At 39.3% G+C, this 72,089-nt stretch overlaps 3 protein-coding genes and 1 long non-coding RNA gene across 4 annotated transcripts; all 4 read right to left on the minus strand.

Moving 5' to 3' along the window:
* Nucleotides 1-40,017: 40,017 nt before the first annotated feature.
* On the minus strand, nucleotides 40,018-47,947 carry LOC107765498 (uncharacterized). The gene is made up of 2 exons (XM_075255448.1): nucleotides 47,347-47,947; nucleotides 40,018-40,109 (listed from the first exon to the last, which is right to left on the minus strand). Exons 1-2 carry the CDS (start codon nucleotides 47,945-47,947, stop codon nucleotides 40,018-40,020), a joined length of 693 nt encoding a protein of 230 aa, XP_075111549.1.
* Nucleotides 47,948-49,122: 1,175 nt separating this feature from the next.
* On the minus strand, nucleotides 49,123-49,716 carry LOC142181848 (uncharacterized). Its single transcript, XM_075255450.1, has one exon. It carries the CDS (start codon nucleotides 49,714-49,716, stop codon nucleotides 49,123-49,125), a length of 594 nt encoding a protein of 197 aa, XP_075111551.1.
* Nucleotides 49,717-50,956: 1,240 nt separating this feature from the next.
* Nucleotides 50,957-52,905, minus strand: LOC107765497 (protein FAR1-RELATED SEQUENCE 4-like). Its single transcript, XM_075255451.1, has 3 exons — nucleotides 52,765-52,905; nucleotides 52,142-52,563; nucleotides 50,957-51,608 (listed from the first exon to the last, which is right to left on the minus strand). The coding sequence occupies exons 1-3, from the start codon at nucleotides 52,903-52,905 to the stop codon at nucleotides 50,957-50,959; spliced, it is 1,215 nt and encodes a 404-aa protein (XP_075111552.1).
* A 98-nt stretch (nucleotides 52,906-53,003) lies between these two features.
* Nucleotides 53,004-56,592, minus strand: LOC142181622 (uncharacterized). Its single transcript, XR_012710381.1, has 2 exons — nucleotides 55,963-56,592; nucleotides 53,004-53,294 (listed from the first exon to the last, which is right to left on the minus strand). It is a non-coding gene; the product is annotated as an uncharacterized LOC142181622 (long non-coding RNA).
* Nucleotides 56,593-72,089: the final 15,497 nt, after the last annotated feature.

Raw genomic sequence — 72,089 nt, forward strand, 5'->3', positions numbered from 1 at the left:
TAAAAAATTAATAAATCATTGTAAAATTAAGATAATATTCCTGGAACTATTTTTTTGTATTTTTGAAATTTTATGTAAGGTAGACAAATTAAAAGTAATTAGATAAATATATTAATTAGCTAAATAAGAGAAAAATATTTTTGTAATTTTTATTTTTGTGATAAAATAAAGTAAAGAGAGTGATACTAAATATTTACGCTAAAATGGGTAAAATCTTGGGGAGGGTCAAAAATTACATGTCTACAGCTGCCCCTCTTTGACTGAAAACGCGAAAGAGTTTTCAGACAAAGAATGATAAGACAGGTTTTTTGACCTGACCCTTATTTAGAAAGACCAAAAACTAAGAGAAAGGAGAATGTGACCGAGCCCTGGTATCTTAGCTTCCTACATATTCTTGGCTATAAAGGAATCATGCCACGTGTAGTTCAGAAGTGAATGAGGTGATGGAGTGTACCGAGGTGGAGAGCCGAGTGAGGTTCCGATCCGTCGAGGTTCCGGTCCGCGGTCCTATTATTACGTCAAAAATCAAAATTGAAAAGACTAACTAAGCCTATTAGCTATGAGTTACAAGATTCCTATCTATGAGTCTTCTAAAGCTTGATCTTGAGTCTTGAATGGTTCTTCATGCGAACTCTAATATGAATCTTGATGCTTGTTAGCTGCAGGTGCTTGTTCTTTCCTTTTTCAACTTCTTCGGATCAAGACCGGACATGTAGCGCTCGTGACCTCAACCACATCTTGAGCAGTTCACATATTTTTTCTGCTTCTGCATTTTGGATTCACTTTTTTCCTTGATTAAGACTTCTTTTTGGTTATCTTGGACCCATGTCGACCCACATTCTTGAGGCGAACTTCTACTACTTCTTACTTGAACAGGACTGGAGGTTGCCCTTATTATTCAGGAGGGATCCTGCTGTCTCTGACTGCAACTTGAAATTAATTCCCTTATTCTCCAGGTGGGCGCCTGCTACTACAACAAAACAGACAAAACAAAAGAAACTTTTTACCCCAGTTTGCACTAGGAAGATTTGTGAGTTGTTAGCAGAACTATAAATCACTAATACTATTGACGAGAGTAAAATTGAAAGCTCGACTAGGATGTGCGTCTCCTTTGAGTAAAACCAAGAAAATTTTGATTAACAAATGCGTCTACTAAAAAAACCTAAATGCCCCAAACTAGGAAGTGCGTCTCCTAGATTTAAGATTGAACTTGCGGTAAACTATAAACTACACTTGATTAAAGTAAAAAGTGACCCTATTCTCTAGGCGGGACCCCTGATTTCGAGAAAACTTAAAGATTGATAACTAAAAATTGAACCCCCCCCCCTTCCCCAACGCCTCTTTTTTTTTAAATCGAGACATCCTTTTTTTTTTCAAATTATCCTAGGAGAAAATTCGTCAGACTAGGTTTTCTATCTTAGGAGAAAGATTCATCAGACTAAGACATTTATCCTAGGAGAAAATTCATCAAACTAGGTCCTTTTTTTTTTGGTATCTTAGAAGAATGATTCATCCGACTAAGATTCCTTCCTAGTGAGGAGAGAATGACTTTTCAAATGCTAAGCTTGAGATTTAGCCACAAATTTGCTCATCAGAATCACCATGGCCTTCGCCTATTTCAGTCGGCAAGTTCCTGAGAGGATTCTCATACTCCATGTCACCAGGCATCATCCCCATAAAGTGTGCATCATCATGTGCAGGTAAAGGAGTTTGCGTGATATTCTGGGTGTCACTGTCTTGGATCACAATCAATTTTTCCTGGATCATCCTTTCTATTTCTCTTTTCAAATCCCGACAACTTTCAATATTGTGCCCCTAGGCATTGGAATGGTATTCTCACCTTTTAGAAGGGTCAAAGCTTCTTGCACGTGGGTCCACATGATTTGGAGGATTGGGTGCAATCATGTCATAATGCTTTAACTTCTCAAATAAGCTTGCACAGGACTCTCCTATTGGTGTAAAATTATCTTTCAACCTTTGTTCCCCTTTATACCTCTGGCTTGGATGTGGGTTATAGGACACCTGAAAATTTTGTGGAGGCTGGTGGAGATTTTGCGGTGCTGGTGCTCGCCTTCTAAGGTGTCTTGGTGGACTGGCAACATATTGAGGCGCAACAACAGAGTATTGAGGATTCTGAGGTGGATAATAGTGCTCAGAAGAGTCATGGAAAACTTGAAGAGGCTATTCATACCTTTGAGATGTTCTCCTGGGACCTGTTCTCGACCTTAATGCCATCATTATTTCTTCAACCTTCTCATTCGTGTCACCAGATTCAATTTGGACAGCCTGAGTTGCAGCTTTGAGAGCTGCTTGACTTATAATTCTGCATGTCTTAAGGTCATTCTCTACCATTTCTCCCATTTTGATTGCTTCCTTGAAGGATTTGCCAACTGCGGACATCATGTTTTGAAAGTAATCTGGCTCTTGTGCCTGAAGGAAGACAATGATTAGCTCGTGGTCATTCATGGGTGGCTTAACTCTAGCTGCTTGCTCTCTCCATTTAATGGCATATTCCATGAAACTTTCAGTTGGTTTCTTCTTCAAGTTTGAAAGGTAATTGCGGTTTGGGGCGATGTCGATGTTATATTGGAACTGTTTAACAAAGGCCTGGGCCATGTTATCCCAGACATACCAGCAAGATGTGTCTTGATCCATAAACCATTCGGAGGCTACACCCGTAAGGCTTTCCCCAAAATAAGCTATTAGCAATTCTTCATTTTTTCCCGCACCTCTTAATTGATTGCAATACCTTTTCAGGTGGGCTATGGGATCACCATGTCCATCATACTTCTCAAATTTGGGGATCTTAAAACCAGGTGGAAAGTGGACATCGAGGAACATACATAAATCCTTGAAGGCAATACTCTTCTGACTTGCCAACCCTTGCATGTTGTTCAACTGTTGTTCTAAGCTTTTCAGTCTTTGGGTCATTTCTCCCTGTGCCATCTTTTGGGCAGGCTTCTCAATGTTTGCAGGAAGATCAAACAAGTATGAGTGGTACTCAGGAGAGTGGTGCTGCTCTTGCTGGGTAGCAAATTGTGACTCATGAGTTTTCTTCTGCACCACCGTCGGTTGTGGGATGGTGAAGACGGGCATAATAGTAGAGGTTGTCTGATTGGTTGTCAATAGCAAACTTTGGGAGCGCACAACAGAAGTTCCAGCTGGTCGTACAGTTGGGATAATGACTGAACGCAGGTGGATAGGATTGATCAGACATTGAGACCAGTATGGCAGTAGTCGAGATGGGTGTGAACTCTGGAAAACCATAAGATGAAAAGGGCGGTCTTTGGCCATTGGCCCATGCTTGACACATTTCAGTCATTTTCTGTTTCAGTATTCTCTTTTCCTCAACCACGGTAGGCTCTTGTTGAACCCTCTGACCCTGAGTCTCTTGAGCATTTGTAATAGCTTCGATGTCAGTTGTCAACGACATTTTTCCCTTGGATCTTGTGTTGCCAGCTTACCACAAACCAACCACCTTAAATTTTCTTCACAATTCAAAACAAGAGACACGTTAGAATGGACTCAGACAGTCTTTATTATTATTATCATCATTTTTTTGATTTTTGATTTTTTCATTTATTCATTTTTTTGGTTGATCGAACCTGATGTGGGTTGCCTACGTATCATGTGGGAACATGAATCAGATCTTGCGTAGTTCGGGAAGATTAGGAATAAAGTAAATAAACTAACTTTTTTTTTTGGATTTTGAATTTTTCATTTTATTTTTTCGAAAGAAAGACTTAAAAAGAAGAAAGAAAATATTTTTGAATTTCGACCTTTTTTTTCTTTTTTTTTGGAATTTCGAAAGAAAAACTTCTAAAGAAGAAAGAAAATATTTTTGGAATTTTAATTTAAATTTATGAAAGAAATGCTTCTAAAGAAAAAGGAAATATTTTTGAATCTTGAATTTTCTTTTCGATTTTTTGAAAGAAGAATGAAAATATTTTTGGATTTTGAGAGAGATTAAAAGAAAATATTTTTTTATTTTTATTTAAAATTGGGGTCTAAAAAAAGACTTTCTAAAGAATGAACTAAAGGAAAATGTTTTTGGATTTTTTGAAAATTGTGGTCTTAAAGAAAGACTTTTCTAAAGAAGGAAGAAATGAAAATATTTTTGACTTTTCTAAAGAAGGAAGTAATGAAAATATTTTTGGATTTTTGAAAATTGGGGTCTTAAAGAAAGACTTTTGTAAAGAAGGAAGTAATACAAATATTTTTGGATTTTTGAAAATTGGGGTTTCAAAGAAAGAATTTTCTAAAAAAAAGGAAGTGAAGGAAAATATTTTTGGATTTTTAAAAATTGGGGCCGGAATCGATGAGGTTTGCCTACGTATCTCGTGTAGTTCTGTCAGTTTTGTCGAAACAGAAATTGACTTATTTTGAAATGCCTTTTCCTTTTTTTTTTCAAAATTTCGGCAGAGTTTCAGGATATTTCAAATACCTACCTCTCACTCTCTTTTCTTTTTTCTTCTTTCTATTTTTTTCTCTTTTTTTCATTTTCTTTCCCTATTCTAGAAGCCGGTCTACATGCAAGCCAAAACAGACAGATACGCAAGTAGTACGTAAGATGCATCAGGATGATCTTTTAATTTGGGTACACCTATCCTACACGGACCCAACCCCTGTGTTGAGTCCCCAAAGTCAAATGCACATGATGCAAACAAGCGTTCCTACTAGGGATCCGTCTTGAGGCTATGTTATTCTAGGTTTAAAGCCTGGGTGTATTGTTCTAGATCTAGCTTACCCTAGCGGACAACTCGAGCCGAGGGAGGGCAACGTACCGGTAACCAAAAGGACATCCGGCCTTGTAACTGATCTGATCCTCGTTCTAAATTAGGGTATGACATTAACAAAAAAGAAGTCACGCTAGTGTACACTTCCCAGGAGATTAGAAGAGAGGGGTTTCACAATAATTTATATATAGTTTAATTAATATCAAAGCGGTAAAAAGCGTCATTTAGCACATTAGGCCCAAACAAGTAAAAATCTGGACAATCAACAAAAGCCAAGTATAACATTTATCTAAGCTCGAATTTTGAACCCTGAACCAGAGATTCTGGGTTCTTGTCCCCAGCAGAGTCGCCAGAGCTGTCACACCTCCTTTTTCTCCTGAAAGGGGTATAGGGGAGTTTTTCCAATTAAAGTGACAATAATCGAAACATGATTATTTATTTAAATTCAGAGTCGCCACTTGGGATAATTTATGGTGTCGCAAGTCACCGGTTTAAAATACCAATCGAGGAAGTTGACTCTATTTATGGTCTGTGAACACAGAAATTCGGGTAAGAAATTCTATTAACCCGGAAGAAGGTGTTAGGGATTCCCGGGTTCCGTGGTTTTTGCACGGTCGCTCAACTATTATTATTGGCCTAATTATCTGATTAATTACATATTTTAAAACCTATTATGCATTTTTAGCTTTTGACCGCTTTTAGTTATTTATGGAATTATTCTGGAACAAGTTACGATTGTCGTACACTTGTTTGTTTGGTACATATTGTGAAACGTGTCACGAGAACCGTACCCACGATTTATAGCATGTTTAAATTATTAACATTATTAGAAGTTGTGGCCGGGTCACATAAATGTACCCCCGAATTTGAAAATTATGTATCACAACTACGTCACGGGAACCGTACCCGTAGTCATGATAATTTATTTAATTAACGCGCCTAAAGAAAACTACGAAAATTCAAGGCATTTTCTACACTAGTTAAGATATCAATGTGACGATCATAAACTAGGTGATTGGATGACACACCTCAATTTTATTAAAGGAAAAATATTTAATTATGGATGTTCATATTTAAAATTAATTTGAAATTAAGTGTCACAACCACACCATGGGAACCATACCAGCAGTTGTGATGATTATTCTTATCGCGCCTAAAGCAACTAGCACAGTTGAATTATTTTTCTAATCTCTAAGATTGTTGTGATGCCAAATTTATGAACAAGATATTATTGGGGTGGGGGGGTATTATTGGGGCAAATAGGCTAGCTAACATGATCTATTACTTGGCCAGATTCTTTATGGTCCAAAACCCGTCTTATGGCCCATTCTTATTCTTTGCCAAGAAAGAAACAACTCCCGAAGGGGAAGAGGAAAACGGCTGAAGCTAGGGGCATTGGTATAGGATTTAGGTATTATTTTACAAGGGTAGGAATTAAGTTAGGTCAAATAGGGAGTGGGTATGGACTCAATGTTTTGGGCTATCCCAAATTGGGCCTTTTCAATTAAGACCAAACAAAATTAGCCCCAAATTTCATACTCTTTCTTTTAAAACAAGACCAAAAATACTAGACCATTTATTAATTAATCCTACTTAAGTAAAATAACTATTAAAATAAAACTATCCGTGAAAACAAACCTATTTTTGGTATTTTTTCTAAAATATCATACTAAAAGATAAAAAATGGAAAAATCATTGTAAAATTAAGATAATATTCCTGAAACTATTTTTTTGTATTTTTGAAATTTTATGTAAGGTAGACAAACTAAAAGTAATTAGATAAACATATTAATTAGCTAAATAAGAGAAAAATATTTTTGTAATTTTCATTTTTGTGATAAAATAAAGATACTAAACCTAAACTAAATATTTACGCTAAAATGTGTAAAATCTTGGGGAGGGTCAAAAATTACATGTCTACAATGATAATAGAAGCTGCTACCTTATTTTGGGATTGTGAAAAGTGTCGTGTTCCTTTTTGGGGACATCGAAATGATACCTTTGCTAGAGGAGATAGGAGGACTGGCTGGTCTAGCGTGAGAAACTCCGAGTTTGCTAATGCCTGAGAACCGCACAGTCAAGGGTTTCCTTAAAATGATGGGTCTGAAGAAGAACGCAGAATTAGTATGCCTGAAGGAATCGTACATCCCTTTTGACTACCTGTATGAAAGGTATGGTCACAACAAATCCTACTGTACCTACCCTGACGAGTTTGCCATCACGTCATTGGGACACATCCATCGTAGGGTTTTCGTCTTCATGTTTTGCTTCCTGGGTCTGATCGTGTTTCCAATGAAGAAAAGGAGAATCCATACTAGGCTGGCTTTGGTAACCAAGACCCTAATGGCAGGGATTAGTGGACAGACATTCAACATTGTACCCATGATCATCGCAGACATCTACCGAGCCTTACAGAAGTGTCAACGAGGAGCGAGACACTTCGAAGGCTGCAATCTACTACTTCAACTTTGGCTCATGGAACATCTCCAAATGGGCGAATACCGACAAGAAATTCAGCGAAGGGTCTGGGATGACCACATCGCTTTCCACCATCCAAAGTGAATGAATTACATCCCCGACATGTTCTCTCAGCCTGAGAATGCCAAAGGATGGGTTGAGCTCTTTGATAATTTGACTGAAGAACAAGTTCAATGGATGTTCGAGTGGTTTCCGACAGAGGAGTTCATCACACGATCCAGAGATGCACCTTTCCTGATACTGATTGGTCTAAGAGGAACATACCCTTATGTCCCTCTTCAAGTTATGAGGCAAGCATGTAGGAAGCAAGTCATACCCAGGGTCGACAACATGAGCTATTTCCGAGCCGACTTCTAAAATGATGATAGTCCCTGTGAGCACGTGATTTTTGCCCTATATGAATTACTCCCATAAATTCAAAACAAAATAACTTCTTTTCATTATTTGTAATTTTGTGGATTTTGTGGATTTTTTTGATAATTGTTTGCATATGTCTGTGCATGCTTATTTTATTTAATACACGAAAATTCAAAAAAACACATTGCTTTTGCATTAGAACTTATTTTCACATTTTTAGGATTAATTAATAAATTAGTTGTTTTATAAAAATGGAAAATCACAAAAAAGTAGTTTATTTTGCACTTTTTAATTTTAATTTCGAACTTTGGTAGTTTTTCTTGAATTTGGTTTTTAATTAGTTATGGTAATTATTATTTAGAGTTAGTTAATTTAGTTTTATAGGGTAATTAGGTTTTAGGGTTTAATTTAGATTTTAATTTAATTTTGAAAAAAAAGAAGAAGAAGAAAAGAATTGTTGGAAAAATTGATTTGAAATTAGAAAAGAATGAAAGGCAAAGAATAAGAGGTCAGTTGGGCCATGTTTAATTAAAATTCTCAAGCCCAATTTCCTCACACCCGTTCAAATCCGCCCAAAACCCGAGTGCAACCCAGTTAACCCATTTTGATACCCAAACGGCGTCGTTTAGAGCTCGTGGGTGTCGAGCCGATCCTGGCCCTCTATTTCATTCCATCTGATGGCTGATAACAACACAATTACTTCAAATAAAGCTGTCCAAACGACCAAACATAACCTAAGATCCTTGGTTGTACCGTCTCCATCTCTCATCTCACTCATACAACCCTAACGCTGCCTTTGAGCGAATCCGCCATTATCACCGGCGAGACAGCTCCAAACCGTCACCAAGTCTCGACCACATAATCCCCATAGCCCCTTAAACACTAAACCACAACCATTTTCCCTTGACTCTTCTCCCCTTCTCCTTAATTTCTTATCTTAAAACCGGAACCCTAGATTTGTATCCCCCTTCGATCCTTTATTTAAAGGTCTGACCCCGCCACTCTCTGAGCTTTCGAGTTTGATTTAGGGCCAAAATAAGTGTTATACATTTGTTCTTGCAAGAACAAATCGAGTAACACTCCTCTTCGCCCCAAATTGGAGAACGCTGAAGTCATTCAAGCCTTTCTCCTGTTTGGTTATTTTAGGTATTTCTTCGCCTTTCTTCATTTTTCTGTTATGTTTTTCTCATGTTCCTCTACCTCTATCTCTTCCCCCTTTCTATCACCTATTTTCTTTCTGTCCGCCCTTGTATGCATTTCAATTTGCATATGGTGTGTTTCTTCTTAGTTCTTTTGTTTTTCTGAATAAATGTATTGCATGTTTAAGATTCAAGTCACATTGGTTAATTATCCGCATTTTAGTTAGTACTTGTCTTCTTCAGTATCTTGATTTCATTTTGTTATTTTTATCTATTTCATTAATTTTTTCTCTTTTGATGCCAAAATGGCAGAATGGTTTGGGCTTATTTGTTTTGCAGCCTGTGATTTTCTTATCACAATATGGGCCTCAAAGGTTCAGGAGCCCGAATGGCTATAGAATTTTCCAGCCCGTTTAGCCCAAGGCCTTTGGGTCATTTGTCTGCTGATGTTTGGAAGTAAAAACAGGGGAATTAAGGGGTAAATTAGGAAATCTAGGGTAAGGGAATCTCAGTAACAGACTAGGGAAGCTTCTTGGAAGCTGGGGTGGGGACTTATGTGAAATTTTGAGTTTTAAGCTAAGGGTACCTAAGCTGAAACAAAAATTCCAAAGGGTGTAAAATGAAAAAACTGTTTTTAGCATTGTTGCCCTAATAGCTTGCCTACAAAGGCATCATGACTTGATATTCAAGTCAAGGTTGAGGACACTGAAATTCTGAAAAAACTGAAACGGCTGGGAAATCTTGAAATATCTTTGAATCCCTGTATTTTATTGCTGAGAACTGCTAAAATTTTGCTTTGGTGTTGATTTCTGATCTTCAGTGTTTAGTTAAAACCGCTGAAAAATGATAAATTCTTGCATCTGGGTTGAAAGGGGTTAAGTTTGAATCTTTAGAGTCTGGTTTGGAGTGTTACTGTGGTTTCTACTATTCCATTGCTGGGTGTTAAAGCTGGTTTCTACTACTTTGCTTCTGCTGAGCCCTTGCTCCTTTGTTTCCCATTATTTCCAGGTATATCATCTCTGAATTCTACTCCATATGAGACTTGACTTGAAGAATGAAATGGAAAGTGGAAGCTTGAAGCTTAGCATTAATTAGTTTGTTCATAGTTTAGCTCATTTCTTTTTCTTTCTCTCTGAATCTCTTAGTTCTGAAAATCATTTCTTCTGTTTCTGCTACCCTTCCGATATTTAGTGGTGAAGCTTGTATTACATTTGCTACTTAAGCTTCTTCTTTTAATAATCATGCATTGTGAAGGTTGAAGCTAGATCTCTGAAAGTTTTAATATCATGCTGGCTTTAGGTGGTAAAGAAATCCATGCAGAAGTTACATGTTTACTTTTAGTTTTCTATTTCTGTCTTCGTGTGTTAAAGGAACAAATCCATGTGGTTGAGAATCTGGATGTGGTTTTGAGGTCCATGTAATTTGTATGTTGTTTATTGGGGATTCTGATAGTATTGAGAAGAGCTTGTTTGAGTTTTAATTTTGTTAAGTAGTAGTTAGTGTAGAATTCATGTGAAGAGAAAAGAAAGGTAAAGTGGTCAAGATTGCTTTCAAGAGTAAAGGCATGTTACTGCTTTAGTATTGGTTGTGCATGAGCATGTTAAGTTAGAATTGGTGTTTAAATTTCAGGTTGATTATCTAGTTAATTTGTGCTTGAATGTTTCAAAATTTAGAAGTAATTTGTTAATTCAATGGCATGTTTCTTCAGTCTTGATTGGGTTTGCATTTTACTGATTTTATACCAATGTTTGGATTCTGAAAGTTGGGCTTAAGTTGGCCCAGCAAAGGAATGTTTCCCCCTCAGACTCGTTCTATATATCTTGTGTCCTTAACGTCCGTTCTTTTAAGAATTGGGCTCATCTTGGGCCAAGTCGGAAAACATTGGCAAATGGATTGGTACACTCTTGTATTTTGGACTTGCCCCTTCTATTTTCCCTTCTGAATGGTGTTGATAGCCTAAAGTGTTTCTCTTCTGTCAAACAATCGGCCTTATTTTTTTTTTAAAAGAAAAAAAAATATTTTTCCTCTTAATTAGTTTGGACATTAGTATAAAAGTAGGATTCAATTCCTTTTCATGTTTAGGTAACTAGATCCCTTCAATTAGTTGGGGCGTGCCATATTAAATAATACAACCAGCTATAGCCATCGAAACTAAATTTAGTAACTTTTAATAGATTAGTCGAGGTGTGCCATGCCAAACAAAACCTCAAATGCGTGGCCCTCGCTTAGTTAACTAAATCCTTAGAAATTGAGGCATGCCATTTAGTCGAATTTTTATGGCCCTGCAAAGTTGCAAACGCATAGTTGCTTTAGGCACGTATATCTTAATAATTTACTTTCCTAAACTCGGGTGCGTATTTATGTGACCCAAATCCAAATCTCAATGTTAGATAAAATGTGTTGCGGAATGCAGGTGCATTTGTGTGACATGGTTTGAAACATATTTTAAATAACGTTACAATCTTCCTTTAATTAATTAAATAAAAGCGGTTAAAAAGTTAAAATGCACATAGGTTTAAAATTGTTTTAAAATCATATAATTAAGCCGAATGTAACAGTTGAGCGACTGTGCTAGAACCACGGAACTCGGGAATGCCTAACACCTTCTCCCGGGTTAACAGAATTCCTTACTCAGATTTCTGGTTCGCGGACTATTAAATAGATTCAATCTTTTCCTCGATTCGGGATTTGAACAGGTGACTCTGAATTTTAATAAAATAATCCCGTTTCGATTGTCCTTTAATTAGAAAAACTCCTTTATGCATCCTTCTTCCGGGGATCGAACCCAGAATCTCTAGTTTCGCAGGGTTTAGAATTCGAGCTTAGAATAATTGTTATTATTTGGCTTTATTTATTATCTGATTTTATTATATGTTTGGGCCTAATGTGCTAATTGTTGCTTTTTACCGCTTTGATATTATCTGGACTGTATATATAAACTGTTACGAAACCCCTCTCTTCTCCTTCCTGAGGAGTGCACGCTGGTCGTGACTTCTTTTTGTTAGTATCATATCCCAAATAGAATGAGGTTCAGACAAGTTGCAAATCCGAATGATCTTTTGGTTACCGGTATGTAGCCCCCCCTCAGCTCGAGTTGTCCGCTCGGGTAAGCTAGGTTTAGAACAATAAACCCAGGTTTTAAACCTAGTATAACAATACCTCATGCCGGATCCCTAGTAGGAACGTTTGTTTGCATCATGTGCATTTTGACTTTGGAGACTCAACACAGGGGTTGAGTCTGTCTAGGACAGGTGCACCCGAAATAAAAAAACCATCCTGATGCATCTTACTTGCTACTTGCGCATTTATTTGCTTTGGATTTGCATGCTGACCGACTTTGGAATAAAAGGAGAGAATTTGGAAAAGAAATAGCAGTGTAGAGGATTAAGGGAGTGAATCACCTGTTTAAAGAAAAACTAGTGTCCAAATAGCGCTGAAACTCTGCCGAATTTTTGAAAAAAAAGAAAACGAATTGAAAAATGAGAAAGGAGTTTTTGTTTTTAAAAATAGTTCGTTCTATTTGCCCGAACTACGCCAGTTTGATTCCCACCGGATGTGGGATACGTAAGCAACCCCCATCGGGTCTAACTTCCTTTTTGCAAAAATAGCCCAAAAGAACAAAAATTTTACTTTTATTTGAAAATAATTAGGTTGGTGCCATTCTTGTCAGAAATAGCCGAATGTCCCTAAAAGGGCGCCGGAAGGCTGCTTTTGCAAGAACAACCGCCTATGGTTATTTTTTCAAGGTTTTCACCGGTTAGCCAACACAGCCTTAAAATCTTCATCTCCGAGGTGCTGAAAGGTTGTACTTGAAAAATCGGATTTTATTTTTAAATGAAGAAAAAAGAGAAAAAAAAGAGTGTCAATTTTGTCTTTGAGTCAAATGAGTCTTGATTTTTGCTTAATCACCCTAATAAATGTGCAGAATGAGCACGAGTCCAAGTTTGCCGATAATAGTCATGAACAAGATCCCTTTGGAGTTACATATGTGGTGGGAGGATTTGGGAAAATCGGAGCAAGATAAAGTCAATCTACATTTTGGAGGTCTCACCGAGTTATTGAAAATCAGACCTAGAGGAGATATCATAAAGGCTTTGGTTACATTTTGGGATCCGGCCCATAACATATTTCACTTCTCGGATTTTGAACTCACTCCAACTTTGGAAGAGATACCAGGTTATATGGGAAGTACTGAAGGGCTGAGACATAAGTATCTGATCGCTCCAAGAGCTGTTAACTCTCACAAATTCATGGATTTGTTAAAGATAAGCAAGGGAGTCCCGTACGCCGAGTTGGAGGGTGGTTTTTCCACTCTACGCTTTATATATTAGAGGTACGAGCATGTAGGAGGGTTCAAAGATCCGAAAAGCAGGGTTTGTAGCAAAGGAAACCGAACAGAATGGGATGAGCATAGGCATTTCGCATTCATGGTAGCTTTCCTAGGCCTTGTGGTGTTTCCCCGAAAAGATGGGAATATCGATTTACGGGTGGCTGGAGTCGTCAAGGTCCTAATTACCAATGCCAAGAGCATTCTTGCCCCTATGATAGTGTCTGAGATATACCGGGCTCTCACAGCATGTAAAGCTGGGGCAGATTTCTTCGAGGGATGCAATTTGCTATTACAGATGTGGATGATTGAGCACTTGTGTCATCGCCCTCAGTATATGAGTTATGAAGAGTTTGACACAAGAAAAGTTGCATTGAAGAGTTTGACATAAGGATTTTAGGGTTCAAGCTGCCAGAGGGGTTTGGAGATTGGGTATCCCGCCTTCGTTCCATTACTGCGGGACAAATAGAATGGACATTGGGTTGGCTTCCTGTTGAAGAAATTGTGTATATGTCCGCCACTGGTCCTTACTTCCTCCTGATAGGTCTGCGAGGTATTCAACCTTACGCTCCTTACCGGGCAATGAGACAGTTGGGAAGGTGTTAGGTGATGCACCCAGATGAAGATCTTAGTGTTTATACGGTCGAGGCTAGTTCTGACGGTCAATTTCATGAAGAAACAGTTCATTCTACTTGGAACGAATGCCAGTATTTGACGGTGAACACTCGAGTGCGTAACATATCAAGAGGCAAAGTCTCACCCGCCTACCTTGCCCGGTATAGAAAGAAGAACACTGCAAGGGCTGAACCAGAAAAACCAGCCAAAAAGCGTCACATTCAGGACTTCATTGAGGCGTCGCAAGGACAATGGGCTTGGTTGGCTAAGGAGAATAAGTACAGGGACACAATAGGAAAATTGGAAAAGCAAGTTAGAGAACTTCAATTCGAGAATAGCTTGCAAGTCGCAGTGGATGAAGGAGAAAAGAAAAAGATAGCCAAAGAAAACGAGGTCCTTCGAGCCCAAATTCAGAAAATGAAAATAGCGGCAGAAAACCCCGCCCGAAGTGCCAAAGATGAAAAACTCATAGATAACCTGAGGCAGAAAGTGAATGATTATAGTTTTGATTTGAACAAAGCAGAAAGTGAACTAGCCAAGGCTCTAAAGCAATTGGCTAAAAATGCAGATGAACGAGCACGCCTGATTAAGCAGTTGAAAGAAAAGTACGACAATGAGGTCGCGTGATTAAAGAAAAGGTTTATCGCCATGGAAAACAAAATGATCAAACAGGCGAAAGACTTCAAGGTTTAAAGGGAGCATTGTTATACAGCATTGGCACAATTAGAAATAGATTTGCGACGACTTCAGGAGCAGAATCATATGGCTGAGCAAACTTTGGAAGCCAGGGCCCAACAGATCGGGCATTTATTACAAGAAAAAGGTGTCATAAGAGAGAGAATTAGAAACATCGCCGATTACATTGTTATGAAGTGCCAAGTCTGTGAGGATATGACTCGCACCACCTTCTTCGCGGTAGTGATGACATTTGTTAAGCAGATAATGAGTAACTTGGACCGACTTCAAAGGGATCTTGCATATAGGCCCGTGGCGAGACCGAATAATGTTCCGCGGGCACCAGGAGCATTAATGTATTCATGATTTCTCATTTGAGTCTGTATTTCCTTTTCCGTTAGAGTCTGTCAGTTGTGTTGAGTTTATATTTTCTTTCTGCTGGAGTCTTTCAATTGTGTTCGAGTCTGTATTTTCTTTTGTTGGAGTATGATAGTTTATTTTTGGAGTTTGTATTTCGTTTCTTCATCAGCATCTGTTAGTTTCTCTTGGAGTCTTTTAGTTTTGAGTCTTTGTAATCGAAGCATTTGATTTTAGGAAAACTGAAAATCCCAAAATATTTTTATTATTTACTTTCACACTTATCTCCCAGAACTACGCTCAGTCTGATTCATGTGGGGTCATGATACGTAGGCAATATTCATAGGATTCGACCATAAACAAAAGGAAAAAAGAAAGGAAAAACAAGAGATAAAAATAAAAGAAAAGAGAGAAAAAATAGGAAAACTAAGAGAAAGAAGCAATGACAAAACCAGAGGGAAATGAGAGGATTAAAACAAAGAAAAGCAAAGGCCAGAATGAAAAAGAGAAAAAAGGGAGGAAGTTGCAAATGAAAAGCCGGTATGACGCAAGCAGCCTATCAAATGCATAATAGAAACGGTTAACTACTTAGGTGCATTCATTCCCCAAATGTGTGGTTACCAATTTGTTAAAGCCCTAATCACTAACAAGGTTGGTGTTGATGTATTGAGTTCAGGCAGGTGGTCAGTTGATTGGCATTCTGGCAACTCACTCATACAACACCCGATCAAAAGACAGGCTAAATATGGCCAACCAAGAAATGGAAGCAAGTATTGTTGACCCGTCAAAAGAGGTGGAAGAATTGGATGTTAATGCGATGAAGGAAGAGATGTATAAGTTAAAGAAGCAAATGGCTGAAATGTACCAGGCCTGGGCAAAGGGTCATCCACCATCGGTTTATCCCTCCAACCCTGCTTATATCCCACCATTGGCCCAACCTCAGGAACCTCCCACTGTGAACTCATCTCAAGCATTTCCCCTCTACCAACAATGCCACGACACCACTTCCCATACATCACAAGCTCCACCACCCAAACAAGTCTCATACCCTCCTCCACCAATCACTCCTGTTTTTGTGGCACCTCCACCCGCTGCATTACACCGATCTTCTAGTGAACCTCTATTCCAGACTCACGACAACCAGTATTATCCCCCTGAACTCACCTTCAAAGTCCCGGAACCATATTATTACACCTCTCATCTTGATCTACCGAGAGAGACCGAAAAGCCACCCAAAAATCCCGAACACGAGGAGATGATCAGAAAGGTCAAAAGCTTACAACAATCATTCAGAGATATGAGGGGGTTGGGGGGTCAAGTAAGTGTGGCCTATAAAGATTTATGTTTGTTCCCAGATTTTCAGTTACCAGCAGGGTTCAAAATGCCCAAGTTTGTTCTATATGACGGGCATGGTGACCCAGCAGCACACCTAAGAGGATTTTGTAGCAAGATGAGAGGAGCAGGCGGAAGAGATGAATTACTGATGGCATATTTCAGCCAAAGTTTGAGTGGATCGGCATTGGAATGGTACACCAGACAAGATCACAGCAGGTGGTACACATGGGACGATTTAGCCCATGCCTTCGCCTGCCATTTTCAGTACAATCTTGAAATTATTCCAGACCGTCTATCATTGACGAAGATCGAGAAGAAGCCCAGGGAGAGTTTCAGAGAGTATGGATTCCGTTGGAGGGAACAAGCCGCGAGGGTTGACCTTCCGATGAAAGAAAGTGAGATGGTTGATTATTTCTTGCAGGCTTTGGAACTCACTTATTTTAGTTATTTGGTGTCAGCAGTGGGTAAGTCCTTTAATGAGGTTGTAAAAATGGGAGACATGGTTGAGGAGGGACTCAGGTCTAACAAGATCATGAGTTATTCAGCAATCAACGCGACCACACAGGCTATTCAATACAGTACTGGGGTGTACTCGGGAAAAAGAAGAAGGAGGATGTTGCAGCAATTGAGTCAGGAGCTTGGGTCGGGTCCAGGGCCCGCCCACATTACTACAACCAGCCTCGACCTTATCCCCAAATGTACCCCCACATTCCATATAGCCCACCACAATACTACTACCCACCGCCCGATCCTCATTTTTCTGTCCATCACGTACAAACCTATACCCAACCCCCTACTCACGCACAATGGCGTGCACCAGCTCCACAAAATCCATACCCAGCTCCCCAAAATACCTATCCACCCCCAAGAGCCTATAGAAATCCCTCTGGAACAGGTTTTCGGCCCAATCAAGCCTTTAAGAATGAGAGGTTGCAGAAACAGAAGACTTTAACTCCATTGGGAGAATCATATACTAGTTTATTCCACAGATTGAGATAGTTGGGTATGTTGAATCCGATCGAGGCTAAACTGCCAAATCCCCCTCCCAGAAAGCTTGACCGCTCGGTGAGTTGTGAGTATTGTTTAAGGACCTCGGGTCATGACACAGAGAAATGCTAGAAATTGAAAACAACTATTCAAGAGCTCATTGATACTAATCAGATTGAGGTCCAAGCCCCGGAGGCACCCAATATCAACCAGAACCCGTTACCGACCCATCATGAGACAAATATGATTGAGATTGTGCATAAGGGATGGGAGCCTAAGAAGCCTTCGCAAACCGTCATGATGATTCGGGCTAGTGAAGCCAAGCCATTTGAAAAGTCAACAAGTGAGAAGTCTATGATCAAGTTGAATGGGGAAAATTAATGAACCATCTGTGGAGGTCAAGAAGGGGTCCTCAAGTGACGTTGCAGGAAAACTTGAAAGAGTAAAAGTGGTTGTGCCAGGAGTGACGAATAAGCCTGTGGTAATTTTGAAGGGCGCCCGCACAGATCCTGTCATTATCAAACTGGTAACTCAATTACCGTTAGTCAATAGCAAGGCAGTGCCATGGAATTATGAACGAGTGAAAGTGACTTACAAGGGGAAAGAGGTTAAAGAAGAAGTGTGTGAGACCAATGGTTTGACTCGATCAGGGAGATGCTTTGCCCCTGAAGAGTTGAGAAAAGCTAAGACCTCCAAAGATAACCCAGTGTTGGTGAAGAAAGCTGTGACCGAGGAAGAAGCAGAGGAATTTCTGAGAAAGATGAAAGTGCAAGACTATTCCATTGTGGAGGAGTTAAGGAAGACACCGGCTCAAATCTCTCTATTGTCATTATTGATCCATTCAGACGAGCACCGTCAGGCTTTGATAAAGATCTTGAACGAAGCCCACGTTCCTGACAAAATCTCAGTAAACCACTTGGAAAAGATAGCTAACAAGATATTTGAGGTAAACATAGTCACTTTTTATGATGATGAGTTGCCCGTGGAGGGTACTGAGTATAATAGAGCCCTCTATCTGACGGTGAAATTTGAAGATTCTGTGGTTACTCGGGTATTTGACAATGGTTCCAATGCAAATATTTTCCCTCTTTCCAATCTAAACAAGTTGAAGGTAGATGATGAAAGAATTCACAAGAACAATATCTGCGTTCGGGGATTCGACGGTGGAGGGAAAGATTCAGTGGGCTACATAGTGCTCGAGCTTATAATAGGGCCAGTTGAATTTACTATGGATTTCCAGGTGCTCGATGTGGCTGTTTCTTACAATTTGTTGTTAGGTCCACCCAGGATTTATGCTGCCAAAGCGGTCCCGTCCACTCTGCATCAAATGGTTAAGTTTGAATAGGATAGACAGGAAATTGTTGTGCATGGCGAAGATAATTTGTGTGTTCCCAGTGATGCCATTATTTCGTTCATAGAGTTTGAAGACGATAAGGGGCCATGGGTTTATCAGGTTTTTGAAACGGTATCGGTAGAGAAAATTCCTGAGGGGAAGTGCGTGCCGACTCCATGGGTAGCTGCTGCATCAGTCATGGTAGCTGTTGAAATGTTGAAAAATTATTTTGTACCGGGCAAGGGTTTGGGTGCATCTCTGCAAGGTATCATACAACCGGTTTCTCTTCCTAAAAACTTGGATACATTTGGTCTGGGGTTCAAGCCCATAGTCGTAGACGTGAGAAGAGCCAGAAAAATGAAACAGAGAACATGGGCCCTTCCAAAGCCAGTCCCGCGTCTTTCCAGATCATTTGTCAGGCCTGGTACCAGAAAGCGCCCAGTGATGACGGTTCCTAGTTCGGTGGTTGATATGGATGGAGATTTGATGGAAAAGTTCGAGAGAATATTCGACAAAGTGAACACGGTGGAAGCTGGAGAGGGTTCTAGCAAGGTGGATGTGAAATTTGTTGGGCCCAATGCAAAGAATAACAATTGGGAAGCTACTCCTCTCCCCACCAGGAAGGAATTTTGGTAGTTTGCTTTGATTTTCTTTCAGTTTATCTGGATTATCTCAGGGTTCTAGTTCAGATTCTATGTTCTGTCCGTTTGGATGTATAAGCCCTGTTATCTCTAATTTCAATGAAATGCAATTTCCCTTTTTCTCCCTTCCTAATACTTTTATTTTTGTTTTTCTTTTCTTCCTTGTACAGTTCTTTTTATGCTGGCTTTAATGATATGACATGTATGCAGAATCTCCGGCCCAGTCTTAAAAGCCAATCTAATTCTGAAATAGTAATTCAAGAAATAGAGTGTAATGTTGAATCGGAATATGGCGAGGATGAAGCCTTTGAAGAGATTAGTAAAGAATTAAGCCATTTCGAAGAAAAACCCAAGCCTAACCTGAGTGATACAGAAGCAATCAATTTAGGGGACCAAGATAATGTCCGGAAAACTAAAATAAGTGTCCATCTTGAACCACAACTCAGAGAGGAGATAATTAAAATACTGTTCGAGTATAAAGATATTTTTGCATGGTCCTATGACGACATGCCAAGTCTAAGCACTGGCTTGGTGGTTCACAAATTGTCCACTGATCCAGCATTCCCTCCTGTCAAGTAGAAGCTGAGGAAATTTAAAACTGATATGAGTGTGAAAATTAAGGAAGAGGTCACCAAACAGTTTGAGGCCAAAGTCATGCGGGTCACCCGGTATCCCACCTGGTTAGCCAATGTTGTGCCTGCACCGAAGAAGGATGGTAAGACCACGGTGTGTGTTGATTATCGAGATCTCAACAAGGCATCCCAAGGATAACTTCCGATTGTCGAACATTCATATATTGATCGATAATTTTGCCAAAGATGAAATTAGTTCTTTTGTGGATTGTTATGCAGGTTTCCACCAGATCTTAATGGATGAGGAGGACGTAGAAAAGACAACATTCATCACGCCATGGGGAACGTACTGCTATCGGGTCATGCCATTTGGTTTGAAAAATGCTGAGGCAACCTATATGAGGGCAATGACGACTATATTTCACGATATGATACACAAGGAGATCGAGGTTTATGTGGATGATGTTATTGTAAAGTCTAGAAAGCAGTATGATCATGTCAAAGATCTGAAAAAGTTCTTCTAAAGGCTTCGCAGGTACAATCTCAAGCTCAACCCTACAAAACGCGCATTCGGTGTCCCGTCTGGAAAGTTGTTGGGATTCATAGTCAGCTGCCGAGGTATTGAATTAGATCCATCAAAGATCAAATCTATCCAGGAGTTGCCACCCCCAAAGAACAAGACTGAGGTGATGAGTCTATTGGGGAGATTGAATTACATCAGCAGTTTTATTGCTCAGCTCACGACAACTTGTGATCCCATCTTCAAACTGTTAAAGAAAGATGATGCGGTTAAGTGGACAGATGAATGTTAGGAAGCATTTGATAGGATAAAGGGGTACTTGTCAAACCCACCTGTGTTGGTCCCGCCAGAACCAGGGAGACCTTTGATTCTATATTTGACGGTCTTGGGCAATTTATTTGGATGTGTGTTGGGACAATATGACATCACTGGCAGGAAAGAGCAGGCCATCTATTATCTCAGCAAGAAGTTCACAACTTACGAGGTTAAGTACACTCATCTTGAGAGGACATGTTGCGCCCTAACTTGGGTAGCCCAGAAGCTGAAACATTATTTGTCATCTTATACTACTTACCTCATCTCTCGCTTGAATCCGTTGAAGTATATCTTCCAGAAGCCTATGCCCACGGGAAGACTCGCAAAGTGGCAAATTTTGCTCACAAAATTTGACATTGTCTACGTGACTCGGACTGCGATGAAAGCACAAGCATTGACCGGCCATTTGGCTGAGAATCCTGTGGATGTAGAATACAAACTTTTGAAGACTTATTTCCCTGATGAAGAGGTAATGCACATTGATGAGTTGGAACAGGTTGAAAGACCAGGATGGAAGCTTTTCTTTGATGGGGCTGCTAACATGAAAGGTGTTGGGATAGGAGCGGTACTCGTTTCTGAAACAGGGCATTATTACCCTGTTACGGCTCAGCTTCGGTTCTACTGTACTAACAACATGGCTTAGTACGAGGCATGCATTTTGGGTTTGAGGATGGTTGTGGATATGGGTGTCCAGGAAGTCTTGGTCTTGGGTGACTCGGACCTTCTGGTGCACCAGATTTAGGGAAAATGGGAAACACGGGATTTAAACCTCATACTGTACCGGCAATGTTTGCATGATCTTTGTTAACGGTTTCAATCAATAGAGTTCAAGCATATTCCGAGGATCCACAATAAGGTCGCCGATGCTTTGGCTACTCTGGCGTCGATGTTACATCATCCGGATAAGGCTTATGTTGACCCGTTGCATATTCAGGTCCGTGATCAACATGCTTATTGTAACGTGGTGGAGGAAGAACTCGATGGAGAACTGTGGTTCCACGATATCAAGGAATACATCAGAACAGGAGTGTATCCGGTACATGCCACAGGTGATCAAAAGAGAACAATTAGGCGATTGGCAAGCGGTTTTTTCTTCAACGGAGGGGTTCTATACAAAAGGACTCCAGGCCTTGGGATGCTGAGATGCATAGATACTAGGCATGCCACAACTATTATGACCAAAGTACATTCTGGAGTCTGTGGACCGCACATGAATGGGTACGTGCTGGCAAAGAAGATTCTCCGAGCAGGTTATTATTGGCTCACTATGGAGCGAGATTGTACCAGTTTCGTGCGTAAATGTCATCAGTGCCAAGTGCATGGAGATTTGATTCATTCTCCACCATCTGAATTACACACGATGTCTACCCCGTGGCCCTTTGTTGCTTGGGGAATGGATATCATTGGACCAATTGAGCCAGCAACATCCAATGGGCACAGGTTCATTCTGGTGGCCATTGATTATTTCACCAAGTGGGTTGAGGCTAAAACATTCAAGTCTGTAACCAAGAAGGCGGTGGTTGATTTTGTGCACTCAAATATCATTTGCCGGTTTGGGATACCGAAGGTAATCATCATAGATAACGGTGCTAATCTCAATAGTCATCTGATGAAAGAGGCGTGTCAACAGTTTAAGATTACACATCGCAATTCCACCCCATATCGCCCCAAGGCAAATGGAGCAGTCGAGGCAGCCAACAAGAACATAAAGAAGATACTTTGAAAAATGGTGGAGGGTTCTAGGCGGTGGCATGAAAAGCTGTCATTTGCATTGCTGGGTTATCGCACTACTATCCGTACTTCAGTAGGGGCGACTCTTTATTTGTTGGTGTATGGCACCGAAGCAGTGATACCCGCAGAAGTGGAAATACCATCCCTTCGAATTGTCACGGAGGTTGAGATCGGTGATGATGAGTGGGTCAAAACCCACTTAGAACAATTGAGTTTGATCGACGAGAAACGATTGGCAGCAGTGTGTCATGGCCAGTTGTATCAACAGAGAATGGCAAGAGCATACAATAAGAAGGTGCGTACACGGAAGTTTGAAGTGGGTCAGTTAGTATTGAAACGTGTTCTTCCACATCAGGTTGAAGCAAAAGGCAAGTTCGCCCCAAATTGGCAGGGGCCGTTCGTTATGACTAGAGTGTTGTCCAATGGTGCTTTGTATTTAACAGATATAGAAGGCAAGTGTGTAGAAATGGCCATCAATTCCGATGCAATCAAGAGATACTATGTATGATTTTCTTTGGTTAATTTATATTTGTTTGTACTTGGCATATTTCCGAAGATTTGGAATGACGAAAGAATTTTGTTCTGTTATCTAAAACACTTTATCCTTTGTTACCCTCTTTTGAGCCTATTTATTTTCTTTCATACCCCTCTTTCGGAATCAGTAGCGAATATCGAAAACCCAAGCGTAAAATATAAGTAAAGGAAGAAGAGAAAAAGAGAAAAGAAAAAGAAAAGAGAAAGAAAAGAATGAAAAGAGAAAGAAAAGAATGAAAAAAAGAGAGAAGAAGAAAAAGAGAAGAAGAAAAACAACAAAAAGAGAAAAGAAAGCAAAAGAGAAAGAAAAGAAAGAGAAAAGGAGAAAATCACAACATCAAAGCAATTCCTATGTCATGAACTACGTTCGACCTGATTCCTTTTAAGGATACGTAGGCAGCCTCACGGTTCGGTCCCATCAAATAAAAATCCAAAAATCCCCAAGCAAAAAAACTGGGGCAGAAGTTGTGGTTGTTGTAGGAAATCTGATTCCGAAAGTTGTAATTTTGAACCCATTTGAATTGTTTCGAGCCTTCTATACCCTTTCTTTCTAACCCCATCCAAAAGCCCACATTACGGTCCAAAGGAAGACCTTCCGATCAGTCTTCGAGAAATGCCAAGTCGAGCAGGTAGAGGTGATTCATATCAGGGGAAACACTCTGGTTCAAACGGGAAAAAGAAATAAAAAATGAGAGAGTCTTATTGGTGAAAACCCTCACGGGCACCGTAAGACGACGGTAAGTTGAGAGAAAGAATAAAATTGAGAGAGTCTTATTGGTGAAAAACCTCGGGGGAACCTTAAGGAGAAAGTGAGTTGACGGGTGAACAAGTGAGAGAGGTCTGCTGGTGAAAACCTTTCAAGGCACCACAGGATGAACAAGGTCAGGATTTGGGTGAAGAAATCAGGTTATGGAAATTCGGGGGCAACAATGTATGGTAACTGAAAGTTGATTGATTGGACAGATTGGGCCGATTAATACGAAGTGCATGTCATGATCTTTGGTGCCAGCTGCTCCACTCAGATAAGTCTCTTTTTCTTTTTCCCCTTCAGATAGTCTTCCATTTTTGGATTTTCTTATCCTTAACTCTCTAAGTCATTGCATTTCATTTCTTTTGGGTTTATTCCTCTAAGATGTTCCCAATGTCAGTTTAAGTAAATAAGAAGGAATTTCAAAGCTCACTACCAGCTTCAAAAGTGCAAAGCACAGTACGGCCAGGGCATACCACATATATCAGGATGTAAAGTGGGATAGAGTGCCAGCAAGAGTTCCATCGGAAAAATGATTTGGCAATTTCATGGGAGATGCAGAGGTTCAGTTAAAAGGGTCAGAGATGTGAAACAACGGTCCGGGTATAGAACACACGGGTCATCCAAAGTCATGGGGTTTTGAAAGTCAGTCAGAAAGTCAAGCGGTTCAGGGCAAGTTCGGGGAAGCCAGTCAAAACAAAACAATGCAGCAGAGAGACCTTCAACAAGAATGCCATCAACTAACCACCACATTTTAAACTGACAGGATTTTTCTTTGATTAAAACAGGGGCAGGAAATTTCGATTGTTTCGGAGAACCCTCCGTGGAGAAAGGCAGTCACCAAACAGGTTTGTTTTTTGATTTTCAGGACCCTCCTGGAAAATGGGACCTAGTTTAAAGTTCAGAAATAGCATAATCTAGCATAAATGTATCCCAAAAGAATATAAGTTATCTTAGAAGTTTGCATGTTTGAGATAGGATTCAATTAGGGGTTTTTTTCAGGACCCTCCTGAATAATGGGACTTAGCTTTAAGATTTCGATTAGATAACAACATTTAGCGTAAACTCTGCTGTAGGGTAGTATAATTCAGCCATGAAAGTTGTCACCCTTAAGATAAAATTTGACCTTTGATTTTTAGGACCCTCCTGGATAATGGGGAGTAGTTTGAAGATCCTCTTAGATAGCAAGATTTAGCAGAAGTCACACCTGTAGAAGATATAACTTAGATTTTAAATTGTCATTTAACTAGGAGTTTTCAGGACCCTCCTGGATAATGGGACCCAAATTCCAAATTCCTAGTAATATTTGATAACATGATGTAGTTTTACACTTACATGTGTGCCTAGATACCAAAACTAGGGAAGAAAAATTTCTTTATTTTGTCTATTTTTGTTGAAATCAGGTACCCACTTGAAGAATAGGGAGAAACAGTTCAAGTCTAGCAGTCAGGAGCCCGCCTGGAGAGCAGAGAATACTTTTCAAGTTCAGCAGTCAGGAGCGCTCCTGGAGAGCAGGGAATACATTCAAGTTAGCAGTCAGTAGCCCGCCTGAAGAGCAGGGAATACATTCAAGCAGTCAGGAGCCCGCCTGGAGAGCAGGGAATACATTTCAAGTCAGCAGTCAGGAGCCCGCCTGGAGAACAAGGGAGTACAATTCAAGTTTTAGCTTTCAAGTTCTTATTGATATTTGGTAACATAATTTAGTTTTGCAGTCACATCTGTGCCCAGCCACCAAACTGGGGCAAAGAATTTACTTTGTTTTGTCTATTTTGTTGAAGTTAGGAGCCTGCCTGGAGAGCAGGAAATACTTTCAAGTTCAGCAATCAGGAGCCCGCCTGGAGAGTAGGGAGTACATTTCAAGTTTAGCAGTCAGGCGTCCACCTGGAGAAAGGGGAAGCATCTCAGGTTACAATTCGAGTTCAGCAATCAGGCGTCCACCTGTAGAAAAGGAAGACATCTCAGATTACAAATCAAGGCGGCAACAAAGGAATTTCATCGGGAGAATACAAGTCAACAAATCAACAAGAACCACAAGAGCAAGTTTGAAGATGTAGATAGGATTTTGTAATGCATAGATTATAGTCTAGTCTAGCTTCTTTTTATTTTATCACGGTGTAATAAGGGGTTCAGTAAGTAGTAGCAGCAACAACAATAGTGAAATCACAGCTTCATGGTAGTCCCAGCTACCAAAACTTCCCGAACTACACTAACCTGATTCCTTTATAGCCAAGGATATGTAGGCAACCTCGGAAGTAGGGTGCAGTCAAATCTTTCAAAAAGGCTTCCCACGGAGTATTCAAACGGGCAAAAATCGCTCATATCCGCTCACTTTATCTTTGCACAAAAACTCTTCGTGTTTCCGGGAAAAGAGGGGAAGCTGTGAGCACGTGATTTTTGCCCTATATGAATTACTCCCATAAATTCAAAACAAAATAACTTCTTTTCATTATTTAAAATTTTGTGGATTTTGTGGCATTTTTTTATAATTGTTTGCATTTGTTTGTGCATGCTTATTTTATTTAATACACAAAAATTCAAGTAAACATACTGCATTTGCGTTAAAACTTATTTTCACATTTTTAGGATTAATTAATAAATTAGTTGTTTTATAAAAATGGAAAATCACAAAAAATAGTTTATTTTGCACTTTTTAATTTTAATTTTGAACTTTGGTAGTTTTCCTTGAATTTGGTTTTTAATTAGTCGTGGTAATTATTATTTAGAGTTAATTAATTTAGTTTGATAGGGTAATTAGGTTTTAAGGTTTAATTTAGATTTTAATTTAATTTTGAAAAAAAGAAGAAGAAAAGAATTGTTGGAAAAATTGATTTGAAACTAGAAAAGAATGAAAGACAAAGAATAAGAGGTCAGTTGGGCCATGTTTAATTAAAATTCTCAGGACCAATTTCCTCACACCCATTCAAATCCGCCCAAAACCTGAGTCCAACCCAGTTAACCCATTTTGATACCCAAACGGCATCGTTTAGAGCTCGCGGGTGTCGAGCCGATCCTGGACCTCTGTTTTATTCCATCTGACGGTTGTAAACAACACCCCTACTTTACATAAAGCTGTCCAAATGACCAAACATAACCTAAGATCCTTGGTTGTACCATCTCCGTCTCTCATCTCTCTCATACAACCCTAACGCTGCCTTTGAGCGAATCTGCCATTATCACCGGCGAGACAGCTCCAAACCGTCACCAAGTCTCGACCACATAATCCTCATAGCCCTTTAAACACTAAACCACAACCATTTTCCCCTGAATCTTCTCCCCTTCTCCTTAATTTCGGATCTTAAAATCGGAACCCTAGATTCGTATCCCCCTTCGATCCTTCATTTAAAGGTCTGATCTCGCTACTTTCTGAGCTTTCGTGTTAGACATTTGTTCTTGCAAGAACAAATCGAGTAACACTCCTCTTCGCCCCAAATCGGAGAACGCTGAAGTCATTCAAGCCTTTCTCCTGTTTGGTTATTTTAGGTATTTCTTCGCCTTTCTTCATTTTTCTGTTCTGCTTTTCTAATGTTCCTCTACCTCTATCTCTTCCCCCTTTCTATCACCTATTTTCCTTCTGTCCGCCCTTGTATGCATTTCAATTTGCATATGGTGTGTTTCTTCTTAGTTCTTTTGTTTTTCTGAATAAATGTATTGCATGTTTAAGATTTAAGTCACATTAGTTAATTATCAGTAGTTTAGTTAGTACTTGTCTTCTTCAGTAGCTTGATTTCATTTTGTTGTTTTTATCTGTTCCATTAATTTTTTCTCTTTTGATGCCAAAATGGCAGAATGGTTTGGGCTCATTTGTTTTGCGGCCTGTGATTTTCTTATCACAATATAGGCCTCAAAGGTTCAGGAGCCCGAATGGCTATAGAATTTGCCAGCTCGTTTAGCCCAAGGCCTTTGGGTCATTTGTTTGCTGATGTTTGGAAGTAAAAACAGGGGTATTAAGGGGTAAATTAGGAAATCTAGGGTAAGGGAATCTCAGTAACAGACTAGGGAAGCTTCTTGGAAGCTGGGGTGGGGACTTATGTGAAATTCCGAGTTTTAAGCTAAGGGTACCTAAGCTGAAACAAAAATTCCAAAGGGTGTAAAATGAAAAAACTGTTTTCAACATTGTTGCCCTAATAGCTTGCCTATAAAGGCATCATGACTTGATATTCAAGTCAAGGTTGAGGAGACTGAAATTCTGAAAAAACTGAAACGGCTGGGAAATCTTGAAATATCTTTGAATCCATGTATTTCCTTGCTGAGAACTGCTAAAATTTTGCTTTGGTGTTGATTTCTAATCATCAGTGTTTAGTTAAAACCGCTGAAAAATGATAAATTCTTGCATCTGGGTTGAAAGGGGTTAAATTTGAATCTTTAGAGTCTGGTTTGGAGTGTTGTTGTGGTTTCTACTGTTCCATTGCTGGGTGTTAAAGCTGGTTTCTGCTGAACCCTTGCTCCTTTGTTTCCCATTATTTTCAGTTATATCATCTCAGAATTCTACTCCATATGAGACTTGACTTGAAGAGTGAAATGGAAAGTGGAAGATTGAATCTTAGCATTAATTAGTTTGTTCAGAGTTTAGCTCATTTCTTTTTCTTTCTCTCTGAATCTCTTAGGTCTGAAAATCATTTCTTCTGTTTCTGCTACCCTTCCGATATTTAGTGGTGAAGCTTGTATTACATTTGCTACTTAAGCTTCTTCTTTTAATAATCATGCATTGTGAAGGTTGAAGCTAGATCTCTGAAAGTTTTAATATCATGCTGGCTTTAGGTGGTAGAGAAATCCGTGCAGAAGTTACATGTTTACTTTTAGTTTTCTTTTTCTGTCTTCATGTGTTAAAGGAACAAATGCATGTGGTTGAGAATCTGGATGTTGTTTTAAGGTCCATGTAATTTGTATGCTGGCTTTTGGGGATTCTGATAGTATTGAGAAGAGCTTGTTTGAGTTTTAATTTTATTAAGTAGTAGTTAGTGTAGAATTCATGTGAAGAGAAAAGAAAGGCAAAGTGGTCAAGATTACTTTCAAGAGTAAAGGCATGTTACTGCTTTAATATTGGTTGTGCACGAGCATGTTAAGTTAGAATTGGTGTTTCAATTTCAGATTGATTATCTAGTTAATTTGTGCTTGAATGTTTCAAAATTTAGAAGTAATTTGTTAATTCAATGGCATGTTTCGTCAGTCTTGATTGGGTTTGCATTTTACTGATTTTATACCAACGTTTGGATTCTGAAAGTTGGGCTTAATTTGGCCCAGCAAAGGGGTGTTTCCCCCTCAGACTTGTTCTGTATATCTTGTGTCCTTAATGTCCGTTCTTTTAAGAATTGGGCTCATCTTGGGCCAAGTCGGAAAACATTGGCAAATGGATTGGTACACTCTTGTATTTTGGGCTTGCCCCTTCTATTTTCCCTTCTAAATGGTGTTGATAGCCTAAAGCGTTTCTCTTCTGTCAAACAATCGGCCTTATTTTTTTTTTAAAAGAAAGAAAAATATTTTTCCCCTTAATTAGTTTGGACATTAGTATAAAAGTAGGATTCAATTCCTTTTCATGTTTAGGTAACTAGATCCCTTCAATTAGTTGGGGCGGGCCATATTAAATAATACAACCATCTATGGCCCTCGAAACTAAATTTTGCAATGTTTTAATAGATTAGTCGAGGTGTGTCATGCCAAACAAAACCTCAAATGCGTGCCCCTCGCTTAATTAACTAAATCCTTAGAAATTGAGGCATGCCATTTAGTCGAATTTTATGGCCCTCGCAAAGTTGCAAATGCGTAGTTGCTTTAGGCGCGTTATCTTAATAATTTACTTTCCTAAACTCGGGTGCGCATTTATGTGACTCAAATCCAAATCTCAACATTAGATAAAATATGTTGCGGACTGCGGGTGCATTTGTGTGACGTGGTTTGAAACATATTTTAAATGACATTACAATCTTCCTTTAATTAATTAAATAAAAGCGGTTAAAAAGTTAAAATGCACATAGGTTTAAAAGTGTTTTAAAATCAGATGATTAAGCCGAATGTAACGGTTGAGCGACTGTGCTAGAACCACGGAACTCGGGAATGCCTAACACCTTCTCCCGGGTTAACAAAATTCCTTACTCGGATTTTTGGTTCGCAGACTGTTAAACAGAGTCAATCTTTTCCTCGATTCGGGATTTGAACCGGTGACTTGGGACACCATAAATTATTCCAAGTGGCGACTCTGAATTTTAATAAAATAATCCCGTTTCGATTGTCCTTTAATTGGAAAAACTCCTTTATACATCCTTCTTCCCGTGGTATAGGTAAAAAGGGAGGTGTGATAGTACCTACAAGTGCCAAGCCCAACACATGTGGCACTGCAAGATCGTAATAGGGAAATACACCATCCAGCCAAACAGATATCATGTCGGTTGTACTCGTTTCTATTCAGGTTGGTTGGAAGACAATTGGGATGGCATAGGCCAATCAGGGTTCGTTCGAGGTCACAAAATTATAGATGAAAAGGCTGAGGCGCAACTCAAGTACAACCAGCTGCGCAAAAGGATCCATGAATGCGAGAACGAACACCGCAAGATACAAGAATCCAACCAAAAGCTGATTGAGAAATGGAAAGACATGGCTATCGGTTCCAATAAAAAGCTAGGGTACTTGGAGCGAGGCATAATAAAACTAGAGGGGAAATTTCTCAAAAGGGTCGAAGACTGTCAAAAGGCTAAAGGGACCGAAGGAGGACATCTAGCCAGAGCATACCTATTGCTGGGACTTCGTGAATTAGGGAAGCTGTTCAAAAGAGCCAGCGATGCCGAGTCTGGGGAAGGTCCTTCTAGGACCAAGTAGATAGGAGTTTACCTTTATCGCTTTATGGATGTAATAAGTCCAATGGCCATTAGTGACTTTTATTTATTGCTTATTTAGTGTCGTTTTAGGATTCGTCCATTTTTTGTCAACAAAGTGAGGCATTTAGCATTCTAAGTTCTCCGAATCAATTTGTTGCTAGGCCTACCTTGGGCACAGAGGTCCCCAAATTAGGACACGCTTTACATTCCCGCACTTTGTGTTTAAATATTGCAATACTTTTTATAATCCTCACTAACTTGGTTACCTTTTGTTTTATTTTTATTTTTATTTTTTTATTATTCCCCTCCCCAAAGGTTAGTTCGTGCACTCTGGCATCATCATCTTATTTCACAAGATCTAGGGGCCCTCCACCCACTCCTCCTCTTAGTCCCATTAAAGGTAAGAACAAAGGCAAGATGGAAGATTTAAACAACATCAGGAAGGAGAACACCGTTGAATGGGTAGAGGCCACTGATAGCTAGGGTATTCAGGTTCCTAACGAGAATGTGTCACAACTTGAACAAAAACTGTTGAAATTCCAAGAAGAGCTCGATCAGGTTCAGAATCTGGCAAGCCTGTCATTTTCCTTTAGCACCCTAAATATCAACTTCCCCAACACTCAAAACCCTATACCTCCTCAAAATATCCTGAAACAACATAATCATCCCACCTCTCACCATCATGCTACTCTACCAAAGAACCAATGTAACACCTGCCATACCCCAAAAAAAACTCCACTACTCATCCCAAAACCTCATAACTCCACAAATGACCATTTCCACACCCATACACTAGGCCACCATAACACTCCTATCTACGTGGAGACCATGCCACACTCCACCCAACCTATCTCATGCACACATGAGTCTGATGGAAAGGATCTTCTTATTAGGAACTTGGCCGAGGAGCTTAAGAAATTGACCAGCCGGATTCAGGGCGTTAAGGGAAGCAAAGGAATCGAGGGACTAAACTATGAGGACCTTTGCATACAGCCTGATGTCAAACTGCCTGAGGGGTACAAACCTCCTAAGTTCAAAATGTTTGATGGTACGGGTGATCCAAGGGTCCATCTAAGGACATATTGCGACAAGCTGGTTGGTGTAGGGAAGGATGAAAGGATCAGCATGAAGCTATTCATAAAGAGTTTGAAAGGAGATGCATTATCCTTGTACATCAGCCAAGAACCCAAAAAGTGGTCAAGTTGGGTAGGCATGGCATCTGACTTTATGGATAGATTCAGGTTTAATACAGAGAACACACCAGATGTGTTCTATATACAAAATTTGAAGAAGAAGCCCACTGAGACATTTCGTGAGTATACTACTCGCCGGAGGTCCGAAGCTGCTAAGGTCAGACCTGCCTTAGAAGAGGAGCAAATGAACAAGTTCTTTGTCCGAGCTCAGGACCCGTAGTACTATGAAGGGCTGATGATGATTGAGAACCGCAAGTTCTCCGACATCATCAAACTAGGTGAAAGAATCGAAGAAGGTATTAAAAGTGGTATGGTTACAAACTTCGAAGCCTTGCAAGCTACAAATAAGATTTTATAGTCCGGTGGTGTGTCCAATAAAAGGGACGTAGGGGCCGTGATGGTTGCACAGAGGACCAAATCTTCCCTCAAATACCAAACTTACCCAACACCTCCACTCGCATACCAGCCAACCCCAAATTACCAAGCACCCTCACCCTCATACCAAGCTCCGCCACCAACTTATCAATCATCTCCACCTCCTACATACCAACCTACTTTGCCCAGATACTCCCAACACGCTCATGTCTACCAAACTTAATGCTCAACCCTCCCATTATCAATCACCCCCTACACGCCAAAACTTCCTTAGACTTCAACCTAAATTTGATCCCAGACCTCCAAAACAATATACCTCCATCGCTGAACCCATCGGCCATCTATATGAGAGGCTCAAAGCTACTGGTTATGTCACCCCCATCCCTTATGAAACCCCCGATAATCCTTCTCAGTGGGTTAACCCAAACAAGTCCTATGCATACCACTCCGGCATGAAAGGGCACACCATCGATGAATGCCACTCCTTGAAAGACAAGATACAGTCTTTGATTGATAATAAGATCATTGTGGCAAAGGAACGTGCTCCAAACGCCCGCAACAACCCTCTGCCAAACCATAAGGGTGGAGGTATCCACATGATTGAAGTAGAAGATGACTGGGATCCCGATGGGTCAATTGGTTTGATCGCAAAAGGTGATGACCCAAAGAAACCAACAATTACTCTCAATCCAATCATTGTCTAGATCCAACCGTCTGAGGACATTAAGGTGAATATGTCTGTACCTCTTGAGTTTGAAGCAGCACCAAAGACACCGATACCAATTGAGGTTGAATCCATGTCTCTGGCAAATGCACCCGCACCATTTGAGGTTGCAGTCTTGCCACCCAAGGAACATGTTCCATTCGAAGTTAGCATAGCTGCGTCGATCCCAATGGTGATGTGTACCATACCATCATTCTATACAAATGTTGTACCGTGGGACTATACAACCGAGGCGAGAAGGAAGGGCAAGGTCAGGATTGAAGAAACTATCGTAGCATAGGGTATGACAAGAACTGGTAGAGTCTATACCCCTGAACATCTGCTGAATCAAGCAAGTAGGACTCCAATCGGCCGCCCCTCATTGAGACATGTCCGGACGACCTTTGGAGGAAAATACAGGCCAAGGAATATTCGGTCATCGGCCAGTTAAACAAGACGCCAGCACAAAATCCATTCTCTCTTTGCTGTAAAATTCTGAGACGCACAAGAATGCTTTGTTAAAGGTGCTAAATAAAGCGGACGTACCAAGTAACATTACTAGCGGGGAAGTGGCTAATATGGTAGGACAAATGCTGGAAAGCCATAAGATCACCTTTTATGAGGACGAGTTGCCACCTGAAGGGCTGGGGCACAACAAAGCACTGCACATCACCGTGCAATGCAAAGATTATTTTGTCACCAGAATCTTGATCGATGGAGGTTCCAGTCTTAACATTTGTCCGCTAGTAACACTCAAGAAGTTGAGTGATGGGATGCATGATATAAAGGATGGAGCAATCAATGTGAAAGCTTTCGATGATTCTCAGAGATCCACCATTGGTGAGATTATTCTATGCTTGCAGATGGGACCAACCTGGTTCGAGGTCGATTTCCAGGTAATAGATGTACCAACATCTTACAACTTGCTATTGGGATGGCTATGGATTCATGCTGCTGGGGCCGTAGCATCAACGCTGCATCAGGCAGTAAAGTTCAAATGGAATCACCAGGAAGTGATCATTCACAGCGACGGTAGCAACCCTATATAAAGTTGCCAGACCATTCCGGCGATAGAGGGAAGAAGGAAGCTGGGTGGAGAAACTTACCACCATATTGAGCGGGTCAGTGCTATCGATAAAAACAAATGGTGGGATAGCAAAATCGAGAGTATACTGAGTTGGAGTGGGTACGAACCTGGCAAAGGGCTCGGCAAGAACCTCCAAGGAATCTCTAAACCCATAAAACTCAAGAAATAAGGCAGTACCTTCGGTTTGGGATATGAATACACTCGGGAATAATTCAATAATTGGTCGCCACCATGGCGCGGTCCTTACTATCCACTAGAGCAGCCAATACCACATCTGGAGCAGACCTTCTAACATGCCAACATTATTTATGGGTCAGATGAAGAAGAAGCACTTGCAGCAGTGAAGAACTTGTTTCTAGAGGATAGTGATATAGACTGTTGCGTTATTCTTGAGAAGGAGGGGGAGGAAGGCCCTTCCATACAGGCTGTGAGCAGAGGGGCACATCTCAAGAATTGCACTATCAGGACAACCAAAGCCCGACGATCCTCGGGTTAGCAAGGCTAAAACAATCATTATTCACTGTTTTATTTACTAAATGACTTTCTTTTCGCATTTGTTTCCCGCAATAAGATCTTCGATGTTCAAAATATTTATCTGATTTATCAAAAGCAGTTCTGATTTTTCTTATGAATTAATATTTATTGCTATCGTTGTCCCTCCGTGCTTTACCAATACAACATTACTAGTACTTATCTTGATGAACCAATGACTGTGACATGCAATGAGACAACAAAACAAACGAACATTGATTCAGAGGAAGATGACATACCTGACGAGATTGTCAAAGAAGTTGAGAACTTTGCGAACAGAGCTAAGTCCAACTTGGACGAGACCGAGATTGTTAACCTGGGAGATGCAGAAAACATCAAGGAAACACGATTCAGCATTCACCTATCGCCATCAGAGAAGAAAGAATACACAAAATTTCTAAAGGAATATGAGGACATATTCGCCTAGTCATATGATGACATGACTGGTCTAAGTACGTCTATTGTGGCTCACAAACTGCCAGCCGATCTAATGTGTCCACCAATAAAGCAGAAGCTCAAGAAGTTCAAGCCTGATATGAGTTTGAAAATCAAGGAAGAAGTCACCAAGCAGATCAAAGCTAAGGTCCTCAGGGTAGTAAAATACCCGACATGGTTAGCCAACATTGTGCCAGTACCAAAGAAGGATGGGAAGGTTAGAGTCTGTGTAGACTACCGGGACCTCAACCGGGCCAATCCGAAAGACGACTACCTTTTGCCAAATATACACATCCTGATTGACAGTTGCGCCAAGCATGAGCTATAGTCATTCGTAGATTGCTTCGCTGGTTATCATCAAATCTGGATGGATGAGGAAGATGCTGAGAAAACGATTTTCATTACGCCGTGAGGAGTGTACTGTTATAAGATGATGCCATTCGACTTGAAGAATGCAGGGGCCACCTACATGAGGGCCATGACTACCATCTTTCATGATATAATACACAAGGAGATAGAGGTATACGTGGATGATGTTATTATCAAATCCAAGAAGGCCACTAACCATATAGAAGATCTGAGGAAGTTCTTCAATAGACTGCATAGATACAACCTGAAACTAAACCCCGCAAAGTGCGCATTTGGCGTTCCTGCTAGGAAATTGCTTGGGTTCATTGTGAGTCACTGAGGAATAGAACTGGATCCATCAAAAGTCAAAGACATTCAAGAACTACCACCACCAAAGAACGAGAAGGATGTGATGAGTTTCTTGGGAAGGCTTAACTACATTAGCCGATTCATAGCACAATCTACAATTATTTGTGAGACAATCTTTAAGATGTTAAAGAAGGACACCACTACCAAATGGACCGAGGACTACCAAAAGGCCTTCGACAAAATCAAGGAGTACTTGTCAACACCACCAGTCTTAGTCTCGCCCAAGCCAGGTAGGCCCCTATTACTCTACCTTACAGTGTTATATGGAGCTTTCAGTTGTGTTCTGGGACAACATGATAAAATGAGGAGGAAGGAGCAAGCCATTTATTATCTCAGTAAGAAGTTCACCTCGTACGAGTCCCGGTATTCTCTATTGGAACGCACCTGTTGTGCTTTGACTTGGGTAGCTCAGAAGCTGAGACATTACTTCTGCGCATATACTACATATCTCATATCGAGGATAGATACTTTGAAGTATATCTTTCAGAAACCCATGCCCACTAGCAAGTTAGCCAAGTGGCAGATCCTGTTGAGTAAGTTCGACATTGTTTACGTAACTCAAAAAGCGGTCAAGGGACAGGCACTGGCAGACATCCTTGCTGAAAACCTCTTGGATGGAGGATACGAACCCCTGAAAATGTATTTTCCCGATGAAGAGGTATCATTCATAGGAGAAGACATTGCGGAATCCTATGCTGGTTGGAGAATGTTCTTCGATGGAGCATCAAACTTCAAAGGAGTTGGCATATGAGCAGTCCTAATATTAGAAACTGGTCAGCGTTATCCGGTGTCTACCAAAATCATGTTCCCCTACACCAACAATATGGCCGAGTATGAAGCCTGTATCTTAGGACTCAAAATGACCATTGACATGAACATTCAAGAGTTGCTAGTGATTGGAGATTCAGACTTACTTATACATAAGGTAGGAGAAGAATGGGCGGCCAAGAACTCCAAGATACTCCTGTATCTACATCATGTACAGGAACTAAGAAAGAGGTTCACGAAGACAGAATTCCAGCATGTTCCCAGAATCCAAAATGAGTTCACAGATGCATTGACTACCCTATCATCTATGATACAACATCCAGACAAGAATTTCATTGATCCCATTCCCGTGAAAATCCATGATCAACTAGCTTACTGTGCCCATGTTGAAGAGGAAGCAAACGGAAAGCCTTGGTTTCATGATATCAAGGAATATTTGGCAAAAGGAGAGTACCCAGAGCTTGCAAATCCTACTCAAAAATGCACACTTCGGTGATTGTCCGACAACTTATTTCACAGCGGAGGAATCCTGTATAGGAGGACTCCCGATTTTAGGATTATTAAGATGTGTCGACGCAAAGGAAGCATCCAGGCTACTAGAGGAAATTCATTCTAGGAACTGGGGTCCACATATGAACGATTTTGTCTTAGCAAAGAAGATACTCCGGGCTGGTTACTTTTGGATGATTATAGAGACGGACTGCATCTAGTATGTCCGAAAATGCTACCACTGTCAGATACATGCAGACATGATAAAGGTACATCCAAGCAAGCTTAACACAACAAACTCACTCTGGTCGTTCGCCGCCTGGGGGATGGACGTGATTGGACCAATCGAGCCTGCTGCTTCCAACGGACACAGGTTTATCCTGGTAGCCATTAACTATTTCACCAAATGGGTCGAAGTAGTATCTTACAGAGCAGTGACTAAGAATGTCGTGGCAGACTTTGTCCACGACTGCATTGTTTGTCGATTCAGAATTCCAGAGTCATTCATTACTGATAATGGCTCAAACCTCAACAACGACTTGATGAAATCTATGTGTGAACCCTTCAAAATCAAACACAAGAATTCCACAGCCTATAGGCGTCAGATGAATGGAGCTATAGAGGATGCCAACAAGAATATCAAGAAGATATTGAGGAAAATGATAGAGAAGCATAAATAGTGGCATGAGAAGTTATCATTTGCTCTACTGGGGTATCGTACCACAGTCCGCACATCAACCGGGGCAACCCCATATATGCTGGTTTACAGTTCAAAGGTTGTCATTCCTGCTGAAGTAGAAATTCCTTCCCTAAGGATCGTACAATAAGTTGAGCTCGACGACGCAGAGTGGGTAAAGAGTCATTATGAGCAACTAGCCCTTATATATGGAAAGAGAATGAACGCAGTCTGCCATGGTCAACTCTATCAGAAGAATGTCTAGAGCCTTCAACAAAAGAGTCAAGCCAAGACAGTTCACACCGATGCAGCTGGTGTTAAAGAAAATTTTTTCACATCAAGATGAAGCCAAAAGGAAGTTCTCTCCCAACTAGCAGGGTCCATACATGGTTCACCGGGTTTTGATAGTAGGAGCCCTCATACTTGCAGAGATGGACGGAGAAGTCTGGCCAAAGCCGATCAATTCTGATGCAGTCAAGCGTTACTATGTGTAATCTTTATGCCTTCCTTATATGATGTAAATTGAACTACGCCTGACCTGATTCCCGTTTAAGAGGAGATACGTAGGCATTCCTATGGGTTCAGTCATAATTCAATAAAATTCATTTCCCCCCGCAATTGGAAATTAGGGCAGAATTTTAAGGAGGACCCTCAAAATTCCGAAGTAATTTCAACCGATCGCCGCACGAGCATCATTTGGAAACATCAAACTGGGGCAGAATTTTGAGGAGGACCCTCAAAATTCCATAGCAGGAGAGGTTGCAATGTCCTGAACTACGTCACAGTCGTCGGTTCATCTAAAAGCTATTTTTAATTATACACTTATGTCATACTTTTACAAAATCATGCATGTTTATTATTGAAACTGCTTTGTTTAGCAATGCTACCCCAATGATACAGACGGTATCTCCAGATCAAAACCGAACGAGTTAAGCAAAGCTAGCGGGATATGAACTAACCTTCCCCCTTACAAAACTGATGATTTTCTTTGGATGCAGGCACTAGGACTGCAAAATCATTAAACATATTGTACGCCCATGGAATAAACATTGTTCAAGAATATGATTCTTAGAACCGTTGCACTTGCCAACACTTGCTATCAACACACACCAGTGATGTTCCGTATGTCACAATGCTCCCAGTAATCACAATGTCGCAATTTGCTATCAGCTAAGAAAACTCTACTGTCAATTGTTATGTTATTTCTTGCATAAGGCTACCATTCTGTTTTTCGAGACTAAATGTTGTCTCCATCTGCATTCCTGCATAAGGCTACCATTCTGCCTTCCGAGACTAATTGATGTCTCCATCTGCATCTGCATTGCATAAGGATACGATTCTGCCTTCCAATCTTGCACAAGGCTACCATTCTACCTTCCGAGACTAAACGTTGTCTCCATCTACATCTGCATAAGGCTACCATTCTGCCTTCCAATTTGCATAAGGCTACCATTCTGCCTTCCAATTTGCATAAGGCTACCATTCTACCTTCCGAGGTTAAGCTCTACCTCTATCTGCATTCGCATCTTTGCATAAGGCTATCATTCTGCCTTCCGAGGCTAAGCTTTGCCTCCAATTTTCTTTGAAACTAAGCGCTATCTCAAGCACTATTTATCTCGCTTCTCTTACGGGCTAAGCTCTGCCTTTCAATTCTCAAGACTAAGCTCTGTCTTGTCCGCATCATACTACTGCATCCTTCATGGGCTGAAATATCGCCAACTCATCCAAAGGCATCATCGTTCGGAGGAACTATTTTCATAGCCCGAGAACACCATGTCAACACTTGCTATCAACACTTGCCAACACTTGATATCAACACACACCAGTGATGTTCCGTATGTCACAATGCTCCCAGTAATCACAATGTCGCAATTTCCTATCAGCTAAGAAAACTCTACTTTCAATTGTTATCTTATTTCTTGCATAAGGCTACCATTCTGCTTTTCGAGACTAAATGTTGTCTCCATCTGCATTCCTGCATAAGGCTACCATTCTGCCTTCCGAGACTAAATGATGTCTCCATCTGCATTTGCATTGCATAAGGATACGATTCTGCCTTCCAATCTTGCACAAGGCTACCATTCTACCTTCCGAGACTAAACGCTGTCTCCATCTACATCTGCATAAGGCTACCATTCTTCCTTCCAATTTGCATAAGGCTACCATTCTGCCTTCCAATTTGCATAAGGCTACCATTCTACCTTCCGAGGTTAAGCTCTACCTCTATCTACATTCGCATCTTTGCATAAGGCTATCATTCTGCCTTCCGAGGCTAAGCTCTGCCTCCAATTTTCTTTGAAACTAAGCGCTATCTCAAGCACTATTTATCTCGCTTCTCTTACGGGCTAAGCTCTGCCCTTCAATTCGCAAGACTAAGCTCTGTCTTGTCCGCATCATACTACTGCATCCTTCATAGGCTGAAATATCGCCAACTCATCCAAAGGCATCATCGTTCGGAGGAACTATTTTCATAGCCCGAGAACACCATGTCATGGCCTGAGGATCTCTTTCAATCTTTTGCATATCATTATTCAAAGGCGTCATGGATCGAAGGCACCATCCTCATAGCCCGAGAACATCATTTCATGGCCTGCGAATCCCTTATCATACGCTTCATGGCCCAGGACATCATGGTCTAAGGACATCATCCTCATCGTCCGAAGACAACACTCATGGTCCAACGGGAATTTGCATCATGTTTAAATTTATGCACAATATACACTTGTATTGTTTCTAATTGCAGGTAAACCGACGAGCAAAGGCTATCCCAACAGGAGTGATCCCGCTCTAGTTCCCTCAGCCAGTTCTCTTAACCATTCCCGTAAATCGCACGTTCACTCCATGGCCCTAGATGTTGCGTCTGTTCTTGAAATGTCTTCATCGACATACTCTGCAGGTGAATCCTGAACTACATGTGGCCTGATTCCTGTAAAACCAGGGATATGTAAGCAACTCAGAAGCGAGGGTGTGGCCTAAATCTTCCCAAACCATTTCGCTCGGTCAAAATTGGCCATCATATCTTTACCTGACAATTCTTTCATCTTTCCCGGGTAAAGAGGGGCGGTTGTTGATACCCAATTTTTTTCTATATATTTTAAATATGCAGTATACCTTTAAAATAGTATACATATATGCATATATAATCATGTCCGAGGGTTTTATCATTTTTCCATAATTTTAAAGGTTTAAATTTATTTATTTTCTCCATTTTTATCCATAAAATCCCCAATAATTATTTTCAAAATTATTGTTTTGATAATTCATATATTGAATTTCTATATTTATGCCAAAATATGGCTAAGGTAATTTTTACATATTTTTATAATTACATTTAGTATTTTTAAAGCTAAATACATAATTGCAATATCAACCCTTTTAAGATTTAATTATGTTTTATACACATAAAATTGGATATTTTTAAATTGTTAATTATGTATTATAAATCATTTTAGCACTTTAAATTATTTTTCAAAAACTATTTAATATTTTTATATATCAAATAGGTAAAAAGTGGCTATTTAAAATATAGCCAAATTGACTTTCAATTGTAGCCCAAGTCAGGTCCCCAATTCCCAGCCCAATTTCAATTAAAACCAGACCCACCCTTTTTACCCATGCCCAAACCCGGAACCCCACCTACCCTCTCTAATCTCGACCGTTGATCTCCCAGATGAACGATCCATATTGCTTCTTACCTTTTTTAACCCAACGACCCCCCAAAACCCTACCCCATTTTTCATTTGAGCCGCCTTTGAATCCCTTTCCTCCCCAATTATCTCTGAGACCTAAACCTAAACCTAGCCGCCACCACCCAAACCAGCCCTAATCCTTTCGATTCTCACTCAATCCATGGATTCCCATGGTTGTTTGAGACGTATACTTGTCTCCTACATATCCTGGTTGCTCATTTTTATGATTTCATGGAAGGATCTCAAAGAGATCTATTCCAGATCCGGTTTAAATTTTATCCATGATCTTTCATGCCATTTCCCGGCCATCCATGGCTGTTCGAGTAGGATCTATGACTTTTTCCGTTAAAACCGGTAATGTTCTAAGGTTTTCTCATCTTCTCTGGGTTCTCTGAAACCCTAACTCTTTAGATTTTTCATCTTTTCTTTAGATCTTTTTAGTTCTAGGTGTATCCATGAGTTTTTAACCAATTTTTCCTCGTCTCTGCTATTTTCTGAAAAACCTAGCTATAAATACTCCGATCTTTTTAGATTTGTGATGGATCTATGGGTTTTTTAAGGTTTTCACCTATTTTCATCAAAATATTTCTCCAATTTCAAACGATTTCTTCATTTTCCAGACTAGGGTTTCCAAAACCCTTTTTGCAAAAAACGATGTCTTTCTGATTTTAGCAATTACTTTGATTTTTAGCATGTTTAAACATCACCTGAGTCTTTCCTTTTTGCTCGATTCATTTTTGTCAAGAAACCCTAACACTTTTGGGTTTGATTCAAAGTTTGAGTCTATTTGCGATATGTTTGCATGACTATCATGAACATTCTAGGTTTCATGTGTGTTCTATATGCTCTTGTGCTTCCTGCTCTAATTTGTTCTTAAGGTTTCTTTGATTTTGTCCAAACACATGTTATTTATCGTTTAATAGGTCCGACTATTTGTTTTATTGATTGTTCACATAATTTATGCTGATTTTGCGTAATCTCCTTAAACCTACATCTGTGATTTTGTGGATTTTCCTTGTAATTATGTACTAATTTTTTGAAATTGCTTCCTTATTTTTTTGTGATACTTTCCTTACTTAGTGTAGATTCCCTGTGATTTTCCATCTCATCCGTGATTCTTTGAACTGACTTTCAGAATTGAAATTGTGCTCTACCTTATTTATGTGCACAATATGTTGTTAGTATACTTTCCTTACTTGAAAATATTCTGTACTTAGTCCTTATTACATGCCACATGCTTTTACTACTCCTGTTATGATAAAATCAGTTCTTTTCCTACTTGATACAACTTGTACCCGTTTGAACTATGACTCCCTAATTGAAGGGAGTCCGGGTCTTTAATTGATTCTGATTCGTATTATTTCTATAATTATGCTAAGTCATACTTATTACTTTATTTTCCTGCATGTTCTCAAACTATATATACTCTACCCTCTCTTTAGAATAAGACACGAACAATTAGTTCAGAACACACATACATAGTCAAACTCTCGTTTTCTTTCTCTACTACTTAATACTGCTTGTCTAGCCGGTTGAAAGCCAAGGCTAGACTGTGGAACTCTACTTGTTTTACTTTTCCGCACTTTGCTTCCTTAACTGGTATGTTCCTAGTTCAATTCTGAAACTCAACTCTATGTGCTCCATTGTTTGTCAATCCCTGCCTCTTTCTGCACTGACCTAATGGCTCATGTTGTTTAATTGCACTTCTTGTTCACTGCTTTACTCAGCATGCTTAAGTTCTGCCCTCTCTTGTTCTAATGTAATCAGCATGTCTACTTGAGTTCCTATTTATGTCTCTCAACTAGTATGTCCCCCAGTGTACTTGATTAACACTAAGTCATGACTAATTATGTGTAATAGACCTCTGCATGACTACTCTCATACCTTGTCCCTATGTCTTATTACAATTCTAAGCACGACTCCATTGTTAACTCTCTAAAGTAATTGTTTGTGTTCTAAAGGCCAATCAGTCCCTACTTGTTCTTTGCACTTGATTGTCTATATGCATCTCTTCTCAGCCATGTTTACATGTTTCTGATTTGGGCCCTATGTGTCCCCAACCCCTGTTTCCCTGTTTGTAACTTTTGAAACTATACTATTCTTTGAACTTGTTTTATGTGTGTGCTGGCTTGTTCTAAGTTATTGTTGCTCATGTTCCCTTCTCCTTTTCAAAATTGTTCTGCTGTTTTTCAAACTTATTTCAAACATGCTGCTTCAAAACTGTTTTCCAATTCAACCTTCTTTTAAATCTATGTCAAGCACTCCCACTCTACTCCTAGATTACTAGGTTCTACCCATTTTGTGTGAGCCTTGCCTTGGGACCCTTGAGCTCCCTCTAAACTTGAACACATAAAAGCTAGCCTTTCCACACTGCACTTACTCTGTCTTGGTTATGAAATCTGGGTGTGAGCACTACCCGGGATTCCTTGAGGTCCTTAGGGAACTCTGACACACCCGGATATGGGAAAGACTATGGAACCATCTTGGCATTTGGGGTAATTGATTACATAACTCAGGGAGGAAGTCCTAATCAGGCTTCCTATAGTGTAACTTCTTATTTTTCACTTCTACTTGTGTAATTCATTAACATGGTCTGCAATAATTTGTAAACAAGTATAGGGGTGGCTAGTGAAAAGAGATGTGGTAAATATGCATGCTATAGTTGTTAAGGGGGTAGAAAACCTGTTGTTAGGTTTATATTCCTAATTGCGTAATAGAAATCATGCTTAGGGTTCATACATGCATTAGAATCATGCTCTTAAGTCCTATGTTTCCTGCTTCAACATCTCATCCGTTACTAATCCATGTTTTATGTCTATCACTTAGAAATCCTGTTCCTAGGACGATAACAAATTTGGCATAAAAGTTGTTACTCTTGTACTTTCAGAAGTCTTACTTCAATAAGTCTGCAATTCTTGAGTGCATTTAGAAATCATGCCTTAGGGATTCTGTTTTTTTAACAATCCTGCCATTTGTATATGTATATTAGATATCATGTTCTAGGATCCTATTTGCATTAAGACGCCTAGTTAATTACTGATTCATGAAAAGGTAATAAAATGATCTCACATTGTGATGTTTTCTGAATAAAATTGGTAATAATCTCCGCATTCGTATCAACTAGAACAACATGCTCTTAGGTAAAAACCATCTCCAAACTGTTTTAATAATCCTAAATAACTGCTGCATATTACGCTTAGGCAAGCCTTAGGTAATAACTTGAATAAAATTAGAACAGCCTTTGTTTAACTGCCAGCATGTTAAAATCAATAGGCAATCCTGATTCGGACTTCTTTTCTGAGTTATATAATAAATCTAGTTCTGTTGTTATCACTTAGATACCATGCATAGGATTTAAATTCAGACATTAATTGTGTATGAGTCATGCTGTCTATGTACATTACCTGTGGAGGTATACTTGAGCATTTTGTTTGTCTTCCATGCCCCCCTTGATTGAAGTCCTACTTGTTATTATATGTCGCCTTAGTATTTTGCCTTTAAACTTGAGGGTCTGCCTAGAACCTCCTTATTATAGGATAGGAGTCCCAAATTCCTCCGGAACTAATAGGAAGGGATGGGTAACAGCATGCAATAGGGGTCGAGACCAACCCTCGCTTTAATTACCTTCACGGGGCGGGAAAGGGTAGAAATGGATATGATGACCGGTGCACTAATATCACGTGTAGCCCCTCTTTGAGGAGTGTCATACCGGGTATTGCATTGATGTGATCCATATTATAGACAAACCTAGCACACCCCTTTACATTCATAAACGTGCTTAGTTTGTAATTCTTTTCAAAATCTTGCTTCTCATTAATTGATTTTTCAAACATCTGTGTTCTTAAACTTAAATCCCCTACTATTTGAGCAATACTTGTTTAGCTGTTGCTTGTACAAATGCACAAAAACTGTTTGGCCGGGAACCACACTCGTGGATCCTGAGGGGTGCCTAACACCTTCCTTTTAGGATAATATCAAGTCCTTACCCTATCTCTTGTAACCAAACGTGGTTATAAATGAACCCTATAGGTGCCCTAATGCACCTTAAAATCGTTAGGTGGGGATTCTTCAAAACCGCAAACCCCCTTTCCCAAAACGAGTAAGTTGTCCTGATTTCCTCGGAAGGAAAAAGGGGGCGCGACAATAATCACTAAGCAACCGTACTAGAACCACAGAACCCGGGAATGCCTAACACCTTCTCCCAACATAATTCCTTATCTAGAATTTCTAGTTTGCAGACTTTTAAAATAAAATCGAAACTTCCTCGATTTGGGATTTAAAATAAACCGGTGACTTGGGACACCAAATAAATTATTCCAAGTGGCGACTCTGATAAATTAATTAATCCCATCTCGATTAATGTTACTTTAATTGGAAAAACTCTCATATGCCCTCGGGATGTAAAAAGGAGGTGTGACACTTGGCCTTAATTTTTGAATTTACAACTCTAACTTTAGGACCAAGTGTCCTTAATTTGTGAACTTTCACTCTAAGTTCAGGACCAATTGTCCTTATCTTATGAGCTTGTTACTCTAAGTTCAGGACTAATTGTCCTTTAATTTATGAGCTTGTAAGTCTAAGTTTAGGACCAAGTGTCCTTAACTTTTGAACTTGTAACTGTAAGTTAAGGACTACTTGTCCTTAACTTTTGATTTTGCAACTCTAACTTTAGGACCAAGTGTCCTAAATTTATGACCTTGTTACTGTAAGTTCAGGACCAAGTGTCCCTAGTTAATAATTGAGGATTAACTTATAAACTTTCTAACTTTGATATTTACAAAATATTCAGGGGACAAACTGATATATATGCGGAGGATAATGGTGTGAGAAAGAATCCATATAAATTGTACCATCAAAAAATCAGCAACAAAATGTTCTTCCTTGAGCTTTCAAATAGTAGCTTTGTACTTGATGATAGGGTTTGATAATTCACAAGGCATTTGTTTTCTTTCTTCTTAATTTATTATTTTTTAATTATTTATGACTGATGGTTTTTTTTCATTTTGTTTGCCTTTTTATGAAGAATATTGACATTGCCCTGTATTATTTGAGGAAAAAGGAATGTTACCACCCTTGTGCCCATCCTTTTCATTGCACAACTACAGATATACTTTTTGATAACTATATGCTACTTATGTATAAGGATTTCAATTAAGATGCTTCAGATGAGTTTTGATGTTGTGATAATCAATTGGTTCTCACACTATATGTGTGGGATGACAATCGTAGATGTGGAATTTCTTGGACAGAGGTTGACAAAATCTTTTTTCCATGTCGGCTTCCTTCAGAAGATAATGATGATGTGACACATTTTCTTTTGGGGGTATTGGGCTTGAATAAGAGAAAGATTGATATGTACGATTCTATATATAGTGAGCCATATGAGAAAGGAATGAAACACATTGAAATATATGCACGCATGATCCCCCACTTGCTAAAGTTCTGACAATTTGAGAAAAATCACAAGTCTTTTGGAAATGCATTCAACAAATTTTATATTCAGTAGCAAAGATTACCCACCAAACTGTATCATACGTGTTGTCATTTGCTATATAATTTATATGTACTTTAGATTTATTTTATTATTGATATTGTTTAATTGACTCCATATCTTACATTTTTCTTGTGATTGATTATGGTGCATTCCTAATCAAGTATGTGGAGTTGTTGATGATGGGAAAGAATTTGGAGAAATTCCAACCTGAGGACATATCAAACTTCATAAAAGAACTTGAAGCAAATCTTTGGTCATATGGAGAGTGGAAAAGAAATTCTGGGTATTATACACCACCAAAAAAATATCGGCGACGACTATGATAGTGAAAATGAAACTTCTTGCCAAAGGAGCTATAGTGTAGTTGTAAAGAAAGTCACCTGTAGTTGAATTGGTATAAAATTCCTGTAAAGAATCCATATGAATTCTGAAATATCCTATAAATTGTTCACAAGGCACTTTATTTTGTTTGCATAGCATCATTTTTTGGTCACAGCTATGCCGAATTACAGTTTCAGTAGTAATATAAAAGGTATCAACAATAACAACAAAAACCCAGTTTGATCCCAACATGGGGTCTGGAGAAGGTAATCTGTATGCAGACCTTACCCCTACCTAATGCAAGTAGAAAGTCTGTTTCCAATAGACCCTCGGATCTGGAAGGACAAGAAAAAGAAGAGGAAAGCAAGGAAGGAAGAGAAAAGAAAAGGGGGGGGGAGATAAAGGATAAGTAATACCAAATAATAGCAGCAGGGAATACAATACCCGAGGCGAACACAACCACATAAAGTAATAGAAATCTAAGAATATGAAGGACATGCATGCTACTAAGACTATCGGTGAACAACTATAAACTACCTACCAACCTTCTACCTTAATCCTCGACCTCCACACCCTCCTATCAAGGGTCATGTCCTCAGTGAACTGAAGCAGCGCCATGTCGTGTCTAATCACTTCTCCCCAGTACTTCTTAGGCCTACCTCGACCTCTTCTCAAACTCTCCATGTCCAACCCGTCACACCTCCTGACAGGAGCATCAATGCTTCTTCTTTTAACATGTCTGAACCATCTCAGCCTCGACTCCCACATCTTGTCCTCTACGGAGGCTACTCTCACTCTATCCCGGATAGCTTCATTCTTAATCCTATCTCTCCTGGTACACCCACACATCCATCTCAACATCCTCATCTCTGCTACTCTCATCTTCTGCAGGCGGGAGTTCTTGACCGGCCAACACTCAGCCCCATACAGCATAGCCGGTCGAACCAACACTCGATAAAACTTACCCTTGAGTCTTAGCGGCACATTCCTGTCACACAAAACATCGAAAGTGAGCCTCCACTTCATCCATCCTGCTCTGATACAATATGCGACATCTTCATCAATCTCCCTGTTACCCAGGATAATAAACCCGAGATAATTAAAACCCGCTCTGTTAGGGATAACTCGAGCATCAAGCTTAACCTCTACATCTGCATCATGGGTCCTGTCACTGAATTTGCACTCCAAGTATTCTATCTTGGTTCTACTCAGTTTGAAACCTTTAGAGTCCAGTGTCTGTCTCCAAACCTCCAACCTCATGTTAACTCCGCTACGCGTCTTGTCAATCAACACTATATCATCGGAAAATAGCATGCACCAAGGCACCTCCCATTGGATGTGTCGCGACAGTACATCATCGCTAAGGAAAATAAAAATGTGCTAAGAGTTGATCTCTGGTGCAACCCCATCACCACAGGGAAATACTTCGAGTCACCCGCCACAGTCCTCACCCGAGTCTTAGCATCATCATACATATCCTTAATCACCCTAATGTATGCTACTGGAATGCCACTAACCTCCAAACACCTCCACAGGACCTCCCTCGGGACTTTATCGTATGGTTTCTCAAGGTCAATAAACACCATATGAAAATCCTTCTTCCTCTCCTTGTACTGCTCTACTAATCTCCTTACCAGATGAATTGCTTCCGTAGTAGAATGCCCCGGCATGAATCCAAACTAATTCTCGGAAATAGACATGCACCTCCTCACCCTGGCCTCCACCAACCTCTCATAAACCTTCATAGTGTGAATCAACAACTTGATACCCCTATAATTATTGCAATTTTGGATATCACCCTTGTTATTGTAAAGCGGAATCATCGTACTCCACCTCCATTATTCGGGTATCATTTTTGTCTTAAAAATAACATTAAATATCCCAGTGAGCCACTCCAAACCTGTCCGCCCCGCGCTCTTCCAGAATTCCATCAGAATTTTGTCTAGCCCCGCCGCCCTGCCTCTGCACATCATACGCATCGCCCATTCCACTTCTTCTATCGTAATCCGCCTATAGTACCCAAAATCCCGCTGACTCTCGGAGTGCTCCAACTCACCCAGCACAATGTGTCTATCCCCTCCTCATTCAACAGTTTTTGGAAGTATGACTGCCATCTTCTCCTAAAAAGTGCCTCGTCCATCAATACTTTTCCATCCTCGTCCTTGATGCACTTGACTTGATCTATTCACGGGCTTTCCTATCCCTCACCTTGGTCAACCGGTACAACCTTTTGTCCCCGCCTTTGCCCTCGAGATCCTCGTACAAACAAGCAACGCTGCATTCTTATCCGTCGTAACCGCTAACTTCACCTCTTACTTTGCCTTTCTGTAACACTCCCGATAAGTCCTTTTTTCTTCCTCGTTTGTACTCTCCACTAGCTTCAAATAAGCAGCTTTCTTAGCTTCCACTTTACCTTTAACCTCTCCATTCCACCATCAGTCCTCTTTATGATCCCCAGGAGAGCCCTTTGTGACCCCTAAGACCTCTCTAGCAGCTACTGTAATGCAATTCGCAGTCGTAAACCACATACTAGATGTGTCCCCTCTACTCATCCAGGCATTCATAGCCAACAACTTCTCCCCTAACTCCTGAGCTTTGTCCTTGGTCAAGTTACCCCACTTGATCTTAGGTTGCCTGCACCCCTCCCTTTTCCTCCTACTCCTCTTGATCTCCAGGTCCATAACTAGGAGCCTATGAAGAGTCATGAGGTGCTCACTTGGGATGACCTTGAAGTCAGTGCACAGACCTTTATTGCATTTCCTGCAGAGAAGATAATCAATTTGGGTCTTGCCCATTGAATTCCGAAAAGTGACCAGGTGCTCTTCCCTCTTCGGAAAACTCGAGTTAGCTATAACCAAATCAAAAGCTCGAGCAAAATCCAACAGAGAATTACCTCCCTCATTTCTATCCCCAAAACCGTACCCACCATGCACATCATCATAACCCCTAGCACTAGCCCCAATATGACCAGTAATATGAAGGTATCGTGTTGTTAATTGTTTTTTCCTGCTAACTATTGATTTGTCCATTTTTTCACTATTTTAAAGGGCCAATATTTGATTAAATTGTCTTAAAGATTTTAGAAATTAAAAGCAACACACATTGATGGTAGAACTTCAGGATCTGTTAACTACATCCTGATTTGTTGAAGGATGAAAATAATATTGAGGACATATTTTTTAAATGTCCTAAACTTCTATAAATATAGACAATATCTGAGATTTCCAGAAGTTAAGGGCATTTTAGAATTTTTGTCCTTAATATTAGATTCATACTTCAAATTTTCAAGACTTTTAAAAGATTATGTCCTTAAGTTTTACTTGTACCAATCTGATTTTAAAAATAAAGATGTAGCAAGCTCCAGGCATCAAATTATATAAAGAAAAGGACTTTCTTGTTTGCTTACGGCAAGAGTAAAATCCCATAAACAATAATTAGTCTGACAAAGGTAAATTGAACTCCCAGAAAAAGAAAAAGAAACAAAGAGCACATAAGCGCAAAGAAACTTTGAAAATTCAGGACATCTTTTATATAACCATCTGCTAATGTTTACTTGCTCAAATAAAAATAATCTAAATGAAATTTGTAGCAAAAACTTAAAAGTATAGATAAACATAAGTGGATATATCTATTATTCTCTATGCTTCCTTGAAAATAGATGGACTACCGGAGAATATATACAAGATGTTCTATTATGACCAATTCTTTTGTAAAGACCACATTTGAATGTTACTTTTGATGATTCGGTAGCTGGAATATGTCTTTTTTTCTGCCTTCTACCTGGCAGGACTTTGAAATCTGGAGGTTTAATAATTTGTGACTTAACACTCTCTGGTACAATCTAAGAATTCGTATGTCCTACAGGATGTATTTGTTCTTCATATAATTTCAGCCAAGATTCCTTTAAGTACCAGTCGGAGCAGAAATTGGACTTCTTGATGTTTGTCTTCTCGATAGCTTCAATTGTATGTATACATGGTAATTCATCAAATTGAAACTGAAAATAATCACATGTTCTTTTGTTTAAGTTCCACCAAAAAAGTAATTCCTTTTTCCTCAACTCTAGAACACCATGAATCAACATGGAAGACCTTCAAAGTTGAAATATTATAAGTTAGTACATTATGTTAAATTATCATTAAAATAATAAGCTAAAGTAAGAATATAATATTTACATTTAAAGTAAAAGCTAAATCTATCTTTTTCTTCAATTCCTCTTCTACCCAACAAGAAACGTTATAAAAAGTTCCTTCTGCTTCATTTCTTCTTTCATAAAACCAACCGTCGTAGCTTCACTTGGATGAAATCCATCATTCTTAATATAGGCAGCTCCCTTGCTTCTAATGGCACAGAATTCATTGACTCAACTATGTTTGTTGTGAGCATGACATATCTTCGTCGTGGACTACAAGAACGTGCCCACTTTTCCGGTGGTTCTTCCATCAAGTAGTCAAAAGTCTCCATATCAAATTTTGTTATATCTGACACGTATAGATTAAATTCTTTGCGCTTGTATACTCTTGCAGCACTTTGGAAAAGTTTTATGACCTCAATTTTTACTTTTCTTCGCTTTAGGTTCTGCTCCAAATGATTGATACAAATCTCATGGTGGCTTTCAGGATATACATTTGTGATGCCATGTGTAATAGATTCATTCATGTCCAATAAGAAAATTAAATTATCACGGCTCCCAATTGCATTGCGAAGCTCACTAAAGTAACACTCATAGGAATTGTTATTTTCAGATTCTGTAATTCCAAAGGCTAGTGGGAATATTTGGTTATTTACATCCTTTGAAACTGAAATCATTAAAACACCATGATATTTTGACTTCAAAAAAGTTGCATCAATAGCAATCACTGGTCTACAATGATTCCAACCAGCTATTGATGATCCATATGCATAAAACATATAAAGAAACCTGAAAAATACAGATTAACGAAAGGTTAAAAATACAAGACACCAAATCCTTAACATTTACACTGCACACATCAAAGTTAAGGACAGCTTGTCCTTGACATTTTCACCGCACACATCAAAGTTAAGGACAACTTGTCCTTAATTTTTACAATGCAAACATCAAAGTTATGGATACCATGTCCTTAACTTTTTCACTGCACACATCCAAGTTAAGGACACCATGACCTTAACATTTTCACTGCACACGTCAAAGTTAATGACACCATGTCCTTAACATTTTCACTACACGCATTAAAGTTAAGGACACCATGTCCTTAACATTTTCACTGCACACATCAAAGTTAAGGACATCATGTCTTTAACTTTTACAATGCACATATCAAAGTTAAGGACACCATGTCCTTAGCTTTTTAACTGCACACATCAAAGTTAAGGACACCAAGTCCATAACATTTTCACTGCACACATCAAAGTTAAGGACACCATGTCCTAAAGTTTATAAAACAGACTAATAAACTCTTTTTGATTGTTTACCTGTTGTTGTCGTCTATCTTTATGTTAGTGTATGTTTCCGGGTTTTTACTTTTCATCATATACAAGTATGAAGACAATAATTCATAAGTTCCTCTTATTAAAGGTGAAGCACGTTGAATAGCACGCCACGCCTTGTGATAACCAATGTCTAGTCCATGCAATTTTTGCATTTCTGCCATGAAAAAGGTTGGTGTAACTTCAAACCTTGGGTCTTGAAGATTGTCAATAATGTAATCACTAATCAACTTTGAAGTTGCATGCCTTTGATCAACTTTCATAGTGTTAACTGAGCAGTCATGATTTTTCTTAATCTTTACTATCTTGAATAGTGTTGAATCTTTAATTCTGAAAGCACGCACACACCACTCACACCTATCATCATTACATTTCAACGAATATCTTGTTGAGCTTGATCTAACAACCTTGAATTCAAAATGTCCTTTAATTGCTAAATTCGAAAAATAGTTAATTATACTCTTCTTTTTGTCAAATATTGATCCCACTTTTATTTCATCCAATGAAGCATTTTCTCTTAATATCGTAGTTGGGGATTCTTTTTCTTTTGAATTTGAGCTTCGTCTAGTTAGTTGAGTAGAGTTTTTTTCATCAACTTCTTCTATTACCGGTGCACTCTCTAAGACTTGAATACTCAAAACTAGTTCGTTGTTAATATCTATAATGCTTTGTCCTTTCACTTGAATAGAATCAAATGTTTGAAGCACCTTTTCAGTTATTGGTTTAGCTTCAACCACATCTATTGCCATTATCTGTTGGCAATTGTCTTGATTGTCTTGGTGAGTTTCTATATTGACATGTTCAAAGGTGCTTGTAGAACCAAAAACTCTTTCTGAAACATCAACAATGAAACGACAACCCTTTGAAGAGTGAATGAATTTTTAGTAACTCTATACATGTGTGAAGATCTAAATATTTCGATACAAGTATTCCCTTGTTGTTTACCAGGTTGATATCAAACCATATCATTGCTTCAAACTTGTCTCTATCTAATTCAATAACTTCAAAGACCTGGTTAATGAAATCTTCAAATTGAATTGCCTCAGGTACTAGAACAAGCTTTGTTTGATGATCAAGATACTTATAGTTTGCAGTCCATATACCATTAAAAGCAACTATAATACATATTGTATCCATCCTGCAAGTCAAGAAAATGGGAAATTCAGGACATATTTATCCAACAATCGTGAAGTTAAGGACACGATGTCCTAAACATTATCAATACAAGTTGCAAAATACAGGATACTATGTCCTTCATAATTATAACAACAATCATGAAGTTAAGTACATCATGTCCTAAATTTTATCAATACAATTTGCAAATATAGGACTCTATGTCCTCAAAATTTATACAGTAGTCATGAAGTGTTACGACCCGACTGGTCGTTTTAAGAATTTATGCCATGATCCCCTATTAACTGCTTTCTCCGTATTTATTTCTGCTATTGTGAGTTGCCGGGAGGAATTATTGGGAGTTTCGGAGAGTTTTGGGACACTTAGTCCCTAAATGAGAGCTTAAGTTCTAGAAATTTAACCGTAGTCGGATCAGTGCGAAGATGACCTTGGAATGGAATTCCGATGATTCCATTAGCTCTGTTGGGTATTTTGGGTTTAGGAGCGTGTTCGGATTGTGTTTTGGAGGTCCGTAGCTAAATTAGTCTTGAAATGCCGAAAGTTGAATTTTTTGAAGTTTCCGGTTCGATAGTGAGATTTTGATCCGATGGTCAGAAAGGAATTTTGGAAGTTGGAGTAGCTCCATAGTATCGAATTGACGTGTGTGCAAAATTTCAGGTCATTCAGACGATGTTTGATAGACTTTTTGATCAAAAGCGTATTTTGAGAGTTTTTTAATTTCTTAGGCTAGAATCCGATGTTAAATTGGTATTTTGATGTTGTTTTGAGCATTTTGAAGATTGCAAAAAGTTTGAATGATGTTTTAGGATTGGTTGACATGTTTGGTTGAGGTCCCAAGGGCCTGGGTTGTGTTTCGGATGCTCAACGAGGTATTTTGGAACTTGTTGAAATTGCAGAAAAATTGCAGCAGCCCAGTTCTGGTTTCCTTCTTTGCGTTCGTGGGTAGGGTCTCGCGTTCGCGAAGAGGAGCTAGGGCTGGGGGAGTCTTTGCGCTTCACATTCGCGAAGAGTCTCCCGCGTTCGCGAAGTTGAGAGGTTTCATACCTATGCGTTCGCGATGGTGTTCCCGCGTTCACGTAGAAAGAGGGTGCTTTGCATCGATTTTGCGTCCTGTGTATCGCGTTCGCGATGAAGGAATCTAGGCCCAAGCGAATTTGCGCTTCGCAAACGCGAGGGGCCTTCCGCGTTCGCGAAGAAGGGATATCTTGGCAGTATTTAAATAGCCCATCCGCGACCCTTCTTCATATTTCCACCATTTTTTAACGAGATTGAAGCTTTTGAGGGTGATTTTTGAGAAAACCAAAGGGAAATCACTTAGAGGTAACATTTTTGACTTCATAACTCCTTTATATGTGATTAAAGGTCTGATTAGTGGTAAAAAATATGGAAAAAATGGGTAATTAGGGCTTGAGATTAAATGACCTTGTCATACCTTCTTTTTACTACCACCCATAAGGGGAGGGTTTAAGGGAGTTTTTTTCAACTTAAAGTGACAATCGAAACAGGATCATTTTATTAAAAAATTCAGAGTCGCCACTTGGAATAATTTTATGGTGTCCCAAGTCACTAGTTTCAAATCCCGAATCGAGGGAAAATTGACTCTGTTTTACAGTCCGCGAACACAGAAATCGGGGTAAGGAATTCCGTTAACCCAGGAGAAGGTATTAGGCATTCCCGAGTTCCGTGGTTCTAGCACGATCACTCAACTATTATAATTGGCCTATTATCTGATTCTAATACATGTTTTAACCTATGGTACAACTTTAACTTTATAACCGCTTTTATTTAATATTTTTTAGGAAGATTTCAACTTTATTTAAAACACGTCTTGAACCACGTCACATAAATGCACCCGCGGTCCCCGACATATTTTATCTAATATTGTTGAGATTTGGATTTAGGTTACATAAATTCACACCCAAGTTTAGGAAGGTAATTTTTAAAATAACGCGTCAAAAGCAACTACGCATCTTCAAGTTTGCGAGGGCCAAGAATTATAGGATTTTATTATGGGAGGAACAAAATAAATTAGCTATAGGGAAATGTATTAGCTTGTAGCCCTATTGATATTTGTATTTGTCTCTATTTAAACCCATATACACTTAAAAGGGTAAAATCATACAAGATCAAACAAAATCTTCAACATTCCCAAATTAACCGTGAAATACAACCAAAGGTTTAAACTGACGAGCTCATTACGGCAAAACGAAGCGAATTAACACAAACGTGAACACGAAAACATATGAACACAAACAGAAAACGTGAACCCAAATGAAACAAAATACAGAGATACCGAATGGAACACAAACGCAAACGAAACAAAATAAAATAACATTGAAACAGTAGACAAAACGAGAACACAAAGATACCAAAAATTAACATGGCCAACATGCTTTTGATTACTTACAGAATGGGAATTTTCAATTGCAGACCCACAAACATATGAATTCACCATAATACAATGAACATTTATTCATTTATAGTGGATAGACATATAAACACGAGAAAATTTCAAATTACATGGCTACGGATTTCACTTGGGAAAATGGTAATCAACCATGACTGATGAAAGCACACGTTAACATTGTAAAATAAATCCCATCTTTTAATGGCTCTTTCAAAGTTTGATTCACAGTAATTAGCAAAATAAAGAGGAATTAATAGAAATGAACCTGTTAAGTGCTTCTCTTTTAATATGTAAAGAAATATGTTTTGAAGCAGATTCAACAAGATGAAGGCCCGAAGAAAATACAGCAACAATATGAAGCAGGAACCGAGAACCGACCTCTAACGGACACTCCAAATCGAAAATCCATTTCAGCTTGACCCCATCTTTGAACCTAAATTTCCGAAATTGAAGAATGAAGAGAGCAACGACTATGGTATTTTAAAAGGGGTGAGTCAGATGCTTTTAATTTTAGTCACTCCTGGTCCCCTCCGTTCATCCTCTTAATTTCCCCCTTTTCTAATTTTTCATCCATTTTTTTGCAGGTCCGTTCTCTGCTTTTTCTTGGGTGTACATGTTTGATCTTCTTAAAATAAAGGGTGGATGAGTTATTACGTGTGTATATGATGATATGTGGCTTCTTTCTCAAATCAGAATGTGAAAAATATGATGGGTTCAAAGAGATTTCTTAGAGGGGAATCCTTGCCGTAGAGGAATTTTCTTCTTTTTGCTTTGTGTGGTCTCTTGCGGCTGTTTTGGTTGCCTCAGGCCTTTTTGAATTAGTTAGGTCTTTGTGATGGAGAAGATGAAAAATCTGATGGGGGAAGGGGTCCTTCTAAAATGGTGGATGGCTTTTTTTGAGTGTCTAGCTCTCTATTTAGGCATTAGGTACTATTATATAGGAGTAGGGATTAGGTTAGGGGTATGGGCCTAGGAATTATGGGCTCGGTCCAAAATTAGGCTTAAAAATGGATTGCTCGAACCCAAGTTTTATTCTTTCCCCGCGAACGAGACGAAAAATACGATCTCATTTATTAACTAATCATACTTAAGTAAAATAACTATTAAAATAAGACCGACCATTAAAATAAATTATTTTTTGGTATTTTTCAATATTAAAAATGACTACAAAACATTAATGGAATAATTTTTTATAATTTTCATTTTTCTTGTAATAAAATAAAGTAAAAGAGTCAAAATTAATTAAAATAGCTATAAATTAAATATTTACGTGCTAAAATATGAAAAATCTTAGGGAGTGTCAAAAATTACATGTCTACAGCTGCCTTTCTTTGATTGGAAATGCGAAGAGTTTTCAGACAAAGAATGACTAGACAAGTTTTTTGACTCGACCCTTATTTAAGGAGACCAAAAACTAAGAGGAAGGAGAATGTGACCGAGCCCTGGTATCTGAGCTGCTTACATATCCTTGGCTATAAAGGAATCAGGTCATGTGTAGTTCAGAAGTGAATGTGGTGATGGAGTACCGAGGTGGAGAGTCGGTCGAGGTGCCGTTCCGCTGAGGTTCCGGTCCGCGGTCCCGTTATTACATCAAAATCAAAAATATAAAAAATACTAACTAATCCTATCGACTACGAGTTACAAGATTCCTATCTATGAGTTTCTGAAGCTTGATCTAGAGTCTTGGTTGGTTCTTCATGCGGACCCTGATCTGAATCTTGATGCTTGTTAGCCGCAGGTGTTGGTTCAATCTTCTTCAACTTTTCAAACCAAGATGGGAGATGCAGAGCTTGTGACCTCAGCCCTGCCTTAAGCAGCTCACATCTTTCATTAACTTCTATATTTGGATTCACTTATTATCTTTCTTTTTCTTTTTTTTTCTTTTTATTCTGGATTGTGACTAACTTCTGTTGATCACCTTGGACTGCTGAATCGCATTCTTGATGCGAGCTTCTTTTGTTGCTGACCTGAATTGCATTCTGAATTGAATTCTCTTATTCTCCAGGTAGGCGCCTGATTACTGAACTTGAACCGTCTTCTCTTGTTACTTGACACTGTTTTCCCTTGCACCTTGAACCATTTTCCCTTGAAACTTGAACTGTCTTCCTTCGAAACTGCTTTCCCTTGAAACTTGAGTTGTCTTCCTTCGAAACTGCTTTCCCTTGAAACTTGAGTTGTCTTCCCTTGTTTTCCAGGTGGGCGCCTGATTACAACAAAACAGACAAAACAAAAGAAATTTTCCTGCCCCAGTTTGATATTGGGAACATTTGTGAGTGTTAACAAAACTATAAATCACTTGCGTTGCTGATGAATGATGCAATGATGAGAGTTAAATTAATAACTAGACTAGGATGTGCGTCTCCTAAACGTGATTGAGCTTGCGGAAAACTATAAACTAAGCTTGACTAAAGTAAAAACTGACCCTATTCTCCAGGCGCCCCCCCTGATTTAAGGAAAACTAATCATTGATAATCTTAAGAAAACTAAAAAATGACTCCCCTTTTTTTTCAAATTCAGACTTCCTTTTTTTTTAAAATTATTATCCTATGAGAAAATTCATCGGACTATGTTTTCTATCTTAGGAGAAAGATTCATTAGACTAAGATTTTGATCCAAGGAGAAAGTTCATCAGACTAGGTCTCTTTTCTACTTCTTTTTTGGTATCTTAGGAGAAAGGTTCATCGGACTAAGATATCTATCCTAGGAGAAAGTTCATCAGACTAGGTCTTCTATCTTAGGAGAAAGATTCATCAAACTAAGATTTTGATCCTAGGAGAAAATTTATCAGACTAGGTCTCTATCTTAGGAGAAAGATTCATCAGACTAAGATTTTGATCCTAGGAGAAAGTTCATCAGACTAGGTCTTCTATCTTAGGAGAAAAATTCATTAGACTAAGATTTTTTTTGTATCTTAGGAGAAAGATTCATCAGACTAAGATGTTTATCCTAGGAGAAAGTTCATCAGACTAGGTTTTCTATCTTAGGAGAAAGGTTCATCAGACTAAGACATTTATTTTTTGTATCTTAGGAGAAAGATTCATCAGAATAAGATGTTTATCCGAGGAGAAAGTTCATCAGACTAGGTTTTCTATCTTAGGAGAAAAGTTTATCAGACTAAGACATTTATCCTAGGAGAAAGATTTATCAGACTAGGTTTTCTTATATTAGGAGAAAGATTCATCAGACTTAGACATTTATCCTAGGAGAAAATTCATCAGACTAGGACTTTTTATCCTAGGAGGAAAAAAATGTGAAGAACAATGGCAATATTTTATGCACAATAGCAAGACAAATAAAGGCGAAGATTTGTGAAACTTCCTTTTGTTGGCTCTTCTCTTCTTCTTTTTTTCTTTTGCTTCTTTTTTTTTTCTTTCTTTGTTTTCTTTCTGTTTTTTGCACCGCTTTCCTTACACTACTTTGTTCCTATTTCTCACAAAGAAAAATTGATTAGTTTTTAAAATGGTGGTCGGTTTGTGGCCTTGAGTCTTGGGCAGCTTGGCTTCTACTCAATCAGCTTGAGTCGGTCTCAAAAGACTTTTGTTCTGCACCAACTCTAATTGTTTCACACCAGTACCATTTGTATTTGTAGTTCAAACAGCTTTATCCCAATTGGAGATCTTTGCTTAGGTGACCTTTTCTGATATCTTGAATGACTTCCTGCTTTTGAGCAATTGGTCTGCCAGAGAGAATCACCAGTTATCTTTGCTTGCGCCAAGTAGGCTGACAAGAGTCTTTTTGGGGAAGCCTTTGCATGAATCCTCAAGGTATGTTAACAGTAACAGCTGAGTGTGCTGGCCAAATTTACTTTATGCAACTGAAAAGCTGGTAGCAAATGTTGAAATCTTTTCTTGCTTGTTTTGACAAGGACTGACTCAGAGTGGAAGACACAATGGTGCAAAGAAACAAGTATTAACAAGAAATACCCCTGTCGGAAGGACGGAAGGAAGATTTTTTTTTCAATAACTAGCCTTAATGATCATGACATGCATTTTGGACTCAACGGACTGATATATCAAACCAATCTAATCTTCCCTTTTACCATTCTTATGATCTTTGAAGTCGGGCCTATCGTGGAAATCATTTGCATCAGCTTCATGACTCACTTTCGACTAATGGTGCCTTGAGGAATTTTCACCAACAAGCCTCTCTCATGTATTCATCTCTACTTACCGTTGCCTTACTGTGCCCGTGAGAGTTTTCACTAGTAAGACTCTCTCATTTTTCTTTTTCTTTTTCTTACTTTTTGTGAGTAACTTGACAGTGTTCTATGTCGCGTGACAGCCGTTGCTCATTGCATGCTTCTCTTGGCATTTCCTAAAGGCATATCGGGAGGTCTTTATTTGGAAGGATTTTCGATAGGGTTGGAAAGAAAGAAAGCTCAAAATAGACTCAAATAAAGGGGGTTGTAAACTTACAATTCTTGAAATCGACTCTTTCAAAAGTGAAATAAAATCTTTGCCCCAGTTTCAGCTATTGGGGATTTTTGGTATATTTCTATTTTTCTTTTTCTTTTTCTTCTAAACTCTTATTTGAGTGGACCAAACTGTGAGACTGCCTACGTATCCTTTTTTTAAGGAATCAGGTCGAATGTAGTTCAAACATCTGACCTAACTAAAAAAATTTTCATTTTTCTTTCTGTTGTTTTTTCTTTTCTTTTCTTTTCTTTTCTTTTTTTTCTTTCTTTTTCTTTTGTTTTCAAAACAAGTGCCCCAGCTCCTATTTTTTAGGGCATGGACCTTTGACAAATCTTTTTTTTTTTTAACTTTCTAAGAATTGCCCCAGTTTGTACTCTTGGGACATGGTTTTTTTCTTTTTCTTTTTTTTGACTCTAAACTTGATTCCAAAAGAGGGTAGTCAAATAAAATAACACAGGCTCAAAAGGGGTAGCGAAGGATATAAAGTGTTTAGATAGCAGAAAAAGGACCTCCCAACCTCGAGAACGTCAAACATGGTATCTTTTCGCGATCACAGCATTGACGAACATGTATGTCTTCTTGGTGTGCCGTGGTCACAAGACATTTTTTCATCCCTAAGTGACAAACTTTCCAACAAACTTCAATTGATTAAACATCCTCAAGCCCGATCTTCACAATGATTTGAAAGTGAATTTTACTCGGCCTTAGTTCCAAAGTATTCCAACTCTTTATTCATCCTCAAATGTATTTTTTTTATTTTTTTATAGTTATCCAATTCCATATTAAATCTGTTCTTAAGATCTGGCCAAAATTTTCGCATGCATGTCATGTCATTAGAACTAGCGACAAAAGAACTAGGAACAGAATGACACAAAAGGACAAACTGTATTTTATTGAGTAATGGATGAAAGGGTTTTACAACTAAACAAGCAACCCAAAATACGAGTTACAACCCTAAAATAACCCGAATAATGAAAATAGCAACAGAACAGACAGACAAGACTCACACAAACAGAATGGAGGGATAGAAGGGCTTAACTTAATAAAACAAATAAAATCTGGATCACAACCTTGAAATAACCCAGATAATAGAAAAAACATCAAAACAAGCTACCAAGATTCCTTCCTAGTGAGGAGAGAATGACATTTCAATTGCTAGGCTTGACATTTAGCCACAAATTTGCCCATCAGAATCAGCAAAGCCTTCTCCAATTTCAACATCATTAACTTTAGTTAGCAAGTTCCCGAGAGGATTCTCATACTCCATGTCACCAAGCATCATCCCCACAAAGTGTGTATCATGATGTGCAGGTAATGGATTCTGCGCGATATTTTGGGTGTCACTGTCTTGGATCACAATCAGGTTTTCCTGGATCATCCTTTCTATTTCTCTTTTCAAATCCCGACAGCTTTCAACATTGTGCCCCTGGGCATTGGAATGATATTCACACCTTTTAGAAGGGTCACAGCTTCTTGCTGGGGGTCCACATGATTTGGAGGAATAGGTGCAATCATGTCATACTGCTTTAATTTCTCAAACAAGCTTGCATAGGACTCTCCTATTAGTGTAAAATTATCTTTTAGCCTTTGTTTCCTTCTATACCCCTGGCTTGGATGAGGGTTATAGGGCATTTGAAAATTTTGTGGAGGCTGGTGGAGATTTAGCGGTGCTGGTGCTCGCCTTCTGGGGTGTCTTGGTGGCCGGGCAAAATACTGAGGTGCAGCAACAGAGTATTGAGGGTTTTGAAGTGGATAATAGTATTTAGGGGAATCATGGGAATCCTGATGAGGTTGCTCATACCTTCGAGATGCTCTCCTAGGACCTCTTCTCGACCCTGATGTCATCATGATTTCTTCGTGCTTTTCATTCGTGTCACTAAAATTATCAGATTCAATCGGGACAACCTGAGTTGCGGCTTTGAGAATTGCTTGACTTATAATTTTGCCTGTATTAAGACCAATCTCAATCATTTCCCTCATTTTGATTGCTTCCGAGAAGGATTTACCCACTGCGGACATCATGTTTTGAAAATAATCTGGCTCTTGAGCCTGAAGGATGACAGTAATTAACTCGTGCTCATCCATGGGTGGCTTAACTCTGGCCGCTTGCTCTCTCCATTTAATGGCATATTCTCTGAAACTTTCAGTTGGTTTCTTCTTCATGTTTTAAAGGGAATTGCGGTCTGGGGAAATGTCAATGTTATATTGGAACTGTTTGACAAAGGCCTATGCCATGTCATCCCAGACATACCAGCGAGACGTGTCTTGATCCATAAACCATTCGCAGGCTACTCCCATAAGGCTTTCCCCAAAATAAGCCATCAACAATTCTTCATTTCTTCCTGCACCTCTCAGTTGATTACAATACCTTTTCAGGTGGGCTATGGGATCTCCATGTCCATCATACTTTTCAAATTTGGGAGTCTTGAAACCAGGCGGCAAGTGGACATCGGGGAACATATATAGATCCTTGAAGGCAACACTCTTTTGACTTGCCAGCCCTTACATGTTTTTCAACCGTTGTTCTAAGCTTTTCACTCTCTGGGTCATTTCTTCTTGTACCATCTTTCGGGCAGGCTTCTCAATGTTTGCAGGAAGATCAAACGAGTACGAGTGGTACTGTTCTTGCTGTATAGCAAAAATTGTGACTCATGACGAGGCTATCCTTGACCACTGGCTCATGCTTGACACATTTTGGTCATTTGCTGTTTCAGTATTCTATTTTTCTCAAACACAGTAGACTCTTGTTGAACCCTCTGACCCTGAGTCTCTTGATCACTTGTAACAGCTTCGATGTCAGTTATCATTTTTCCTTGGATTTTGTGTTTCCAGCTTACCACAAACCGACCACCTCAACTTTCCTCACAATTCAAAACAAAATATGTTAGAATGGACTCATTTGGCCCTTATTATTATCAATATTTTTTTATTTCTTCATTTTTTTCATTTCTTTTTAATGATGATCGAACCTGATGTGGGTTGACTACGTATCATGTGGGAACATGAATCAGATCTTGCGTAGTTCAGGAAGATCATGAATAAAATAAATAAAATAACTTTTTTTTGAATTTTTTATTTTATTTTTTCGAAAGAAAGACTTATAAAGAAGAAAGGGAATATTTTTGGATTTTGATTTTGCTTCAACATTTTTGCAAAGAAAGACTTCTAAAGAACAAAGATTTTTTTTTTAATTATTTTTTCTGGAATTTCGAAAGAAAAAACTTCTAAAGAAGAAAGAAAATATTTTTGGAATTTTATTTTGAATTTATGAAAGAAATGCTTCTAAAAAAGAAAATATTTTTGAATTTTGAATTTTCTTTACAATTTTGAAAGAAGAATGAAAATATTTTTGGATTTTTGGAAGAAATTATCAGAAAATAGTTTTGTATAAATTTTTTTAAAAACAATTAGGGTCTAAAAGAAAGGCTTTCTAAAGAAGCAAGTAATGGAAAATATTTTTGGATTTTTTGAAAATTGGGGTCTCAAAAAAAAGACTTTTTTAGAGAGGAAGTAAAGGAAAATATTTTTGGATTTTTTAAAAATTATGGGGCGGAACCGATGAGGTTTGCCTACGTATCTCATATTCGGTGAGAATTAGACCCACATAGTTCGCCCAGTTTAGACGGAACAAAAGAAAATATGACTTATTTTGAAATGACTTTTCTTTTTTTTCCAAAATTTTAACAGAATTTCAAGATAATTCAAATACCTACCTCTCACTCTCTTTTATTTTCTCTTTTTTTTTCGATTTTCATTTTTTTTCATTTTCTTTACCTATTCGAGAAGCCAGTCAGCATGCAAGCCGAAATAGACAGATATGCAAGTAGTACGTAAGATGTATCAGGATGGTCTTTTAATTTGGGTGCACCTGTCCTAGACGGACTCAACCCCTGTGTTGAGTCCCCAAAGTCAAATGCACATGATACAAACAAACGTTCCTACTAAGGATCCGGCATGAGGCTGGGTTATTCTAAGCTAAAAACCTGGGTATATTGTTCTAAACTTGTGTACCTGAGCGGACAACTCGAGCCGAGGAGGGGGCTACGTACCGAGAACCAAAAGGCCATCCGGCTTTGTAACTTGTCCAAGCCTCTTTCTTTTTTCAAGGTATGATATTAACAGAAGGAGGAGTCACGCCAGCGTGCACACCCCCGAAGATGAGAAGAGAATGGTTTCGTAACAGTTTACATACAGTTCAAATAATATCAAAGCGGTAAAAAGCGGCATTTAGCACATTAGGCTCAATCATGCAATAAATTCAGAAAATAAATAAAGCAAATTATAACAATTATTCTAAGCTTGAATTCTTGAACTCTGAACCAGAAGTTCTAGGTTCTTATCCCCAACAGTGTCGCCAGAGCTGTCGCACCTTCTTTTTACTACCACCCATAAGGGAAGGGTATAAGGGAGTTTTTTTCCAACTTAAAGTGACAATCGAAACAGGATCATTTTATTAAAAAATCCAGAGTCACCACTTGGGATAATTTTATGGTGTCCCAAGTCATCGGTTTCAAATCCCGAATCGAGGAAAAATAGACTCTATTTTACAGTCCGCGAACACAGAAATCGGGGTAAGAAATTTCGTTAACCCGGGAGAAGGTATTAGGCATTCCCCAGTTCCGTGGTTCTAGCACAGTCGCTCAACTATTATAATTGGCCTATTATCTGATTCTAATACATGTTTTAACTTATGGTACAACTTTAACTTTATAACCGCTTTTATTTAATATTTTTTTTAGGAAGATTTCAACGTTATTTAAAACACGTCTTGAGCCACCTCACATAAATGCATCTGCGGTCCACGACATATTTTATCTAACATTGTTCGGATTTGGATTTGGGTCACATAAATGCACACCCGAGTTTAGGAAGATAATTTTTAAAATACCGCGCCTAACGCAACTACGCATCGTCAAGTTTGCGAGGGCCAAGAATTATAGGATTTTATTATGGGAGGAACAAAACAAATTAGTTATAGGGAAATGTATTAGCTTGTAGCCTTATTGATATTTGTATCTGTCTCTATTTAAACCCATATAAACTTAAAAGGGTAAATTCATACAAGATCAAACAATATCTTCAACATTCCCAAATTAACCGTGAAATACAACCAAAGGTTTAAATTGACGAGCTCATTACGGCAAAACGAAGCGAATTAACACAAACATGAGCACGAAAACATATGAACCCAAACACTAAACGTGAACCCAAATGAAACAAAATACAAAGATACCGAATGGGAACACAAACGCAAACGAAACAAAATAAAATAACTTTGAAACAGTAGATAAAACGAGAACACAAAGATACCAAAAATTAACATGGCCAACATGGTTTCGATTACTTACAGAATAGGAATTTTCAATTGCAGACCCACAAACATATGAATTCACCATAATACAATGAACAATTATTCATTTATAGTGGCTAGACATATAAACACGTGAAAATTTCCAATTACATGGCTACGGATTGCACTTGGGAAAATGTTAATCAAACATGACTGATGAAAGCACACGTTATTATTGTAAAATAAATCCCATCTTTTAATGGCTCTTTCAAAGTTTGATTCACAGTAATTAGCAAAATAAAGAGGAATTAATAGAAATGAACTTGTTAAGTGCTTCTCCTTTAATATGTAAAGAAATATGTTTTGCAGCAGATTCAACAAGATGACCGAGAACCGACCTCTAACGGACACTCCAAATCGAAAACCCATTTTAGCTTGACCCCATCATTGAACCTAAATTTCCGAAATTGAAGAATGAAGAGAGCAACGACTATGGTATTTCAAAAGGGGTGAGTCATATGCTTTTGATTTTAGTCACTCCTGGTCCCCTCCGTTCATCCTCTTAATTTCCCCCTTTTCTAATTTTTCACCCATTTTTGTGCAGATTCGTTCTCTGCTTTTTCTTGGGTGTACATGTTTGATCTTCTTAAAATAAAGGGTGGAGAAGTTATTATGTGTGTATATGATGATATGTGGCTTCTTTCTCAAATCAGAATGTGAAAAATATGATGGGTTCAAAGAGATTTCTTAGAGGGGAATCCTTGCCGTAGAGGAATTTTCTTCTTTTTGCTTTGTGTGGTCTCTTGCGGCTGTTTTGGTTGCCTCAGGGCTTTTTGAATTAGTTAGGTCTTTGTGATGGAGAAGATGAAAAATATGATGAGGGAAGGGGTCCTTCTAAAATGGCGGATGGCTTTTTTTGAGTGTTTAGCTCTCTATTTAGGCATTAGGTACTATTATATAGGGGTAGGGATTAGGTTAGGGGTATGGGCCTAGGAATTATGAGCTTGAGAATTATGGGCTAGGTCCAAAATCATGGTTAAAAATGGATTGCTCGAACCCAAGTTTTATTCTTTCCTCGCGAACGAGACTAAAAATATGATCTCATTTATATATTAATCCTACTTAAGTAAAATAACTATTAAAATAAGACCTACCATTAAAATAAATTATATTTTGGTATTTTTCAATATTAAAAATGACTACAAAACAATAATGGAATAATTTTTTGTAAATTTTCATTTTTCTTGTAATAAAATAAAGTAAAAGAGTCAAAATTAATTAAAATAGCTATAAATTAAATATTTACGTGCTAAAATATGAAAAATCTTAGGGAGGGTCAAAAATCACATGTTTACAGACCTTAACTTGCGTATTTGAGGGGTCCATTGAACTCCGATTTCTGTGTTCTTGTTATGTATAGACTCGTGAGAGTATAAGGATTCTGAAAATATAAATTTCACCCGATTCCGAGACATGGGCCCAAGGATCATTTTGGTCATTTTACCTAATTTCACGTATTAGCTTAGAATTTAATTGTAGAATCAGTTACTTGAAGTGTTATTTACATTATGCAATTGAATTGAATAGATTTGGGACATTTGGAGTCGAGTAATCATGGAAAGAATGCGGTTTTAGGTTGACTTTTGAGCCGGTTCAAGGTAAGTAGCTTGCCTAACGTTGTGGGGGGGACATTCCCCTTAGGATTTAGTATTGTGGTAATTGAAATGCCTTGTACGTGAGGTGACGAGTGTGTACTTGTGCTAATTGTTGAAAATCTTGTTTTCACTTAAGTAGCTTTAATTGTGTTTTCCTTTCCTGCTTACTCTACTTGGAATTTAAATCTGCTGTTAGCTTAGAAAAGCATGTTTAATTTACTTAATTTCTTTATTGCTTAAACTGTCGTAACTGTATTATGTGAAGCATGCTAGGTTAGAATTACCTGTTTTACTTGGTACGAAATTTAGCTTAATTGAGTAATCCTTGTATTGTTGCTGTGTGTTTCACTTTGGGACTACAAGATGGCATCCCGGGAGATTCCCTATACGTATTTATGATCTGAATTGAGGTGCGGGATATCAAGAGATCCCTAGAACATATATTGAGGATACCGAGAGATCGTCGGGATACCAAGAGATCCCTAACATATATTGAGGATACCAAGAGATCCTCGGGATACCAAGAGATCCCTGGCATGTATTGAGGGTACTAAGAGTTCCTCGGGATACTGAGAAATCCCCGGTTATTTTCTTTGAGATGAGTGGTATTCCTATTGCTTGTTCTGTTTCTATTTCTGTTGTAACTGTATTATGTGAAGCATGTTAGATTAGAATTATCTGTTTTACTCGGTACGAGATTTAGCTTAATTGAGTAATCTTTGTATTGTTGCTGTGTGTTTCACTTTGGGACTACGGGACGGCATCCCGGGAGATTCCCTATACGTATTTATGATTTGAGTTGAGTTGAGGTATACCGAGAGATCCCTAGCACGTATATTGAGGATACCGAGAGATCTTCGAGATACCAAGAGATCCCTAGCATATATTGAGGATACCAAGAGATCCTAGGGATACCAAAAGATCCCTGGTATGCATTGACGGTACTAAGAGATCCTCCGGATACTGAGAGATCCCTGGTTATTTTCTTTGAGAAGAGTGGTATTCCTGGTGCTTGTTCTGTTTCTGTTTCGATTGTAGTTATCCTTATTATCCTGTGTTGATTCTTATTGTTATCTTTCAATTATACTGCTTTATTTTATACTATCGCACCTTATATCTCATTTAATCTTAGTAGGGCCCTGACCTACCTCGTCACTACCAGACCGAGGTTAGGCTTAGCACTTACTGAGTACCGTTGTGGTGTACTCATGCCCTTTCTGTGTATGTTTTTCTTATGCAAATCTAGGTACCTCCACTCAAAATCATCATGCTTGAGATGAGGAGCTTGTAGAGACTCCGAGGTATATCTGCCGTGTTCGCAGACCGAAGAGTCCCTTTCTACTCCCCTTTTTAGTATTATCCCTTCTGTATTTTCTTTTCCTTTGTTAGACATTCTGGAGTTAGATACTTGTAGACATTCAAAGGCTTGTGATCATGAGATTCCGGGTTTTGGGAAATGTATTCATATTCTGAGAGTTGTTATTGTGTATGTCGAGCGGCACTTTTAAACACTATTTTATTTCACTATTTTATTTTTATTATTTCTTCCTCAAATTAATTTATTTTATGCATTGTTAAGCTTACCTAGTCGTAGAGACTAGGTGCCATCATGATGGTTCACGGATGGCAAACCAGGGTCGTGACAAGTTGGTATCAGAGCTCTAGGTTCATAGGTCTCATAAATCATAAGCTGGTTTATTAGAGTCTCGATGATCGGTACAAAGACATTTGTACTTATCTACGAGAGGCTATGTAACTGTTAGGAAAATTCCACTTCATTTGATTTCCTTATCATGCGAGATTTTGATATCACAATTCTAAACTTTTGTCTTCTATTCTCTCACAGACGGTGAGGACACACGCTACCCGAGATGATCAGGCACCCGCGACCCCTACTACAACCGTTAGAGGCTGGGGTCGGGGTAGAGGCCGAGGACGCACTCGTGATGCAACTAGAGAACCTGCACGATATGCCACTAAGGTACCACCTACAGTCCTAGATAGAGTCCAGGCACCTGACACGCCTACTAAAACTACTACTCCAACACTTCAAGAGACGCTGGCACAGGTCATGAGCATGTACACCACTTTGGCTCAGGCAGGGTTGCTTCCCCTTACTGCAGCTACATCTCAGGCCGGGGGAGGAGCACAGACTCCCGGCAACCCACACTCTTAAGCAGCGAGTTCATGTGGATCAGGTTCCTGAGGTTATTCCTGTACTGCCTGCAGCCCCAGGTCAGCCTGATGACAGGGCAACAGTTTCAGAGGATGAGCAGCAGAGGCTTGAGAGGTTCAAGAAGTATGATCCTCCTGTATTCAGTGAGTTAGCCTCAGATGATGCCCTGGGATTTCTGGAGGAGTGTCATTGTATCCTCTGCACTATGGGTATATCAGGATCAACTAGGGTGTCTTCCACTGCCTTCCAGCTTCAAGGAGCTGCCTATGAGTGGTGGCACACCTATGAGTTAGACAGTCTGGACGAGGCAACTTCACTGACTTGGACTCGGTTTTCAGATATGTTCCTAAGGGAGTTTGTTCCTTAGAGCCTCTAGGATGCATGGCACGCAGAGTTTGAGTATTTGCGTCGGGGTGCTAGGATTGTCTCGGAGTATGCTATTTGTTACACTAGTTTGTCTAGACATGCCCCAGCCATGGTTTCTACTGTTCGCGAGAGGGTTCGCCGGTTTATTGAGGGGCTTATTCCTATCATCAGGTCTAACATGGGTCGTGAGTTGGAGATAGATATTTCTTATCACCAGGTGGTGAGCATTGCTAGGAGGATTGAGGGTATGCATGCTAGGGAGAGAGAGGAGAGGGAGGACAAGAGGTCTCGAGAGTCGGGCCATTATTCTGGTGCCCGTGCCCCAGTTGCAGGTTATCATGGTAGGGGTTATATGAGTCGCCCTGTTCATTCAGCTCTTCTAGTAGCTAGTGGCATTCCAGCTCCTCCTAGGCCTCAGGAGCCTTATTATGCACCTCTGATATCTAGCATGCCTCCTACGTGGGGTGCTTTCAGAGGTCAGTCCACCAGACCTGACCAGAGATAGTCATAGCCGCCACGTCCTCCTAGAGCTTGTTTTGAGTGTGGTGAAACATTCCATGTGGTGAGGGATTGCCCTAGACATAGGAGGAGTGTGCCTCCACAGACTTCTCAGCCACAGCGTGCCCCGCAGAGTTCTCAGGCTATGGTTATAAATCCAGTTGCTACCCCACCTGCTCAGCCAGCTATAGGTGGAGGTCGGAGAGGTAGAGGTCACCCTAGAGAAGGAGGCTAGGCCCGATACTATGCCTGTACCGAGGCTGTTGCCTCCGATTCTATCATCACAGGTATTATATTGGTTTATCACAGAGATGCATCGATTCTATTCGATCCAGGCTCCACTTACTCTTATGTGTCTTCTTATTTTGCTCCGCATTTGGGTGTACCTCGGGATTTTTTTAGTTCCCATGTTTATGTTTCTACTCTTGTGGGAGATTCTCTTGTTGTGGACCGCGTTTATCGGTCGTGTTTGGTTGCTCTTAGTCGTTTTGAGCCCAGAGCCGATTTATTGTTACTTAGCATGGTAGATTTTGATATTATCTTGGGCATGGATAGGTTGTCTCCCAATTATGCTATTCTTGATTGCCACACCAAAACTGTAAAACTAGCTATACCAGGTGTACCGCGTGTTGAGTGGAGGGGTAATTTAGATCACACTCCCAGTAGAGTTATTTCTTTCCTTAAGGCTCAGCGAATGGTTGAGAAGGTGTATGACTCGTATTTAGCTTATGTGAGAGATGTCAGTATTGATACCCATTCAGTTGATTCAGTTCTAGTAGTACGGGATTTTCCTGATGTGTTTCCTGATGATCTTTCGAGCATGACGCCTGATAGAGATATTGATTTTGGCATTGATCTGTTGCCGGGCACTCAGCCCATTTCTATTCCTACATATCGCATGGCTCCTCCTGAGTTGAAAGAGTTGAAGGATCAGTTATAGGAATTGCTTGATAAGGGTTTTATTAGGCCTAGTGTATCACCTTGGGGTGCTCCAATCTTGTTTGTGAAGAAAAAGGATGGTTCTATGCATACGTGTATTGATTACTACCAGTTGAACAATGTTACAGTGAAGAACTGTTATCCTTTGCCTCATATTGATGATCTGTTTGACCAACTTCAGTGTGCACGGGTGATTTCTAAGATTGACTTGCACTCAGGTAACCATTAGTTGAAGATTCGGGAGCCAGATATCCCGAAGACTGCTTTGAGGACTCGGTATGGTCATTAATAGTTCCTTGTTATGTCATTTGGGCTGACCAATGCCACAACAGCCTTTATGCATTTGATGCACAGTGTGTTCCGACTGTATTTTGACTTGTTCGTCATTGTCTTTATTGATGATATTATGGTGTATTCCCGAAGTCGGGAAGATCATGAGCAGCACCTGAGGATAGTGCTTCACACCTTAAGAGAAAAGAAGTTATATGCTAAGTTCTCAAAATGTGAGTTTTGGTTGGATTCCGTGGCATTCTTAGGCCACGTGGTGTCGAGTGAGGGTATTCAGGTGGATCCGAAGAAAGTAGAGGCAGTGCAGAGTTGGCCCAGACCATCCTCAGCTACAGAGATCCGTAGTTTTCTTGGCTTGGCGGGTTATTACCGTCATTTTGTTGAGGGGTTTTCATCGATTGCAGCCCCTATGACCAGGTTGACCCAGAAGGGTGCTCCGTTCTAGTGGACGGAAGAGTGTGAGGCGAGCTTTCAAAAGCTCAAGTCATCTCTGACTACAGCCCCAATTTTGATATTGCCTACAGGTTCGGGGTCTTACACTGTTTATTGTGATGCCTCGAGGATTGGCCTTGGAGCAGTTTTGATGCAGGACGGTAGGGTGATTGCCTATTCGTCCAGACAGTTGAAGGTGCATGAGAAGAATTACCCTGTTCGTGATCTTGATCTTGCTGCCATTGTTCACGCCCTAAAGATCTGGCGTCATTATTTGTACGGTGTGCCTTGTGAGATTTTGATCCAAAGGTTGGAATGGAATTTTGAAAGTTG

This window comes from Nicotiana tabacum, chromosome 6 (assembly GCF_000715075.1).
Source record: "Nicotiana tabacum cultivar K326 chromosome 6, ASM71507v2, whole genome shotgun sequence".
Classification (NCBI taxonomy): domain Eukaryota; kingdom Viridiplantae; phylum Streptophyta; class Magnoliopsida; order Solanales; family Solanaceae; genus Nicotiana; species Nicotiana tabacum.

Excerpts from the sequence above, each read along its gene's own strand:
- LOC107765498 (XM_075255448.1), bottom strand. The coding sequence starts at position 47,947 with ATGAGGTTGGAGGTTTGGAGACAGACACTGGACTCTAAAGGTTTCAAA. Across the intron at positions 40,110-47,346 it reads GAGTTTGAGAAGAGGTCGAG|GAATCAGGCCACATGTAGTT; the intron begins GTAGGCCTAAGA and ends CTGGTTTTACAG.
- LOC142181848 (XM_075255450.1), bottom strand. The coding sequence starts at position 49,716 with ATGGACAAATCAATAGTTAGCAGGAAAAAACAATTAACAACACGATAC.
- LOC107765497 (XM_075255451.1), bottom strand. The coding sequence starts at position 52,905 with ATGGCAATAGATGTGGTTGAAGCTAAACCAATAACTGAAAAGGTGCTT. Across the intron at positions 52,564-52,764 it reads AAGTCTTAGAGAGTGCACCG|GTTGTTAGATCAAGCTCAAC; the intron begins GTAATAGAAGAA and ends TTTGAATTCAAG. Across the intron at positions 51,609-52,141 it reads AAGATAGACGACAACAACAG|GTTTCTTTATATGTTTTATG; the intron begins GTAAACAATCAA and ends TGTATTTTTCAG.